The sequence below is a fragment of the Cynocephalus volans genome, chromosome 9, assembly GCF_027409185.1.
Source record: "Cynocephalus volans isolate mCynVol1 chromosome 9, mCynVol1.pri, whole genome shotgun sequence".
NCBI classification, from domain to species: Eukaryota; Metazoa; Chordata; class Mammalia; order Dermoptera; family Cynocephalidae; genus Cynocephalus; species Cynocephalus volans.
Window position 1 is genome coordinate 75,543,127 of NC_084468.1, and position 72,089 is coordinate 75,615,215.

At 38.6% G+C, this 72,089-nt stretch overlaps 2 protein-coding genes across 3 annotated transcripts; both read left to right on the top strand.

Moving 5' to 3' along the window:
* Nucleotides 1-8,230: 8,230 nt before the first annotated feature.
* Nucleotides 8,231-13,312, top strand: DSPP (dentin sialophosphoprotein). The gene is made up of 4 exons (XM_063108829.1): nt 8,231-8,281; nt 9,422-9,508; nt 9,655-10,638; nt 11,093-13,312. The coding sequence occupies exons 1-4, from the start codon at nt 8,231-8,233 to the stop codon at nt 13,310-13,312; spliced, it is 3,342 nt and encodes a 1,113-aa protein (XP_062964899.1).
* A 30,314-nt stretch (nt 13,313-43,626) lies between these two features.
* DMP1 (dentin matrix acidic phosphoprotein 1) lies at nt 43,627-50,103 on the top strand. Of its 2 annotated transcripts, XM_063108801.1 has the most exons (5): nt 43,627-43,684; nt 44,349-44,392; nt 46,548-46,580; nt 46,762-46,809; nt 48,766-50,103. In XM_063108801.1, exons 1-5 carry the CDS (start codon nt 43,627-43,629, stop codon nt 50,101-50,103), a joined length of 1,521 nt encoding a protein of 506 aa, XP_062964871.1. The 2 variants fall into 2 exon arrangements, with proteins under 2 accessions (XP_062964871.1, XP_062964872.1); XM_063108802.1 differs by lacking the exon at nt 46,762-46,809.
* Nucleotides 50,104-72,089: the final 21,986 nt, after the last annotated feature.

The following is a 72,089-nucleotide window of genomic DNA, read 5'->3' on the forward strand; positions in this document are numbered from 1 at the left end:
GAAGTAACTCTTTTTCATAAGAAAGATATTACACAAGCAAAGGGAACACATTTTCCACATCATAATTACTTACATCCTTAGGTATGTTGTAAAAAGGTAAGGCACTAGATTTTCGATAAGTTCAGTAAAAGTAAATGAAACTATTACTTTATTATTGCAGTATATTTCACCCTTATACTTGATAATTTGCTTTTAATTTTGGAATCAGAAAATATTTCTGGTAACAGCACATTCAAACTGTCATATGAGCTGAAAGACTGTCAATATTCAGTGTGCAGGGCTGCTATATTCTGAATGTTTGCATCATGTCAAAAATTCATATGTGAGGGCCGAGCCCGTGGCGCACTCGGGAGAGTACGGCGCTGGGAGCGCGGCGACGCTCCCGCCGCGGGTTCGGATCCTATATAGGAATGGCCGGTGCACTCACTGGCTGAGTGGCCGTCACGAAAAAGACAAAAAAAAAAAAAAAAAAAAATTCATATGTGAAAACCTAATCCTTAATGCAATAGTACTAAGAGATGACGCCTTTAGGAGGTAAATAGGTCATGAGGGCTCTGCCCTCAGTGGGATTCGGGTCAAAGGAGCCCCTTCCACCATGTGAGGACTCAGCAAGAAGGTGCTATCTTTGAGGCAGTGGACCCTCACCAGACAGCACATCTATGGATGCCTTCGTCTTGGACTTCCCAGCCTCTAGAACGTAAGAAATAAATTTCTGTTGTTCATAAGCCACTCAGTTTATGGTATTTTGTTATCACAGCCTGAATGGACTAAGACAAAGGCCTTCCCAACTTCAGCTCTAATTATTTCATCTGAATTTCTCTTAAAAATTTATTACTTTATCACATTTTTGACACTAGTTGAGGAAATCATGTATCTCTTATGTTTAGTTATCATATGCTGGTTTATATCTGACTTTCCACCATTTTTTAATATTAAATGAACAATTAGGAATTAAACAATGAGTTTCCAAAGGTCTTTTTCCTCATTTAATAAACATCCACCATTCAGAAAATTCATCACAAAATATACACTTATGTTTTGGTATTTTGGGATTCACATATACACAAATTAAAATAAAGAGCAACCACCGCTAGAATCAAAAAGATTGAACTTGATAACCTCCTATTCACAAAAGAGTGTCATTCACAAGTTGGAATGCATAACAAATCACTAACAGGGACTGAACTGTTAACAGACTTGCAAACTTGAACTATCAGTAAATTGAACTTGATATCTGATGTAAAAAAGGTGAATTTCCCCTTTGCCTACAAGGTAGATCTGTACTTGTAAGGCACAGTCTCTCCAAATTAATCTCTTGGGAAGCCTGGCATTCAGGGATTGCTAGACTTTCAGAAGTCGAAGTGTTGAGGGATTGATGGACATTCAGATGCACTAGCATGGTCACTGGAGTGAGGCACTTACTGACCCGCTGTTGTCCAGAAGCATGGAGTTGTCATGATCAGCTTTCAGAAGCTTGAATCATTGACTTGCTAACTTTCAGAAACATAGTTAACTGGGGCAAGGCTGTTGCTGGTTGGTTGATTGTGTACTGATCCGTTATTGCAAATTAATGGTGGTTACTTGTTTATGAGTTCAGACTTTAGCTAAAGAACAGTTTCCTTTCTTGGATATGAAAAATAAGTGTTTTAATTCTCAGACCTCCCACACCCTTTTGGTCGTCCCTCAGCCAAACCTGCAAGAGGATCCATAAGGATAGTCCTGGTCTCTATTTGTAGAGGTGTGATTTTCAGCTAGTGTTGCCATTTAAGAGATTTAAGCACCAATTACTGTGGCAGCAAACTAACACTAACTGCCAGCTTATTGTAATTATTGGATAAAACTGAACACAGAACATTTAGGAGGACAGAGACTGGAGGCAGATGTGTTTGTTAGGAAGTTCAACACTCATGAAGAAAGAATGGAAGTTCTTAAACTTAAACTTCTATGTTTATCAAAGATTAATACTTTACTTATAATGTTGAATAAAATAATTTATCAAAGTTTTTGTGTCTAATTTAAAAAGATATTTTGTCAACAGTTTATCAACGATCCCAAGAAAATTTGTGACAAGCAAAGAACTTGGACTTGGTGAAGCCAGGCTTTACCAATAGGGTATGTGTATATATAGAGAGAGGTTTATTTAAGGAATTGCCTCACTTGATTATTGATGCTAGCAAGTCCAAAATCAGCAGGGTGCACGGCAGGCTGGAGACTCAGGGAAAAGCCAGTGTTGTGGTTCAAGGCTGTCTGTCGGAGAATTCTTTCTTGCTTGGGAGAGATCAGGGTTTTGTTCTATTTAGGCCTTCAGCTGATTAAATGAGGCCCACCCACATTATGGAAGACAGTCTGCTTCACTCAAAGTCTACCCATTTAAATGTTAATCTTATCCACCAAATTCACATTGTATTTGGTTTCTAAATTAAACTGGCATTAATCTGATATTGGGAAATTGAATAGGATTTTAAACTTCTGCCAATCAAAGATACCCAGCAGGGATGTTGTAATCTGCCTACCTATGTAAAAAACGCCCACACAAATGCCTTCTGGTGGCTTGTGAACAAGTATTGTGTCAATCTAAAATAATTTGAATTGGCTTATTCTCTCTGTGGCTATGTTGCTATTGCCATTCTTGCCTTAGTTTTGACTTTTGGCTCAGTTTTTGTTTATCAAAATTTGAGGAAACAGGGAGGCAGATGGTTCAAAGTCTTGGTAATAAAATAGCCACCAGGTTAAGAATTCAATTCCAAACTCTTAGGAATAGAGTAACAATCTTAATTAAAGGTTTTAAGATAACAAATAGTTACTAAATTTATGATTCCAGATTTTTAAATTTTAGTTAATTGTTTGGTTTCCACAATAAATTGGATTTTATGTTTCTCTTTGGGAATCCCTTATTAAAGCCTCAGTTTTAATTTCTCAATTTACAGGATTTGAAATGGGTCTGGCAGAAATGGGTTAATTACTTTTTTTCTCAAACAGCTTCATTGAGGTGTAATTGACATACAACAAAACCGCACATAGTTAAAGTGTACAGTTTGATGTTTTGACATAGTAGACACCCATGAAACCATCACCACAATCAAGACAATGAAAGTATCCATCCAAGTTTCCTTGTGGTCCTTTATAATCCCTTCCTCCCATACCCTCCCCCTTGACTCTAGGCAACCATTCATCTATTTCCTATCACGATAGATTAAAATGTGTGGTTGGTAGAATTTTAAGATGACCCTAATGACACTTACCCTTGTATAATCCCCTCCACTTTGAGAGTGAATGGAACCTGTATGTATGATGAGGTATCATTGCTATAATTATGTCCCATTATGTGGCAAAAAGGATTTAGCAGATGTAATTAAGTTTACCAATCAGTTGACCTTAAGACAAAGGAATTAACTGGATGAGTCTAGCCTAACCAAACTAGCTCTCTTTCTCTTCTGAGAAATTGCTTTAGCTATCTATCCTAATTCCTTTGCACTTCCATATGAATTTTGGAATCACTTTCTAAATTTCTTCATAAATTTTAATTGGCATTATGCTGAATCTATAGATAAATTTTGGGAGAACTGACATCCTAACAATATTGAGTATTAATATCCCAGGCCAAGAGTTTATAGTAATTCTATTATTATGTAATTTATTATTACATTACAAGTTTAAATGTTCCATGTGAATTTGAAAAGAAAGTTTATTCTGTTATTGCTGCTAAGTTATCTAATTTTTTATTAAAACTAATCAAAGCGACCAGATAATTTCCAAATTTCCACTTCAGTTTGCCCATTTTTCCGTTAATATGTCTTTCTCCTATTCTGCAGTTGTTGGATGAAGTGCTCTGTAAATGTCAATTAGATCAAGTTGGTTGTTACTTCTGCTTAAATCTTGTATGTCCACATTGATTTTCTGTCTATCAATTATTAAGAGAGGGCTATTGAAATCTCTGATTATGACTCATGTTAATTCAAATTAAGGAAAAGGAAGGCAGGTTCAGTTCACAAACCTCTGCTGGTGTACATGTGGGGGAGAGGGTGGTGCTATCAGGAGTTACTTGAGCTTTCTTAAAATTTTGCTAGGCCCTTTAGGCTGCCCCAGCAAATGTGCTGTATAAATAAAGACAAAGTGCTTGCTATAAAAATGCAGCTTCAAAGCTAATCTCCTTTTCATTCCTTTCACTCCCTTTCAACCTTACTGCTTTCTCTACATATAAAGCCTTATATATAAATAATATTCATATTATTTTATGTATCTATATACCTGTACATAGTTCTTTATTTATATTTATATTTATATCCCTGTATATAGTTCTGGTATAGTATTAGTGGTCTTATGTTTCACGACACATAGTATTCAATATTGTAACATAAAAAAAATTGGCATATTCTTGAAAATTCTGAGCAAGTAAGTACATGGAGAGACAGATATTGTCAAGTTTTGAACTCATAAATTATAGAAATGATTTAGGGATTACCCGAGTTATAGTACACCTGGGATTTAAGAGAATGTTGAGTTCAGGTACCAAATCTTTTTGTTAGAAGTGTGGTCTGGTTTTCTATGTTGCATTCACAGCTGACACAGATAACCGAGAAATAACTGGGAGCAAAATCTATTGTCTTTATGCACCTTTGAACATCTAGCTAACTTACAATATCTTGATATTTTGAATAATTATTTTCAAAGTTTAATTTGATTACAAAACTGTCAGATTTTTAAGCTTCATGTCACTATTTATTTAGGTTGGATAAGAGAGGTTTCATGGGCGAGTTACTGTTTATAGACTGTTAAAGATCCCTCAGTCAATGTCAAGGCTGTTGCATGTGGACAGTTCCTTGAATTATAGCACAGAAACTTTAATACCTACTTCAGGAATGATAGGAGTCTTAAATAGGCAGTCATATTTACTAAAGAAACCTAGAGTTTTCTTAGATTGCCAACCTTAGCAAGACAAGAAATGTCAGGGTGACAGAGTTTAAGTGGCTCTTTTCAGATATGCTACACTGATTCTCTATATTTAAGATGCAAAACAGCTACCAGGAGCTATTTAATTAAGTGAAAGTCAGTCTAGTCCCTTTGGAACTGAATGGTTCAGTGAGCAAATACACATCAGCAAGTGAAGGAAGTGGGGAAGTTATTATGTGCTTCATGGACACGGTGACACTTTATAACCCCATATCAGGGATCCTAAACAGTGATTGGTTGAGAAAATTATCGAACTGAGTTTAAATTTCAGCAGGTACAAAATTGTCATGCAAAAGTCCAGGACAGTGTGCCACTCTCAGTCTTCAAAGAGAAAGATAAGAAATTCTGGATTTTCAAAGCCCCATTGAAGGCTTTTAAGGTAAGATGGGACATACTTTTTACTCAGACCCAACTGATTCCTCTAGAAAGAACTTTGAATTTCAGAGAAGATGCCAACTTGATTTTAAGAAGTGAATAACCCTTTATGATTAGATGTTCTTCCCTTTTGACTTATCCAGAGTATGTATTAAAACACAATGGAAAATTATGTGGTAAGGGATGCTAATTCCAACTGGTGAAATGTCACATCACTAAAGAATAAGACTTTTTTTTCACAGCCAGTATGTTCTTAAAGTATCAGTTGCTCATAGTCATAAAAAGTATACATAAGATGAAGCAAATATTTTAAACCTAAAATATTAACAAAAGGAGTGATTTTATTTTATGTATAATTCCCTACAGCTCTGTTACTGTTACTTTTATCCAGAAAAATAATATTCTTAAGGACCTTAACTCTGGCCAAAGCCATTTGTCAGCTTCAGCAGTGCAATGTAAGATGTGATAGGATTTAATGAAAAAGGAAAGAAATAATTTCTTCCTCTTTAATATAGTAACAATAGTAACATTAAAACACTGGCTCATTAAGAAATAAAAATGGATATGGGAATTTGATTTCACATGTTACGCTACATTTGTTTCAAACTCTGGCTGATCCATACAACTATAAGCACCATGAGGGCAGGGCTCATGTCTGTTCCCAGGTCTAGGTATCTGGACCATAATAGGCCCCCAGATGTTTGTTGAATAAATGAATGTATCAATCCAAGTTTACATTTAATTCGTTGGATCTTGTAAAATCAACTTTTCGCTAGGCAAATTAATTTTTCTTGACATTTGACTTTAGGTTTTTAAAAGCTAGTTTAAAACACTTCTACTTGGGATCTACAGATCTGACTTCTGTCACACTCCTTTTCCTTTTGAAAACATCATGATAGTTTTGGAAGAAGAAAGACATGTGACTGACTAACTGGCAAGCTGAGGTGGAAATTTGATAATTATCTGGTCACTGTGATTAGTTTTGATAAAAAATTATGTTGCAGATTTAAAAAATCCACCTTGGGCTTTCCAACAAAGCTTTCATTAGGTCTCACTATTTTCATTAGGCTTTTCACTACTTTTTTATTTGCTTGTCCAAATTAACTTGGTAATTGCTCAATCTTATTTCATGGGTGAAAATAAACAAAGGTTCACTCAATTCTGAAGCCTCTGCTTTAGGCAGTCAACTTACAGGCGTTTCTGTAGTAGTTTTTCAGGCCATTTAACTGCGTTGGTAAACAGGGACAAGCATCATTGTGTAGTTGTTGTGGAGTGGAGCTGAAAAAGTGCTAAAGTGGTCAGCTTGCTGGACTGCACTTTAGAAATGGGGTGCTCATCACTCTGGCCCTCACTACAGGTACTTTCCAGGACGTGGTGGCTTCTCTATATCACAGTGTAGACTGTTCTCTGCAGATCTATGTAATAATTAGGTTTGGGATTGTTAAGTAAAGTCTAACTCCTGCTTTCTAAACAGCTGGACTTCAACACCTATGCCCCAGAGCTCTGCATTGTACTTATCCCAAGGTCACCTCAGCCTCATTTTAATCTAAACATTTTTGAAGGAGGTCTAGCTATTCTTGGCTTTCTGCTGAATAGCTACAAGAGTAAGCACTTATTTTTTCTCAGTAGGTCTGGAACTGTATCCTCTCTCCTGTGAGGAAATGCCAACAAATTCTTATGACAGTTCACTGAAGCTTTATTATATTTCTACTATTACCATTAAATTCAATCAAGGCCATTTTATGACATGCAGCGCTGTAATCTACAAATCCAGTGGGAGTTCATGAAACAGGAGTAAAGGTTTTCTTTCCTTTCTACAATAATAGTATCATTGCATCAAGAAATCCAACTTGCAGTAAATAGGAACTTAAATTTTTGATTCACAGAGATTATACAATGTCTGTTCCAACATATCAAAAATGTGTATTAGACCATTTCTGAATTTGAATTCTAATAGGATGAAGGATAATGTTTTTAGAAGTCCTACATAAAAGTTGCTATCATTTATTTGATTTCAAAGTGCTGGAATAGGGCTAGGTATTGCTGTAATCACCAAGATCCTTGCCTAGGTCTCAAGAGCTTATAGCAGGGCAGGGGAACTTGTAAGTAACCAAGCAATTTTAAAGCAGTGCAATGTGTTACTAGGGAGGTGTGCAGAAACTACTGTGCATGGAGAGGAGAGAGACACTAAACTCCTTTTGGAAAGGAATCAGAGAAGTCTTCTCAGAGATAATCCTGCTAAACCTTGAGATAATTGTGAGGTGCAGGTATTATTATTATTATTGTTATTCCAGATGGAGGAAACAAAGCTTAATATAGCTACTTAAATTTCTCAAGCTCACATAGCAAGTGGAAGAGGCAGAATTAGAACCCAGGTCTCTGAATCCAAACCCCATGTTCTTTCCACTAGCCTAGGTTCCCTATGCTAGTAATTTCTTTCTCTTAATGTCTAGTAGAGCTCAATTCTATAGATTTGGGGTGGGGGTTACAAGTGCTTCATCTTTTAAGCACTATCTTAGTAGAATTAGTCAACACTTGATTAAGGCTATTCAGAAGAGAGAGACGTTACTACCATCAAGAACTACCGACAGACACAGCTATGGCTATGCCCTTTGTACCTACACAGCTGTTCCCCTTCACTGGCACAGGTGGAAAAGGTCTAGGAAGCTACATCAGAGCTGAGCCTGATAACACCCCCATGTGTCTCCATAACCACACCAGGTGTGTTCTGGAACATTGTTAGTCTTCTCATGTTGGAAATATACTCCTTGCCCAGGAAAAGGACAAAAACTTACAAACCAAAATAATATGTTACTGTGGTTATCATCTTTTACTATATAAGTAATTTTGGGCTATCCTCTTTTCTTCAAAAAAATACAGCTGGGGAATATTATTCCAAAAGAAAATGAAGATAATTATATATTTTTGCATTTGGGCAGCAGCATGGGCCATTCCAGTAAGTATACCTTCCTCAGAAAACCTTCTCACTCTGCTATCTCTTTTCATCTAGGATTTAAATTCATATATAAATTGTTTCCTTAAGAAACAGATAAGCTGACTCTGTACATTTAGATTTGCATTAAAGACTTTACAAGATATCTTTGCAGTCTCAAAAACCAAATATACACTTCAATTCATGTCCCCATTCCTCCAAGTGAAACTCATGTCTTATCAGAAAAACTATTATTTAACAAATTTATTCAGATTAATTTACATTCAGTATAAAAAAGTCATGGAGACTTTGTCCACCTTTGCTTCATGCCCTGTGAATTTTACTCTAATGCCAAAAAAGCCTGTGCTGTTTAGGAAGTTTTCAAAAAAGAATAATAGGAAAAAATAGGATTTTTCAACATATGAGAAAACTATATATCACTCAGAGAGTTATTTATATGCTCGCTGTGGAAAACTTGGAATATACAGATAAACACCAATAAAAATGAGGGAAATTAAACCATTTGTAATTTTATTAACCAGGCTTTGTATTTAACATTTTTATATGCTTTCACAATACCAAGCATTTTGGTATTTGTGTAGTTGAGAATATACTGAAATATTTTAAATGTGCTCTAGTGGAGCACAGCAGTAGTGTCATATTACTTGATTTTGCTTCTACACTAAGTTTGATCCACCAACTATTCTCTTAGGAGTTTTGGCCAGGATTATACTCAGGATAGGTCTTGTACAATGTACAGAAACACCAAAGGTCTATCTTCTTGTCTTTATAAAAGACTATTCTCCTTGTACAGTTTAGATGAGTGGTCTGGTTAACATTTCAATAAAACTGATAATACCATTATGAAAAATAAACAGTTTGTGGAAAAATAGGATTAAAAGACAATACAAATCTTTCCATGAACTATTTGAAGTACCCTCATATTCATATGTGCCGTTTAAATGCTACATAAGCCCTGCAACAAACCTCTTCTTTTTTCTACCTGATTAGATAATGCTTTGGCCTTTGTGTTATATCTTTTCTTCTTCATTGAGGGAAAGATGTGTGTGTGTGTGTGTGTGTGTGTGTGTGTGTGCACGGACATGCACACGCACATACACAAAATAAGAATCTTTTCAATATCCAGTATTTTTACTTTGGCAGGTTCCTCAAATCAAACCATTGGAGAGATGTGCTGTTGAAAAGTCTGTGAATTTACATCTTATAGCAAAATCAAAAGTGCCAGTACAGGTAGGGGATATAAAATGTGTTTCCTTTTATTTTATATTTCCAAGCTGTTTGCATTTAACTTCCCCCAAATCGCCACCCATCTTTTCAGCTTACTTTACTCCCAAGATAACACCCATAGTTTATTTTGAATTGTATCTCTTTTTCAGGAAGAGTTAAATGCCAGTGACACCGCCAAAGAAAGTGGTGCCCCCAGGCACGGAAGTGAAAGAGGAAGGCAACAGCATGCCGGAGACAGTGACAAAGGAGCAGGGAATGGCTCTGAGTGGGCAGAAGAAGGAGGGCAGCGTTCTCCGCATTCCACATTAGCAAACAAAGAGGGGGATATTGAGGATTGGAATGGGGGTGCAGGAAAACCAGAAACATATGGTCATGATGGGATACGTGGAAAAGAAAGTAACGCCACAGCGAATGGCATCAGGGGACAAGCAAGCGTCATCAGTGATGCTGAAGCATCAGATGGGGGCAATATTGATGGAAATACTGATGAGAATACAGAAAATGGGGATGTCGGAGATGCAAGTCAGAATGGAGGTGCCACTGTTGTCCCGGAAGATGGACCTCCAGTAGATGGAAGCACTAATGGCACAGACCCCAGGGATGAGATAAGTGGGAATTCCTGGAGAAAGGAGAGTGATACAAGTGAAATGACATGTCAGACAGAAGGGGAGAGAAATGGGAATGAGGCGGGTGAGGCAACACCAGGCAACGGAGAAGGTCCTGGCCTGGGTAATTCTGATGGGAGTCCTAGCGGGAATGGAGCAGACGAGCATGAAGACCAGGGCTCTGGTGATGATGAAGGTGAAGAAGCAGGGAATGGAAAAGAGGGCAGTGAGAACAGCAATGGCCGGGAAGGTCAAGGTCATGGAAAAGAAGATGACAATGACAATAGCATCGGTCGAAATTCTATTAGTGGTGAAGAGGATGACCCTGAAGGCGAAGAAGATCCCCGTAATGACAGTGACAGAACCAACACACCCAAAAGTGAGGAGGATTCTGACGGTGTTCCAGAGGACAGTGGTAGCCAGAGAACAGAGGACGCCCGGAATTCCAATCACAGAGAAAGCGAAGGTGTGGGAAACGGGATCACCAAAGAATCAGAGCCAAGTGCTATTGGAAAGAGCCAAGATAAGGTTAGTCTGAGAAGCTGATTTCTTTCAATGGCAGTTAAAATTTTGCCCTCTGCCCAATGATGGTAGCACAAAAACAGATCACGAAAAACATCCATGTATTTTTGTATCCATATTACTTGAATATTTAGTGGCAAAGCTAGAGTCCTTACTAGACTTTGATATAGAACAATTTTAAAAATCAAACGTTTCTAAAAATTTGCTAAGTAATGAATCCCCGATGTAATGGTTTACAAAAGTTCCTACTGGCATGGGGAGAAATGTTAATGGGTTGTTAAAGAATCTAAAAATCAGATGACTTTCATGTCCTGAATAAAGCAGGTTTCCACAAGTAACTGTGGAGTGCTGCAAGCTAAACTCCTATCCCTATGATCACCTTTCCCAGCCATTCTTCAGACCAACACAATTTTACAGCAATATTCACTAATTAGTCATTCTTTTCTTTATCATTCCATAGGGAATAGAAATCAAAGGTCCCAGCAGTGGCAACAGAAATAATGTTACCAAAGAAGCTGGGAAAGTCAATGAAGATAGAGAGAGTAAAGGACATGGAATGATCACGGGCAAAGGAAATGTAAAGACACGAGGAGGGGTTGTCAACACACAAAGACCTGGCCAGAAATCAGAACCTGGAAGCAAAGTTGGACACAGCAGAACAGGTAGTAACAGCAATAGTGACGGATATGACAGTTATGATTTGGATGATGAATCCATGCAAGGAGATGATCCCAATAGCAGTGATGAGTCTAATGGCAATGATGATGCTAATTCAGGTAGTGACAATGACAGCAGTAGTCGAGGAGATACTTCTTATAACTCTGATGAATCAAAAGATAACGGCAATGACAGTGACTCAAAAGGGGTAGGAGATGACAATGACAGTGATAGCACAATGGATGCTAAGGATAGTGATAGTAATGGCAATGGTAATAATGGGAATGATGACAATGACAAATCAGACAGCAGCACAAGTAAATCAGATGGCAGTGACAGTAGTAACAGTAGTGAGAGCAGGGACAGTAGCAAGAGTAGTGACAGCAGTAATAGTAGTGATGGTAGTGACAGTGACAGCAGTGACGGCAGCAACAGCAGCAAGAGTAGTGATAGCAGTGACAGCAGCAACAGCAGTGATAATAGTGACAGCAGTGACAGTGACAGCAGTGATGGCAGCAAAAGTAGTGATAGCAGTGATAGCAGCAACAGCAGTGATAGTAGTGATAGCAGTGACAGCAGTGATAGTAGTGACAGCAGTGACAGTGACAGCAGTGACAGCAGAAAGAATAATGATAGCAGTGACAGTAGTGACAGTAGCAACAGCAGTGATAGTGACAGCAAATCAGACAGCAGTGACAGCAACAGTAGCAGTGACAGTAGTGACAGCAACAGTAGCAGTGACAGTAGTGACAGCAGTGACAGTAGCAACAGCAGTGACAGCAGTGACAGTAGTGACAGCAGTGACAGTGATAGCAGTGACAGCAGAAAGAGTAATGATAAGAGTGACAGCAGTGATAGTAGTGACAGCAGTGATAGTGACAGTAAGTCAGATAGCAGTGACAGTAACAGTAGCAGCGACAGTAGTGACAGCAGCGACAGTAGTGACAGCAGCAACAGCAGTGATAGTGACAGCAAATCAGACAGCAGTGACAGCAACAGTAGCAGTGAAAGTAGTGACAGCAGCAACGGTAGCAACAGCAGCAACAGCAGCAACAGTAATGCCAGCAACAGCAGTGACAGTAATGACAGCAAGGACAGTAGTGACAGCAATGACAGCAGTGACAGCAGTGACAGTAGCGACAGCAGTGATAGTAGCAATAGCAGTGATAGTAGTGACAGCAGTGATAGTAGCAACAGCAGTGACAATAGTGACAGCAGTGACAGCAGCAGCAGTGACAGTGACAGCAAACCAGGTAGTGACAGCAGTGATAGTGACAGTAAGTCAGGTAGCAGTGACAGCAACAGTAGCAGTGACAGCAGCAACAGCAGTGACAGCAGCAATAGCAGCAACAGCAGCAATAGTAGTGACAGCAACAGTAGCAGCAACAGTAGTGACAGCAGTGACAGTAGTGACAGCAGTGATAGCAGTGACAGCAGTGATAGCAGTGACAGCAGTGACAGTAGTGACAGCAATGATAGTAGTGACAGCAGTGACAGTAGTGACAGCAGTGATAGTAGTGACAGCAGTGACAGCAGCAGCAGTGACAATGACAGCAAACCAGGTAGTGACAGCAGTGATAGTGACAGTAAGTCAGATAACAGTGACAGCAGCAGTAGCAGTGACAGCAGCAACAGCAGTGACAGCAGCAATAGCAGCAACAGCAGCAATAGTAGTGACAGCAACAGTAGCAGCAACAGTAGTGACAGCAGTGACAGTAGCGACAGCAGTGATAGCAGTGACAGCAGTGACAGTAGTGACAGCAACAGCAGTGACAGTAGTGACAGCAACAGTAGTGACAGCAGTGACAGCAAAAGTAGTGACAGCAGAGACAGTAGTGACAGCAGCAACAGTACTGAAAGCAGTGATAGTGACAGTAGTGACAGTGACAGCAGCAACAGCAGTGACAGCACATCTGGTAGTGACAGCCAGAGTAAGTCTAGTAATGGCAACAATGGACGTGATAGTGACAGTGACAATGACAGTGAAGGTAGTGATAGTAATCACTCAACCAGTGATGATTAGAACAAAAGAAAAACCCACAAGATTCTTTTTGTGAAAAGTTTGGTGAGTAATTGATAAGAAACAAAGATTTCCAAGAAAGCAAAGAAAGCACAGAGATAAACAGAAGACATATGTAAACATCCACAATAACAACGAAGGGTATCGCGTCAAAGTGTCAGATTCAGAACCAGGTCTCAAATCCTTCAGAGAGAGCGTCTGAATGCGTGATCTTTGATCCATGTGCATTAAAAGATATTCATGTTCGGAAAATATTTTGTTAAAAGTGTAAATCTAAACATAAAAGAACAGTTATAATTTTCTTCAATACTTTACACAGGAATCTCAAGTAATCACTTACTACATGACTTCAATTTCAATGCCACCTGCTTTAGAGAATGAAGCAAATAGGTCCTATAAACAACCTGTGGCATTGCCTTAAGCCTCCAGCAGTTATAAATTCTGGTCTGCTTGTTGCTGACTAAAAGATGGTATTCTGTGACCAGCTTGGCTATGAGTAATTTGCTTGTTTTATGGAACAAATATGTTTGTAGTATGAAAAAAAATTGCAGCAACTATTTAACCTACCTGGTCCATGAGAATAATTTTTCTAATTATCAAATAGAGTAGTTATAAATTATGAAAATTCTGAAGAGTGCTAGTCAGAAAAGAATTTAGAGGCTGATATTAGGAAATAAAACTTGTTTTGAGTTATTAATAAGCCATCTGCTAATATCACCCATGGCAGCAGTGCTTTTTAAACTGCAGATTGTCTCTCAGTTAGTAGGTCATGATATCAATTTAGTGAGTAGTGACAATAATTATACAATGAAGTCTGATGTATAATATTACATTTCTGCAAACCATTGGAAATTTAGTATGAAGTCCCTAAAACTATTGACAAACCTGATGCAGTGCTTAGAACAGTGTCTTGCTTCCAGTAGCCACTCTCTGAATATTAATAAGTAAATGAATCCATGAATTAATGACTCTGGGAAGGAGGTCACTTTTTAAAATATATGTTCAGAACTGTATTAAGTGGGATCAATTATTTGATCCACATTAGTCTCACCAAGTCAAAACTTGGTTCACATTTTTCTTTTAAACCTCAACTTGCCAACACTGCCAAACCCGACTCTGAGACTCCTTTTCCGTTATTAATCTCTTTAATAAAGCCAAAGTTGCTGATGGGTACTCTTTTGGAAAACTTTTTTTTTTTTCTTATTTGAGAGTCATATGTGCAGTTAAAATCTGAGCACAGATCTTTCAGCTTTTGCATGAATGAAGGTAACTCTTAGTTTTGAGATGAAGACCAAACCCTAGAAAATAAGGACCTTAAGGTGTATGAGAATAGAAAGTGATATATAATAGGGTGGAGATATAATTTATCATCCAAACTAGGGAATTTTGAGAGTGAATTACACACTTTTGAGTGTTATTATGAGTAATCACACAGGGACAGGAGACGTTAAGTTGTGATTGTCCCAGGGAAACTGGGAGATACTATGACTCTAACCCATAATCCTTGAGGGCATTTTCCAAGATTTAGTAGTGATGCTTTCTTTATAATCTCCATCTTTTTTCTCTTAGTCAATTGTCAATTACATTTGTTCTAATTCAAAGCTAAAAACTAGTATAGTGAAGTTATAAATGCAACTTCTTTAACAATTTTTAACCAGTCGTTAGTTAACAATTTATATTCTAATATTAGGCATGCATATTTTACACACAGTTTCAGGATCTTTTTTTTTCTGTCTCCTTCTTTATGCAAGAGTTTCTTAGAGATCAACATTGTAAACAAATATTGCTGAAGGCTTTAAAAATACTGCTATTCAGTAAAAATACTGCTATTCGGTAGCAAACTACTTGGTAACTCCTAATACTGCAAAATGTCAGGTTTCTACTACATCACAGTCATGTAATGATTCCAAACTTGTTCCCTTAAAATATGCTATAAGTTTGAAATTCTTTTAGACTTCAGGGGTTTTTGTTTGTTTTGCTCTGTTTTAATTTGTAAAGTTCTGCTTCTAGTGCCTGTCACACCTATTTCAGAAGGTTTTATGAGTACTAAGTCAGGCAATGGATGTGGAACTCTTTGTAAACTGTACAAGATATGTAAATAAAAGAGATAAATTTCAGTGTTATAATAAACATCTATTTATATGAATGCTCGCAAGGAAAAATCCTTTAATCCTAACGAGTTTGCAAATACTTACCCCCCCATCACAAAATCTGGTGTATAATTTTACATTTCTTTTAGAAATAAATTTTAATTGAAAAAGTAATATATTTATATATACAAAATAATTTAAAACACTATAAAAAGGTATACAAAAATATTAAATCTTGATCATTCTGGACACTCAGCCTTCTATTTTTCTTCCCTAGAAGCAATTCCTATTACTAACAGCTTGTAGAACTTCCCAGAAATATTTTATGCTTATATAAAAACATATGTTCCCCTTTTGAAAACATGTGGAAGTCTACTACAATGTGCTTGTTTTACTCTTTCCAACTTAACATTGTACCTTGAATATTGGTTCATAGCACACAGATCTACCTCATTCTTTTTCATAGCTGTGTTTAATTTTATGAAGTTCTATGAGGTATTTATCTGCCCTTATTGTTCTAAGCTATTTCTAGTCTAATGAGAGTCTCTGCAGAAATCACCTGAGATAATAACCTAAGCTAGATAAATTTCTAGCCAGTTCTTATAAAGACTTCACCTTAAGAAATATTTGGGGATGGATGTTCAGAATCTAGGGCTGATGTCAGAAATAATAAAAGAAAATGATGATCCTATTTTATTGCATAATCACATAATTGATTTCTAGACCCCTGAGGCAGGAATGGAGCAGACACACTCCAAAAGAACGTCTCAAGTGTAGATTCTTTCAACGCGAGAAATCTGATACTAGGAAATAATACTTGCCTTGAGTTATTAATAAGCCATCTGCTAATATCACCCATGACAGAAGTACTTTTTTAACTGCAGATTGCCTCTCAGTTAGTAGGTCATGATATGAATTTAGTGAGTAACGACATCCATTTTGTAGAGTGAAAGAATAAAAAAGAAAAAAAGAAAAATCATAGTGCATCATATGTATTACTTTGTGAAACTTGATCATATCTATATATATGTACATACTCGTATATACACAAATTTGTCTAAGTATACATATACTGAGACATGATGTAAAATGTCTTTCTTACTGTTGATTGCCATTTAAAAAGTTTGAAAGCCATTGGTTTAGAAAAGTATTACTGCTGGTAATTATTTTATATTTACTCTTCACATTCACTTGTCTTGTAAATCTCTAAGTTTCCCATTTTTGAAGCAGAGATTAAAAAAAAGAAAAAAGAAAGAAAGAAACGGTGTATGCGTGGAGGGAGCAGGAAAGAGAGGGGGTGGGATGGGATTCTGGGTTTATTCTTGCTACAGTAGAAGTTCCAAGGTAATGTTCTCACCCTTGAACAGGAGGCTATCATGATGGTGCTGGTGGATTTGTTGGGAATTCAAGATTTCTTTCTGATTGCATGGGTTACTCCACATATGACACAAGATCATAAAACTGGCTCTCTGAGATGGTCTTGTCCTTCCCCCAACTGGAGAATTTCTTCCACAACAGCTCATACCACAAATCAGGAAATGTAGTAAGACATCTTATTGTTGTCGTTGCTGTTATTGTAAAATCTATTTCTTACATAAAAAGATAACCTTTAGAAAGTCATACCTCACCATATAAATACATTTTAAATCATTAACTGGAGTGGAATTTCTCAGAAGTCAAACTTGCTTTATGGTTTGTAATGGAAGTTTTGAAAAACTCTAGACTAAAATAGCCAGAACAATTTTCCTCTCCCTAAAAGGAGCAGGGACAGAATAGAATAGTTCAGTCAGAGATGAAAATATCACTGTGTTCTCACAGTGATCCATTCACTGCTGCTTGGAAGCAGATCCTCTAGAGAATGAAACAAGTCAGCAACATGATGTTCCCAACCTCTACCCTCTGAACAGGGATCTGGGGTTCAGATGTGGAAAAAAAAAAAAAAGGAAATTATAAAATAAAAAAGAGTCAATTCCTATGGGGCACTCATGCAGCTCAGAAAAATGGTGTAAAGTCGAAAGATCACCAATATGTCAGACTTAATATGTTTTCCATTAGTCTGCACAGTCCCAACTCTAGCATGAAACACTGAATTTACAGAGAGCTTTATCATAAAGTTCTTCCTTTATTTCTAAGTCCATTATTTTGGACTTTGCTACTGGCTCTACCCCTTCTTCCTTTACTCTCTTTCCTTCTTTTCCTCCCTAGTCATTTTCCCTTCAAAGACATGAGGAAATCTCTGTAGGGAGGAAAGTCTGTCCTCGGCAGAATTTAATTCTCAGGCATCTTCTTGTGTGAGAACCCAGACCACGCCCTAGACAGGGACCTGTACTTAGGCTTCCATCACGAGCCCTTTTGCATGCTCCTGGATTTCAGTCTCAACCAGCTGGTTCCCAGTTCCTCCTTCTTCGGTAGGTTTCTCAGTTGAAATCACAGATCTTTCTTTGCTATCCTGACTCTATCTCCATATCTTGAGACCAACTGGTAGTGAAGGCAGAGATACTCAAGCTGTAATAGACCAAAACCCCTGTGTAGCACCAAACACACTTACTTCTGGTTTTATCCTAATATTCTGATTCTGATACATTGACTTTTACCTTGTCACCAAGCGACAACCCCCTTTGAGTGACCTGATCTTCTAATTGGGCATCTGCCCAGCTTCCTCATCCTATTCTAGTAAACTGATTAGAATTTTTCTAGCCCAGTGAGCCTGAGAACACCAGGAGCAAACCTGTCTGACACAATAATGTTTATTGACTCAATGCAATGAAGGAGATTGTATACCAGAGCAACCACCGGCATGGCAGCAAAGGAAAGGATGCTTACTATAGGATTTGGGGAAAGGGTAGAATTTAGATGATATTTAAATGAAGAAGTGTTTGAAAGGTGTTTGAAAGCCAAGTAGGGCTGTGGATAAAGAGGTCAACATCAGACTTGGACTGTGAAGTGGACCCAGGCTCTTCGGAAAGTGAAAAGTTAAGATGAATGTGGACTGTTGTGTCCAGAAACCTCTGATCTAAATCTCTGCACCTGGGTTATAAATCGAGACTGCTTTTCTGTGTCAAAGTGGCTTAGTCCTTCCAGGCAAGAATGAAGTGTTTCATTCTTACTGGTAAAAGCTCTGGCAGCAAAGTCTCTGATAACCTTTGATTTTAGAGAATAAAGTTTCTCAGTGATTAATAAAGCAGGAGTGATTCCAAGAAGGGAGCTGTTATGTCACTTTACAGCTTCAGTGCTCTTGAGAGAAATATTGTTTCCTATTAAGTTTGTAGCTGGTTTTATCTGTGTTTGTTATTCCAGTCTCAATTATTTGATTGAAGAGGCAAAGTTTTGCTCTCTTGGTCCCAGCTAATGTTTATGTTCTCAGGAGGGAGGTATGTTTCTGCTAAAACCAAGACTCTGCTTATCCTGCTAGTCATTTTCCCAGATTCAGGCAGAACTCTCAGATGCCTGCCTGTTCTTTAAATATTGCCCCTTCCAGATCACCACGTGGAGGACTTTCCATTCCCCGCATTATTTCTATTTCTCTTTTTCTGATTACTATCTATACCCTGAGCACACATTACCACTTTGTCTGAGTCCCTGTGTTTTGCACACAGATTTCCCTGTTTAAACCCTGTAGTGTGGCATAACTTCTCCACTCTCATTACTCATGTGCCTTTTGTAGACAGGGAAGTCTATGTTCCGTCTCCTTTCTGTCTAGCCCATTCTGCTTCTAGAAGCCCATCATAAGTGGTCAGGTTCTAGGATTTAACAATTCCTCTCTCTACACTGAACACAAAGGTCCTCTTCTGGAATTCATGTTGTTGTGCACTAACTTTGTAGATATTTTCTTTCTCAGGAGTCTCTCTGACTCTGCATTTCTGAATTTCGATTATTAATTTTGACACTTTCTGGCTTATCTGAAGGTTTAAAAGAGCCTGATGTTTATAACTGGTTTTGAGTTTTATCTTCTGATAAAGCTCAAATTTTCACCTGTCATGATCTGCCAGCTCTTGGAACTGAATTTCATTTTCAGGAATGTAAAAAAAAAATGTAGCTATTTTCTTCAAACTAGGAATCTTATCAGAGTTCTCTTTTCCATTCTGACTAGACCCAAGCCAAACAAAATAAGCAAAAAATCCACAAAAACAACCAGAAAACCAACCCACAATATTCTGCAGGGCTCTACACTTCAGAAAGAGAAAGGCTTGAAACAAAATGGCAGCTGATAAGTAAACTTACCCTAGACTTACCAGATAGTAAACTGCAGCTCAATAATATCAGGGTTTGTGTATCAATTGAGTCACATGTTTTCTTCCTTGCTTCACATAACTATCTTCAGCAGAGTGTTTGATGGAGAAATGTTCCAGTCCTGAATGTCTATGGGCACAGCTTTGGCAATACCATTGCCAGTTATAACTTTTTAGGGGTCTTGAAATAATCTTATCAACCTACAGTATCTATATCAGTACCAGTCAAAGTGAGAGCAGTGCAATAGTGTTGGCCTGTAAACTGTTAGAGTTCAAAAGTCCAGAAGGACAGAAATTGAGAGTAAGCATTTAGAACTTTTATATCAACTTGACATTGCCATGAAATCCAACCATAATTATTTTTCCAGTAATTCATTTTCATTGTATTATATAAAATTAGTGATCCATGATGTATTTGAAATAAAAAGAAATGCAATTGGTTCTTCACCACAGGTAGTTTGAGAATCATCTGGATACCAGATGACTGTCAACTGGGGATATCAGGCTTTATCCTCAATTACCTTACAGGACCCTTCTCGGTGGTCCCCATTTGGCAGTGGAGGGGGACTGAAAAAGTCTACATAGAGATAATTTAATCAGGATAGGCAAGTTTAAGCATAAGTATGCATATCCAGGCCGTGTTGAACATTTTAAAATAATTTAGATATATTCAAATACATCAGTGGGAAGGATGTAAACCTCAATACGTATCAGAGCCCCCTCAATGAGGAGCTGAAGGAGTTATAAGAGAAACAAATTCATGTTCCATGTGCCGGAAAGCTCAGAGACTGTCCCCCATTGAGACTAACAGAACTAACCCATCTGCCATCTGTTAAAATGAGAAAACAAGAGGAATGAAAGCCTTAAAAATTAGGGAACTGTTTTTCTGAAATCCAGATCTCATAATGAATATTTCTAATCTTCTTTTGAGAAAGAACAACTCACAGTGTCTTTCTACGACCTCATGAGGCCGATTCTTGGCAGGAAAAAGGATAGCTCAGAGAAGATGCAGCCGTTTGCCTTTTTAAATTTATTGTGATATTGACCCAAAGCTACTTTTTCCTTATCACCAGGTGTGACTAGGCTGACTCCACCACTGAAAATATAGAAAAGCCAAAAAATACCTGCGTATTCTCAGACCTATTTACTTTGTCAAGGGAGAGGGCTCAGTGGGGAGTTGCCCGTCAGGAAGACTTGTTAAATTCTACTGATAACCTCTACGGAGATCATTGCTACTGAGATTACCAGTGAGACTTTAAAATGCCTCCAAATGCCAAAGCAATTCTGCACGATAACCTCAAAAGCTAACGTGGGCATTTGCACTCAGCTCAGGAATCCCATTAGATGCACTTATGTTGTGTTCTTAAATCCCTCTCATTCATCAACTCCTGTAGTTTCCCGTTCTCTTTTTCGCTGCTACATTCTTCTAGCTCTTGTATTATATGACTCTGTGTTGGACCGTCTACCCTGCTTTCATCTTGGCTGCACTTTGGGACACAACTACTAGCATTTGGCTCCATCACCTACTATCTCAGATAAGAGGTCCTTTGTGGCTACTTCTCCCATCAACCTCAGTTACCTTATAGGACCCTTCTCAATGGTCCCATTTGACAGTGGAGGGGGACTGAACAATTATAAAAACAGAAGATGGGTAAGTTTATGTATAAATTTGTATATCCAGGACATGCTGAACCTTAGTAATCACCAGCTGGCTCTCTGAACCTCAATAGAGATTGGGAGAAGAGCCACACATGGAAAAGATGGAAAGAGTTGTCACCTAATTTAGCGGGTTTCAAACTTCAGTGTGTATCAGAAATCCCTCAGAAGCCTTGTTTAAATTCAGATCCATCCCCTGATTCAGTAAGGGTGAGGGCCAAGATTTGCATTTCTAACAAGGTCTCAGGTGATGCTGATATTATTGCCTATGGAATCACACTTTGAGAACCACTGAGGTAAAACAATGTCATCCAAGCTGAGTGTGTGTATTAGCATCTGCAGTGAAGTGAGCTTTGTGAAGGAAGGCTAGATTTAATTATTCTGAATTATGTTAAATGAGGAAAATCAATGTCAAGATTCAAGTTCTTCATACTGATTAATTTGCTTACCTTGGACACAGCCTTATCCATAATGACATCTTCTTTTCCCTTCTGGAGTGCACAATCAATAGACAATCTAGACTTGGAAGATTCCTTTGTGACAAGCTGAGAGAGTTTCTGATAAGTAAATGAAACGGTGTTTTACATTTTATAGGTATCTAGGATTCAGGGCAAACTTTTATGACCAATGAGAGTTCTCTTTTTTCATATGTAGAAGTAGCAACTCATGCCCTAAAAATTATTTTAGAGATTGGGATGGTTAATTTTATGTGTCAACTTGGCTAGGCCATAGTACCCAGATATTTTGTCAAACATTATTCTAGATGTTTCTGTAAAAGTATTTTAAAGATGAAATTAACATTTAAATCAGTAGACTTTGAGTAAAGCAGAATGCCTTCTATACTGTGGGTGGCCCTCATCCAATCAGTGGAAGACCTTAACAGAAAAAAGACTGACCTCCCCAGAGGAGGGAATTCTGCCAGTGGATTGCCTTCAGACTTAAACTGCAGATTTTGGACTTCCAAGTCTCCACAGCCGGGAAAGCCAATTCCTTAAAATGAATCTCTTTCTCTTCCTCCCTCTCTCTCTATATACATCTTACTGGTTCTGTTTCTCTGGAGAACTCTGACTAATGCAGACATGACAACTCTAGTCAACTTCTTGCTACTTCATGGAAGATGCACATATATAGCATTTCCTAAAGTGTGATTCAGGAAACCCCATCCTAAAAGATGTTCATTAAAAAAAAAGGTGGGCTCTGGAGATTGCCAGTATGGATATTAGCAAATAATAGGCTGAAAATTCCTGCGGTAAAGAAACCTGTTGAATTTTTTTTAACTGAGGCGTTTCCAAATAAATTTGATCACAGAATCTTTTTTGCCATACATTATGTATTAGCCACCAAGGGAATCCATGTTTCACAGAACGATCTTGGGAATTGATATTTTAATAATTTCACCCTCCTTTACTGTGAAACTTATCTTCATTGGTACCCATTCTTTCCTTTTCCTGAGGTGCAGATGGTTTCTGCAACTCTCCGAGGCTGATCCATCTGTGTCTATGGTCTGCGTTACCTGTCTCTTGGAAACACTCACTACTGGAGCAATCACATGTCAAGTAGGAAGTTCTAACTGACAGCTACAATGCTGTTAGCAAGACGCCGTGGACATCCAGCCCCAAGCTATTTTTGACATCTGGGTAGGAACCAGAAATGTGATGTAAGAAGCCTTCAGATAACTACAGTTCTAGCCAACATCTGAGAGCAAATGCATGACAGATCCCAGATGAGAACCTTCCAGCTGAGTCTAGAGCCAACCTACAGAAGTGTAAAAGACAATAAATCGATGTTTTAAGCCACTAGGTTTTGGGATGGTGTTATGGGATAAATGTTTGTGTCACCTGGAAATTCACATTATAAATAACCCTCAATGTGATGGTATTAGGAAGGCTTTTAAGAGGTAATCAGTTCATGAGTGGAGCCCTCCTGAATGGGATCAGTGCCCTTATAAGAAGAGGCCAGAGAGCTAGCTTGCTCTCTTCCTGCCATGTGAGGCTACAACTACAAGTTGGCAGTACGTAACCTGGATGAGAGCTTTCAGCCAGAACCCAACCATTCCAGCATCCTGGTATCGAACTTCCAGCCTCCAGAACTGTGAGAAATAAATTTCTATGTATAAGCCCCAGATTTTGTTATTGCAGCCCAAACTGAGACAGATGGTTTGCCAAAAAGCAATAAATACATGGAAGAGTTGGATAAGCTGTCTGACCTCAGCACCTAAAATACCCTGTGCCTTTTTGTATTTCTATCATTATTGCATTGTATTATGGTGATCAGTTTATGTGTCTATGTCTATCATCAGATTTTAAATTTCTGAAGAGCAGACAGTGTGTCTTATTCGTCTTTGTATCCCCAGCACAGTGCCTGGAAATGAATTTGATCAATAAATGTATGTTAAACACTGAATGAAGAGAAGAGAGCAGGCAGAAGTGCTTATGAGTCATCAGAAAGAAGACTATGACTATTGCATTTGAAGAGAAGGGTTTAAAAGATGTGTAGGTTAGTAGGTGGCACGGAGAACATGCTGAGAAAGGTAAGCCAGTGACTAGAAGCAGGATGTTATCAAGGGGTAGAATGACTAGATCGGTACACTTGGAGTATAAGATTCATAGAAAAACTGTTAAAAAGAAGTCAAGAAGGGAGTAATACAGGGCAGCGGTGGTTGCTACATTTCAAAAATTTTTTTTAACCTAAAAAACAGCAATTTCAAATAGTTTGACCTAAAGTAATAATACACATAATTTATTTATTTAATAAAGCAATAATAAATATTATAATCATCATAATAAATAATATGATTTATTATTATAAGGCAATAGTAAATATGACAAACCTATTCATTCCTTCAAATGATGCAAAGAAAGAAATATTATTTTTTTACAAAGTGCCTATAAGAAATCTCTCCGAGCCTGTTAATACTAACAGATTCTTAGAGAAAGAGGAGAGAAGGAGGTCAAAGAGCAAAATAACAAAATACAAAATTTTAAAAAGTTAAAAGTATTAGGGGAGAAGTGGTATTAGATTATGTTATCGGAAATAGGATTAGCAAATACATTAAAATGAGCACATAGATGACAGTTGATATTTAGGTATGTAATTTTGTGTACTCAGAAAAGGAAACTAGTAGACATATGGGTATTCTATTGGTAAGAAAGAAGGAACTCTTTTTTGGCCTACAATGAAAGGGAATATAAGAAAACATTGGGAAAAAAAAAAAAAGAAAACTTTGAGAAAGTTAGCAATTTTCACATCTGTATTTAAGGAGAGCAACTCTAATTTTGTTCATGTGGATTCTTAAACATAGATTAAACCAAGGCCTGAGGAGAGGGTAATATGACATGAAGCTTAATGCAAATCTGAGTGAAATGTTTATCTGTCTACATAATAATCATTGTCATCAAAGGTGTCAATGATTACGCTTCTGTTCATCAAATTCAAATACCCCAGAATGGCAAAACACACAGTTGAAGTAACTGCTAGACAAGTCAGATACACATTTCATTGTCACCTTGCTTATTATCCTCTGACATGTTGATGGTAAGCTTGATGAATATTTTGGTACATACATAAATTAGTTTAAAAAACATATGTGTGATCTGGTTTTCCAAAATTACATACTTTATTAGCAAACTGAAATATCCTAATTGGTTAAAAAAAAGGAAGCTACAAGTAAAAGTAAGAATAAAGCATGTGGGAGAAAATCTGTCCCACCAGGTTGATCTGTATCTTAGTCCATTTTGTGTTGCTGTGACAGAATACCACAGGCTGGGTAATTTATAAAGAGCAGACATTTATTGGCTCATGGTTCTGGAGGCTGGGAAGTCTAAGCTTGAGGTGCCATCTATTGAGGGCCTTCTTGCCGTGTCATAACACGGCAGAAGGCATCACACGGCAACAGGGAATGAGGCCAAACTCATTCTTCTATCAGGAACCCACTCTTGTGATAACTAATCCACTCCTAAGATAATGACATTAATCTACTCATGAGGGCGGATCTCTCATGACCTCTTAAAGATTCCACCTCTTAACACTGTTGCAACATATGAACTTTGGGAGACACATTAAGTTTCTAACACATGAACTTTGGGGAAACATTCAAACCATAGCAGTCTGTAACCAGAACCAACAATTATTTGCCTGGCGTTTCATGGAATCTGAGATGCTTTGATGTCATCTCTTTAGGTGCCACTGGCAACACTGGAAGGTTTTCACACATCTCTGTCATGGTTGAACTGGTCTCTCACTGACAGAAGACTTCTACTTTCAGATTGAATTGCTCTTTTCTAGGCCAATCTTTTTCCTTTGGCAAATTAAGAGTTGACTCTATTGGAAACCTTTCATTGGCCCATGGAGGGTTGTAGGAAGGAAGTCCCAAGTATGAAAAGTTGGAGAACTGATACTATAATCTGTTCTAAGCATTATTTAAGGATGGCAAAGAAAAATGTGGAACATAGTGTACTCAACATTATCCATTTTTTTTCCACTAGCAATTTTCTGCAAGATTAGAACATCCTGAGGTCTCCAGATTGGAAAGGAATCAGTTTTCGTAGCAGACTAAAATCAACCTTATCCAAATAACCAAAGTTGTGGTCATTCAGATTCAAAAATAGTCTTCAAATAGTCAGCTGCAATTTTCAAATGTTCTTACAACTAAGAAAATTTTAAAAATATATTTTTAATCTACTCCCATGCCTTAAAATGAAGAATTGATCTTACTACCATTATGAAGAAGGGATAAACATTTTTGAACACTGAAAAAAAATTTGATATAAAAATGTTACGAACACTTAAGATTAGAAAAATCTAAGAACGGTGAAATTTATCATGAACTCATAGAAGAGATGTTCTTAATGATCTTATTCAATATTAATTTTTAAAAAACAGAGTACTTATCTTAAAGACTTTTTACTATGAAATAGTATGGATACACATACCCAAAGGCATAAAACAAATGTACAATTTTAACAAAATTTATAAAGCAAATGCTTGTTTGGCCACCATCCAGGTTATGAAAAAGAATACCGCTAACTCCCCAGAAGCCGCTTTACAACCCTCCCCCAGCGGCAACTCTGACTGTGGTAACCGCCTCCTTGCTGTTTTTGTTTTTGTTTTTAAATACTTTTACCACCTAAATATGCATTCTCAAATACTGTTGTTTGAGTTTTGCCAGTTTTTGAACCTCATATAAATGACATTATACAAAATGAATTCCTCTGGCTTTGGATTCTTTAATTGAACGTTTAGTTTTGAGATACATGCACATCACTACATATTTTCATAGGGGTTTTTTTCCCCCAATTTTTGTTGATGTACACTTTGAATTACATAAAAAATGACGATTGTTTTATCCATTCTATTGTTGATGGACATTTTCATCATTTCCATTTTTTGGCTATTCCAAACAATGCCCCTATGAACATTTTGTACATGTCTTCTGGTGCACAGAAGCATAAATTTCCCCAGGGTGTATACCAGGAATGAAATTGCTGGGTTATGCTTTTGCATACAGTTATCATTCTGTTTGACCATATATATATATATTTATAATATTTTGTATATTATAATATATATATTATATTTCTATATAATATATATAAATATGTAATATAATATATATTAATATAATGTAATAAATATATATATATATATATTTTTTTTTGGGACAGTTTCCTTGATCCTAATTTTTTCTGTACCCAGCTGGGCTAAATGCCTTTCCTCTATGCCTCCATGACATCCTGTGCATACCTGCATCATTGCTCATATCACAGACAATTGAAGAATTGCCAACTCTCACTCCTGCATGCTAGTCACTAGCCATGTGTGGCCATTTAAATTTAAATTACTTAAAATTAAATCAAATTAAACACTTAATTGTATAGTTACACTGGCCACATGTGAAGACAGTGTCAAGACATCACAAGTTAATACATCCTACCAATGTCTACTAGGTACTATATTAAACTGTCCAGATATAGAACATTTTCATTCCAGAAAATTCTATTGGAAAGGCTGCTCTAAAATGCGAGGTCCTCAAGGGCCCAGGCTGACTTATTCTATGCCCATCACAGTGCCTGACGCAGCAGGCTCTTGACAAACATCTGTTGCACTACACTGCCCCCAAGGAGGTTTACAGTCCAGTGGTGAAAATAGAAAATAAACAGGATATTACATGAGGTTCCAAAGGCTGTGAACACTACGCTTGGGGACAATGCAATAGGTACCTAATATCCTAAAGATGTGAGAGGGGAAGCCCATCTATGCAAGGCAGACCTAGAGACTGTGAAACAAGCATTAGCAACCACCCATCTCCAGCTTATAATGGAGGGAGGGTGGCAGTAGGGGAGAGAGGGTAGAAGAGGAAAAGAGATTCCTTTGGAGAGAGTTGCAATATGCTTGCATGACCCCTACTCCCGATTCACAATGTAATGGCAGATAGGGATAGGGTTGTTTTCCCATCATCGTAAGTGAGAAAGGTATGGAGACCACTCAAGGAGCTTGCATGTATCCCCTGGAGCTTAGGGAACCTAGACACTTCAAAAGTATTATTTCTGGAATCCCTGCTCTGTCACTTGCTGGCTGTGTGACATCGGGCAAATTATATAACATTTTAGTGTTTCATTTTTTTAATTTTTAATTTTGGATAATGATAATACCTATTTCCTAGAGTTAACATAAAATGAAATGAGAAAATCCATGCAAGTTACCAATAATAGCAAATTATTTAACTTTTTTTGAGCTGGAGCTGCTGGTTGGCAAATTCCTCTTACTATAAATCTTTGAACATGTTCTTAAGCTCAGCAGCTTTAAGCAGCCAAGGTGAAAATCTGGCTTTCTGCCAAACCTGAGCTCTCTTTATTCTACGATATGGAGAGTTGCCTCTGGGAGGCAGCCTGCCCAGCTCAGGATCACCCTCTCCTTGTACTCAGATATGCCCATGTTGCAATGATCATCAGTGGAATGTGAATGGAAATGATATGTCATACTTCTAGGCAGGGTTTCCTTTTTTCCTCTACACATTCCTCCTTATCCACCACCATTTTGCCTCAGGTAGCAGATAATTGATTTATGAGCTATCTTCAGTTTATAACATGCTATTATTTCTTTTTTTTCTTTTTTTTTTTGGCTTCAATCACCATACCCTTTCTGTTCTTCCCATAGACAGCTACACTCTCGTGTTTTATTACACCTCTTTATATACACATGCACCTTAGAAAACTCAATTGTTTTGGTGTGTGTTTTAAATTCATATAAGTAATCTGGTGCTACAGGTCTTATTAAATGCATATGTATGGACTAAGAAATTACATTGTCTCTCATATTCTATTAATTTTTAAGATATGAAGTTATATTGCACTAACATTTGGATGCGTGTTTTTACTGGTAGAATGTGAATCTAAAGTAGAGAGAATGTCACCAATGCCTGGAATAGATCCTAATCCAAAGAAGGCACAAAAATCAATTGTTGAGCACATGTTTGAATAAATACATAATCACGAGATCAGAAAAACTTAATTGTTTTGGTTTTTTTTCATAAAATAACATTGATTTATCTAAATTACATGTGTTTTAAAATGAAGCTGAGACAGGAGTGAAAGATATTACCTGGTTTGGTGTGTATTAGTTCACCAACTTAAATTCAAAGCTATAATACTACACGAACAAGGAAGGAATTATCATTGTAATTAACCCTTAATTACATGTATGTACCTTCTTACCAAATGCATCTTATCAAGTGCTCATTATTGTGTGTTGGTGTTACATTTTAATGAATATGATTAATATACAATCAAAATGAATTATTCCATCTGAATTTCATATAATTAAATTGTATATACTCTACTTTTAGTTCTTACATAATGCTTCTAATGATCACAATCTTACAATTTGTATAAAATTACCTTTAATTATAAAGAATCCAGATTTCATATTGATGTTATGAACTAAACAAATAGATTCTTCAGACAGTATAACATTTGATAACCCCCTGGATACTGAAGGCCTGGTTAAGTATCTAACAATTTTTTATCCTTAACTTTTTCTTATGGAGAGTTTAAAAATATACTAAATTAGAGAGATAGTAGAATAAACCCTTATTTTCCATACAGATTCAATAGTGATCCACTTTGAAGCAAATTCCAGATATCATAGAATTTCAGTCATTTCAGTCTCTTAAAGTTATGAACTCTTAAGTAAATGCCACAATACTATTATCATTCTAAAAATAACAGTAATGCTTTAAAATCATCAAACTCACATTTCCAATTATTTCATAACTGCTATATTTTTCAGCTTTTAAAAAAATTAGGATACAAATAAAATCCATGGTTTATTATGGTTGTTATGTCTCTTAGGTCTATTTTAATCTATAGGCTTTACTCTCTGTCTTTCTATCTTACCTGCAATTTATTTGCTAAGGAAATTGGGTTGTTTGTCCCATGGATTTTTCTGAGTTTGCAGTTTGATTTGGGTTTGCAAAATGATGATACTGTAATTGTACCAGTCCTTCTTCATTTATGTCTATAGAAAGAAATTTTCGTCTATTACCCAGTGGTATAGTTCATACAAGAAAGACAGGATAAATGTTTAATTATTTTCCTTTATGTAAAGTTTTAATATACTGAGTCTGTTTATTAGTATTTTCCTATGTTGGAAAAACAGGGGTTTTGTGTGTGTGTGTGTGTGTGTGTGTGTTTTGGTTTTGGTGTCAATATACATGCATAAACTCATGGATTTAAATATATGTGATGTGTAATAATTTAAAAAAATATTCAAAGACCTTTATTGTAAAATAACTGCAGATACAGAAAACTCCACAAAATGAATCTATAGCTTATTATGAGTACATTTGTAATAACCATTCAGGTCAAGAAACAGAATGTCAGTCACTCAAGAAGTCCCTCATGTGCTCCATTCCAACTAAACACCCTTTAACTCCCCAAAAGTAACAACCATCCTAAAATTCACAGAAATAACTTTCTTGACTTTCTTTATAGTTTTATAACCTTGATGTTACAATTTAGTCTTGCCCACTTAAAAAAGATTGATATGTATTTTAGGTTTTAAAATATTTTAAACTACAGTTCTATTTCTTCTTTTTCTTTTCCTATTAATTTATCTGTTGAAGAATCTGGGTATTTGAATTGTGGAGTTTCCCATAGTCTAAATTTTACTGATTAAATACATGGTGCAGTTCAAGATACTCCTCTGTTATTTGTATTTCCTGCAACTTGGCATGGGATCCAGAAGTCTGATCATGTTGGTTTTGATCCCTTTGTCAGACTGTAGTTGATATTGTGGTCTCTCATCAGGAGGCACATAATCTGGTTGTCTCTCTTTTTGTGAGCCAGTAGCCATTGATGTACAATGCCTGGATTAATTCATTGGGAATTGCAAAAAGGTGAATTCTATCATTTTCTTTCAATTTATCAACTGGAATACTTTTATAAAGATATGCTTCCTTTTATCTCTAATTTGGTTCAGTTCATATAGGGCCAGATAAATGTTTTATTCTTTCTATTTATTTCCAAGTTTTCAATATATTGAATTGGTTCCCTGGCACTGTCCCAAGGTGAGCAATGAGTGTTTTACTTCATTTTTGTAATATTATCATAAAGTCATAGATTTAAAATTATTTGCTAGGTTTTAGTATATTATCTGTGTTAAAGATTACATTGTTTCATCTTTGGCAAGAGAGGCTATTCAAATTGGCTTTTGAGTCCCTTTGACAGAATCCTGGTAGTCTTTGATAACTTTCCTGCAATCTAAGATGACGAGATGTTCCAGACTCATACACTTCCTGCCATAGGCCTGGAATCAGCCAATTCCCCAAGGGGTCCTAGGTGCTAGACCACAATCTGGTGCTAGGGATACCAGCTACTACTGCGTTTATCGTTGTATTTAGGTCTCTACAGAGACAGAGCTATACTATACATGTCGTGGGTGTGTGTGTTATAATAATTCCTAAGTAAATTCTATTTTTTTTCCATTTAAATTCAGAATTATTGAATTATGGTGTTTCTTACTTAACCTCGTCTGTATCAAATCTGTATCTCTTTTCTTACACACCGAGAATCCTGATTCTCATGGACACATTGGTTGAAAGAAATAGAATAATTCAAAATTACTAATTTACTTTATCCCACATTACACACACTACATTCTCAGAATAACAATAAAATTACCATCACTAGTATAACTGTTGAGAACAGTTGAAATTATTTGTGCACATGTTGGCAACAGGTTGGATGAGCCCTTTATAAGTGGAAGTCAGTTTTGCTGACTTTCTTTGGTTCACTTTTTCATTGGTTCACATCATCTTATCTTGAATGTCTTAAATATATTATTCCATTCTTTCTGGCATGAAGTGTTGCTGTCAAAAAGGTCTTATGGGAATCTAATTTTCTTTCCTTGTAAATCACTTCCTGCTTTTGCGTAGAAGACCAAAGGTCTTTGTTCTTTATCTTCAAAGTCCAGTAATTTTATTAGAGTATGTCTTGGGGTTGGTCATTCTGGGCCAATATTCTCAGGTACATTGTATGTTCTTTAAATATGAGTTAACTTTTTTTTGTAAATCAGGGAAAATTTCTTCACTTATAGGTTTGTTATCATTATCATTATTTTTAGTATTTCGGCTGTTCCCTCACGTTTGTTATTTTCTTCAGGACTCCTATTTTCTCTAATTTGGATCTTCTTTGCCCATCTTTTGTATGTCTCCCAAATACTTTTTTCCTTTTTCTTCATTTCTTTTACATCTAAAATATTTTCCTCTTTTTTGCCTTCTATTTCTCTTAAGGAATTACCTGTTGTATTTATTTCCTCTTGTGTTCCTTCTAGATTAGTCTTTATTTCTAAGATTTTTTCTTTTATTACAAGTTTTTCCCTGATATTAGATCATTTGTTTCTGAGTTATTTTAATTTCCATTTATGTTGTTTTTTAAAATCTATTGTATCATTTTCTTAATGTCTTTTTGTTTTTTTTAAAAAAATAGAAGGTTGAGGTTTTAATTTATTCTTCAATTATGTCTTTTCAGGATGCTTTTATTGTCTATCAGATTGCTATTCTGCTCTTACGGAATTATTTTTTTTTTCTTATGTAATAATTTATTTTACCCTCCCAAGATATGTTTTTTTCTTTTTTTTAATTTTTATTTTGTTGATATACAATGTGGTTGATTATTGTGGCCCATCACCGAAACCTCCCTCCCTCCTCCCTCTCGCCCCTCCCACCCAACAATGTCCTTTCTGTTTGCTTGTCATATCAACTTCAAGGAATTGTAGTTGTTATGTCTTCTTCCTCCCCCCCCCCCCAGTTTTTTTGTTTTGTGTGTGTGTGTGAATTTATTTATTTATATTTAGCTCCCACCAATAAGTGAGAATATGTGGTATTTCTCTTTCTGTGCCTGACTCGTTTCATTTAATAAAATTCTCTCAAGGTCCATCCATGTTGTTGCAAATGGCAGTATTTCATTCGTTTTTATAGCTGAGTAGTATTCCATTGTGTAGATATACCATATTTTCCGTATCCACTCATCTGATGATGGACATTTGGGCTGGTTCCAACTCTTGGCTATTGTAAAGAGTGCTGCGATGAACATTGGGGAACAGGTATACCTATGACTTGATGATTTCCATTCCGCTGGGCATATTCCCAGCAGTGGGATAGCTGGGTCGTATGGTAGATCTATCTGCAATTGTTTGAGGAACCTCCATACCATTTTCCATAGAGGCTGCACCATTTTGCAGTCCCACCAACAATGTATGAGACTTCCTTTTTCTCCGCAACCTCGTCAGCATTTATCGTTCAGAGTCTTTTGGATTTTAGCCATCCTAACTGGGGTTAGATGGTATCTCAGTGTAGTTTTGATTTGCATTTCCCAGATGCTGAGTGATGTTGAGCATTTTTTCATATGTCTGTTGGCCACTTGTATATCTTCCTTAGAGAAATGCCTACTTAGCTCTTTTGCCCATTTTTTAATTGGATTGCTTGTTTTTTTCTTGTAAAGTTGTTTGAGTTCCTTGTATATTCTGGATATTAATCCTTTGTCAGATGTATATTTTGCAAATATTTTCTCCCACTCTGTTGGTTGTCTTTTAACTCTTTTAATTGTTTCTTTTGCTGTGCAGAAGCTTTTTAGTTTGATATAATCCCATTTGTTTATTTTTCCTTTGGTTGCTCATGCTTTTGGGGTCGTATTCATGAAGTCTGTGTCCAGGCCTATTTCCTGAAGTGTTTCTCCTATGTTTTCTTTAAGAAGTTTTATTGTCTCAGGGTGTATATTTAAATCCTTAATCCATTTTGAGTTGATTTTAGTATACGGTGAGAGGTATGGATCTAGTTTCATTCTCCTGCATATCGATATCCAGTTATCCCAGCACCATTTGCTGAAGAGACAGTCCCTTCCCCAGTGAATAGGCTTGGTGCCTTTGTCAAAGATCAGATGGCAGTAAGTGTGTGGGTTGATTTCTGGATTCACATTCCATTGGTCAATGTGTCTGTTTTTATGCCAGTACCATACTGTTTTGGTTATTATAGCTTTGTAGTATAGCTTAAAGTCAGGTAGTGTTATGCCTCCAGCTTTATTTTTTTTGCTCAGCATTGCTTTGGCTATGCGTGGTCTTTTATTGTTCCATATAAATGTCTGGATAGTTTTTTCCATTTCTGAGAAAAATGTCTTTGGAATTTGGATGGGGATTGCATTGAATTTGTAGATCACTTTGGGTAGTATGGACATTTTCACTATGTTGATTCTTCCAATCCAAGAGCAGGGGATATCTTTCCATCTTCTTGTATCCTCTCTAATTTCTCTCAGCAGTGGTTTGTAGTTCTCATTATAGAGATTTTTCACCTCCTTGGTTAACTCAATTCCTAAGTATTTTATTTTTTTGGTGGCTATTGTAAATGGGCAGGCTTTCTTGATTTCTCCTTCTGCATGTTCAGTATTGGAGAAAAGAAATGCTACTGATTTTTATGTGTTGATTTTGTATCCTGCTACTGTGCTGAAATCATTTATCAACTCCAAGAGTTTTTTTGTAGAGGCTTTAGGCTGTTCGATATATAGGATCATGTCATCTGCAAACAGGGACAGTTTGACTTCATCTTTTCCAATCTGGATGCCCTTTATTTCCTTCTCTTCCCTGATTGCTCTGGCTAGTACTTCCAACACTATGTTGAATAGGAGTGGTGAGAGTGGGCATCCTTGTCTAGTTCCCATTCAGGATGATATTGGCAGTGGGTTTGTCATATATGGCTTTAATTATGTTGAGATACTTTCCATCTATACCTAACTTATAGAGGGTCTTTGTCATGAATGAATGCTGAATTTTATCAAATGCTTTTTCAGGATCTATAGAGATGATCGTATGGTCCTTGTGTTTGACTTTATTAATATGGTTTACCACATTTATTGATTTGCATATGTTGAACCAACCTTGCATCCCTGGGATGAATCCAACTTGATCGTGGTGAATAATTTTACGTATGTGTTGCTGTATTCTGTTTGCTAGTATTTTAGTGAGGATTTTTGCATCTATATTCATCAAGGATATCGGCCTGTAGTTTTCTTTTTTGGTTATATCCTTACCTGCTTTTGGTATCAGGACGATGTTTGCTTCCTAGAATGAGTTTGGGAGATTTGCGTCCGTTTCAATCTTTTGGAATAGTTTGTAAAGAATCGGTGTCAATTCCTCTTTGAATGTTTGGTAAAATTCTGCTGTGAATCCATGTGGTCCTGGGCTTTTCTTTGTTGGGAGCCTTCTGATAACTGCTTCAATCTCCTTTATTGTTATTGGTCTGTTCTAATTTTCTACGTCTTCATGGTTCAGTTTTGGGAGCTTGTGTGTGTCCAGAAATTTATCCATTTCCTCCAGATTTTCAAATTTGTTGGCATATGTTGTTTATAGTAGTCTCAAGTGATTCCTTGTATTTCAGATGGATCAGTTGTAATATCGCCTTTGTCATTTCTAATTTTTGTTATTTGGATCTTCTCTCTTCTTTTTTTTTGTTAGCCATGCTAATGGTTTGTCAATTTTATTTATCTTTTCAAAAAACCAACTTTTTGATTCATTGATCTATTGTACTGTTTTTTGGTTTTCAATTTCATTCAGTTCTGCTCTGATCTTAATGATTTCTTTCTGTCTGCTAACTTTAGGTTTGGATTGTTCTTGTTTTTCTAGTTCTTTAAGGTAAAGTGTTAGGTTGTTCACTTGCCATCTTTCCATTCTTCTGAGGTGAGCATTTAATGCAATAAATTTCCCCCTTAATAATGCTTTTGCAGTATCCCACAGGTTTTGGTATGATGTATCATTATTTTCATTAGTTTCAATAAATTTTTTGATTTCCTGCTTGATTTCTCCTTGAACCCATATGTCATTAAGTAGAATGCTGTTTAATTTCCATGTGTTTGTATAGTTTCCAGAGTTTCATTTGTTATTGATTTCTAGTTTTAATCCATTGTGGTATGAGAAGATACATGGGATAATTCCAATTTTTTTGAATTTGTTGAGACTTGATTTGTGACCTAATATGTGATCTATCCTGGAGAATGATCCATGTGCTTATGAGAAGAATGAATATTCTGAGGTTGTTGGATGGACTGTTCTGTAGATATCTGCCAAGTCCAATTGGTCTAGAGTATTGTTTAGATCTTGTGTTTCTCTGCTGATTCTTTGCCTAGATGATTTGTCCAATATTGACAGTGGGGTGTTCAGGTCCCCTGCTATTATCTATTAGTGTCTATTTCCTTCTTTACGTCTAATAGAGTTTGTTTTATAAATCTGGCTGCTCCGACATTGGGTGCATATATATTTATGCTTGTTATGTCTCCTTGATGTACTCTACGTAGTGAGGACTCTACGGAGTCCTCAGGGTGTGTGGACTCTACGGAGCTTCTATCTCCCTTGCTGGACGTCTCTGTGCTCTGTACACATTGGGTTGGGCTGCTGATTTGCACGGCAGCAGTGTGGTCCCCGTGAAGTTCTCGCCTCCCCTGCCGGACGTCTCCCTTCTCCAAGTGTACTAGGCAGGGCTGGGGATGGCGCCGGTTGCCTGCGGTGAAGCCTACCTGCTGGATCACGCAGTGGCGGCCCCACAGGGTGTGTGTTTTCTGCCGAGTCTCTGCCTCCCTACCCGGACGTCTCCCCGCTCTGTACGCACTGGGCTGGACTGGGAATGGAGCCGGGTCTGCTCTTATGGAATTTAACCTTCATAATTTTTTGCAGTTTGTTTGATATAAAATTGGTTTTCCTGTACTTTTAGAAGGAAGTGTGGTTCAGGGTAGCTTTCTTACTTCACATAATTCCATTTTCTGTTCTTTTCATGTTGTGTTAAAAATATATAGCAACTTTGTCTCTAAGATTTCTGGAATTGATTCCCCTCTCCCACACTTATTTTTGCCTTCTCTACTGTCTATATCCTGTGCAATTTTTATTTCACTCCCAGAAGTTTCTCTTTTGTAGGCAGCTGTAGTAGCTCAGTTTTGAGAATTCTTAGAGTCTACACTGCTCCAGATCTTTCAGACATTGTTAAGTGCCATTGGTACCCAGCAGCAATAATTATTGACTGTTTTGGGCTTCCCCTGTTCTCATGTCCATTGGATATCCTGTTGCTTCTCTCCGTATGCTCCTGCATAGACACTGTAGGTCTTCTGGCAGTTGGTCATTTGTCCTCAGCCATTTTGTTTGGAATTTGTGGGTATAACTTGTCATGCAGTTTGGTAACTAATCTCCCAAAATGGCCTCACCATTTCCTCTACTCTCTATACATGCATTGTGATCCTCACAATAAGAGGAAGAAGCCACTTTTCCTTCTGAATCTGGGATGTTCCTATGAGTGATTTGACCAATAGAATATGTTGAAAGTAACGTTCTAGGCAGCTCTTGGGCCCCAGCCACCATGTTTTGAGAAGGTCAAGTCACAAAGAGAGGCCATGTAAAGAACTGAAGTGCTCAGAATAACAGCTCCAGCTGAGCTCCCAGACAGCAACCATATGAGAGAGCCATTTTGAATGTTCTAACCCAATTGAGTCCACAGGCAACTGCAGTCCTAGCTGTGAGAGATAATAAAATGACAGTTTTATGATAAAGTACTGGAATGTTTTTTAATACAGCAACAGATAACTAAAACACCTAGTTTTACTGTAAATGTTGTCCATGGTTTTTAATTTTGTTACCTAGTTGCTCCTCTGTTTTTATTTGGGGACTTGGAGAGAGTCTAAAACAATGTCCCATAATGTCCTCTGCCCAAATAGTCTCAGAATCTGCTCTGACATAACATTATAAGGTTCTTTTAGGATAGACCTCAACCAAGACCTATGAAACCACCAGGAATTGTAATTCAGAACCAGAACAGAACATGGGGAATTTATAGCTTTCCCATATGAACTTTGGTCTTTTAATCAACCCTGTATGAAAATAGACTCCTCTCTCCATGTTGCAGTTCACACTGAATAAGTTGCCAATCCATATATTTGACGTTAGTTTCCTGGATAAAGCTGGGCACTCCAGTTCTCTAGATCCAGGTTGTTAGGAGCATCAGCTAAAATTCTGAGTGATCATAACACTTCCAAAAAGAGTCAGAGTGAGTCATGAGGGCACTGCAAACAAGCTAATAATTTGGCTCATTTTCAAACCGATTAATTCAGTTATTCAAAAAGTATTTATTAAGTGCTTATTATAACCCAAGAACTGTTCTAGATATTAGGACACTATTTATACACCAGTAAACAAAGCAAACATTCCTACTTTTAAGGAAAGTAAAGTCCAATGGCTTATATCCTTTAAATACTTGTTCAGTCGTCATCCTGTGTTACTTGAGCATGCTCCTTAGGAGGAGCCAAGCCCACTTCTAGCTCCCAACAACAACCTTCAGTACACACCTGAAAAGAGTTCTGGTAAATATCATTTTATCCATTGCATTACATTTTTGGCGATGGCATAGAGTCCCTTGAAAACTGGTTTCTCTGGATGCTGACCAACTAATATTTCCCTTCATCCAATTCTGATTTCAAAGAGTCACCAAAATTTGCAAGCGGTTGGGGGGAATAATAAAATGTTAGATTTAAATTATTTTTGGTTAAAAACAAAAGTTACTTAAGGGAGGTGCTTTAGCATTTCCAGTCCCCAAAGAATTGTGTAAGTGGGTACTTCATTAGATTAGTAAGAATTTGGGGCCTTTGTGTGTATATGGGGTAGGAATATGGGACAAAAGGGAGGGGAGTAGTAGAGGTTGTAAAAAGAGGAAAAGGGATGGAATAAAAGCCCATATTCTCAACACTAGCAATTTAGGAAAAGCTAGTATTTTAGTACTTCCTTCATGTATGACCTGGAAATGTACATTAACAGGAAACTTTCTACCCACCGCTGATTCTCCTTTTCCCATCCTTAGGTCTGCTGGGATCTACCAGTGGGTGGAAGACACTGTCATTGTTTATAATCTTCATAAGCCTGCATGGATGTGAATGACATATATTTAGAAATCAAAATAAAGCTTTAGGAAGATCTTCAATTTAATGGAAACTAGTCTAGTCATTTGGGAACCACAAGAGCTTTTTAGGGAAAATCTGCCTGTGCCAGCTGGAGGAAGTGTGGGTGTACTGGGGTCCCGGTGACACCTTGTGATGTCAGTCACCCCCAGCTGGAGGCTGATTGGCTGTGAAGAGCTGCAGCAGAGTTTAAATTCTTGCACCATCAAACAAAGGTTCAAATATCAGCACCAGAGTGGCTTCACTGGGCATAGATTTCCTCTGTGAAAACTTCAACCTGCTTTTTGAGACTTTTGGGACTTTTGTGAACTAACGAGGGTAAGACATTTTCATCCCTTAATTTTTTTTAATGACTTTTGCTGTGTTGTTTGGAAAATATTAAATATGGATACATGTCAAGAGGCATTATGCCATGTGAGAAAGAGGCATCATGCTGCAATTTGGGTAAAAATAAAAATGATTCCCATTTTTTTGTCTGTTGTTTATGCCACAGAAAATAATGATATTAAAATGACACATTAAGTCAATAGAGCCAGGTGTTGTTAGTAATGCTTTAATTAGATCTCTGCATGGTACTTCTGGAAGGGAAAGTTGATGGAACAGGAGGCAGATGGAAGGTCATCTTGAAGTTTAGCTTTAATTAGCAAAACAAACAAAAGTTTGCATTTAGCTTTGGTGGATGTGGAGAGTTCATTTCCTACAAGAAACTGTGAAAGGATCTAACCTAGACTGGCAGGACTTTCAAAATACTGTCTTTCAAATTAAAATCATTTAATGTTATTGATCTGGAGAGCATCCAGTAACATTCATTATGAACTGAAGCAGTAACTGCAAAAAGATGCTAAGACCAAGGATGGGATAATTATAATGTTTTTGTATTGTTTAGCAAGATATATTATGTTAGCATGATGACTTGCATACAGTTAGAATTCAATACGTGTTGAACATAATTGTCTAAGACATTTTCTAGTGTAGAAGACTTAGGTGTGTGTATGCATACTCCTGTCCATGTGGACTTTTATCTGCTGCATTTATTTCACTTCTTCATCTATATCAGAGGTGTCTGTCTCCCACAGCAGAGTGGGAGCTGCGGTCAAGCTGTGCATTCTGCACGATATCTGGAAGATCCTATATGTAATAGCAATACTTCAGGCAACCTGTCTTCCTCAGGAGCAATGGCTTCTGGTTAACCAAACTTCCTATTTAATGGAGACTCAAGCAGACTATCCCACTTTAACCTTGTTGGTTAAAAACATGTGAACAAACAATTTTCTAAAGGGCACTAGTTCACATACCGACCCCAAAATGGTAATGTTGGCCAAGGTGTCTTAGATGCTGAGAGACCTTCCCAATCTATATTTAGTTTGGGGGCATCTCAGAGTTATTTTACTGTGGTTGAAGGCTATAATGTTGGATGATTGTAATTGACCTCAAGACAATTACAATAGGAAGGAGTAGAAATTCTTAATGGTTTATTTGTTTGGTTCTCTGAATTTCTGATAGAGTCCACATCCTGGCCAAATTCCACTTTATTTTCGAAGAGTATTAATAAAAGAAATTCTAACAGATTCTGGTCAGTGGATTCTGGGTAATTTTACTTTTGTAAGACCGGCTTATTACTATTAATATTACACACCTCTGTATACTCAGCACCTAGAACAGTGCCTGGCATATCAGATATTCTCAATAAGTCTAAAAATAATTGTTAATGAATGAATATATTCTTCATTAATATTCTTGAGGATAACAATACTAACACAAAAATAAGCAGATTAAGATTATAAATTGCTTTCCAAGGGAAATGAAGAGCCTATGATTTTTCAAACTTCTATTTCCTTCTTTTAGCCTATTTCTTTCATTTCAGTTTACATTAAAGAAGATATATACTTTACAAGTGAATCTTAACTTTGAGGAAATTTCAGAGAAGCTTTCGTTATTTGAGAGTCCCCCCAAATTTTGGCTATACTTGAAATCTGGACTGCAATTCTCTTCTCCAGATACTGAACATTTGGATTTTTTCAACTCTGGGAAAACAATTCTGAAAGGCTGAAAGTCTCTAATATGCCTTCCAAACAGGTGGAACTCAGATCAAGACTGTTGATTTCCTTATGTAGAATGTAGTAATGACATTACTGTAGACTGTAGTAATGACATTAACAAATCAAAGGGGAACGTGGGGTTCTGGACTCATAATATCCAGGATTATAGTTATTTTGCTAACTTATTACTCAGAATATCTGCTTCTACTCTTTTTAGGATAGTAGCCAACAAATTATAAAAGTTTGGAGTTCTTGTTTGGAAATATGCTTCACAAAAGTAAAATTATTCTTATCAAAGATACTAATTAAAACCTAATAGAGGGTTTAAGATGTGACATTCTTTAATACTTAAGGTTGGACGATATTCTCTGGGAGGCAGCCTCAGCTCTCTCAGGACTCTAGAGTGTCTTTTATTTTAGTTTAGCAGACTTCCATTTGGGAAATTATTGCTTTAGGTCAGGGTGCTAAATGATATTTCTAGAAGCCTGAACAAGTTAGTGCATCCTCCCTGCATTTCATAATATTGCATCCTTAAGAAACTTTAACACTGAAAGCACACATTTCCCTGGTAGAAAACACAATATTTATTGCTTTAGAATAAATGCACAGAGGCATCCCCTCATTTTTTAATTGTTTAAATAAAAAAGAAGCTGAAGAAAATACAAGAGAACTCAACAGTCATTTGAGTTCAAGCCTTTGTCAAGGCTGTAATATTTGCTGGTTTTCAGAGCATGGAGATCCACACCCTGCTCAAATTTCACTTTGAAAATTAAAAGAAATTTCCAAATTTTCATTAGTCCTGTGAAGCTGAAACCATTGGCATACAGTTATTTTGAGAATATCATATTTGGGAAAAGTTTGCTTTCCTTAAGAAATGAACCTAAGGGAGAAAAAAAAAAGTTTTGATTGTGGAAACTAAAAGAAAGTAACTAACATCTGTTGAACTGGACTTGTTTTAGGTGCTGTTGAACATTTTCAAGTTTTTCTCTGTTTATATTAGGCAAAGGATTTGAAAAAGAAGTTAAAATAATAACAAAACATAAAAACTGACATGCACTATGCTAAATTAGAATAAAGAAAATAACACAAATTAAGAATAACTATGCCAAAGAGGGCTAATGCTCAAAATACGGAATGAGAGATACGAAAGCAGAAATGAGAAACCTTTTCAGTCTCCTTAACTTAGGATTTCTATTATTTTCTTGAATAAATTAAAGAAAGAAGATTAGATGACTTCTGGAGCCAAATGTTTTAGACATTATTCAGCATTTTTCAGACATTATTGAACAAGATGTCCTTATTTTTTGGATCAAGTGTTAAAATCTCTTGGGACATGTTAAAAACCAACCTATTCCTGCACCCACCCTCAGTGAACTGGTTTATTCCTCTGGGATGGGATTTATGCATTGGGATTTTTAAAAATCTTCCCAGGTGATACTAATAATATACAGCCTGAGCTGAGACTCTTTGGCTTATATCTCTTATCACTAGTTTAGCATGTATTTAACATTTAAAGAAACAAATCAACAAAAGTAAGTCAAACTTGTGAGATTTTCTGGAAAATGTATGGAAGTCCCTCAGACAAGTATGTTAGGGCTGCTATATGGACTTATTAGTGCAGGGCAAATTGTTTTCCTTTAAGTCATTTCAATAACTTTTTACGTTAGCATCTAGTACATCTATTTTTAGATATAGAACAAATCGTTTTCCAAATCAGTAGTCTTAAAGTATGAAAAGAAGTAAGCTATCTCCAGAAAAATAGTTTGATTTGGCATGCTTCTCTCAGCATGATTCACAAGTGAATACCAAACCTCTAATCTTCCCTGGGTCCTTCAGTATTATGAATGACACCTAAGAATTTAGCATAATCATGTACAATGTATGACTAAATTAAATATCACAGTAGGTTATTAAGAGCTCTTTGGAGCTAAGATGTGAAGACTGCCATACTGTATCTATTGCTGATCAAGGAGAAAATGCAAAGACAGTCTATTTTGTCTTGACGTTATTATGTGGTTATAAATGTATGTGTGTGTATATGTGTGAAGACAAATGCCCACCACATATCAATGGTGTCAATACATGCAGTCTTTTAGGGAGAATAAATTCGCCAGGTTGCCCTGCCATATGAAGCTGCATAATTGTTACACAAGTGAATGGCCAAAAATTTCTCCATTTCCCTTTCTTTATTTTTTCCTCTATTTATCAATTTTATGTGTCAGCAAAAAAGTGTTTATAGATCTCCTGTTGAAAAGTTTTTAATTTATCTTTTAGGAATGGGGATTTTTTTTTTAACAGCTTTAGTGAAATTTAATCTACATACTATATACGTCACCCATTTGAAGTATCCGGTTCAATGGTTTTCAGTATATCCACAGGATTGTGCTACCTTCACCACAATCAATTTTAGAACATGTTCATCACCTCCAAAAGAAATCCTGCACCTCTTAGCCACCATCCTTTACCCACCCCATCTTCCAAAACTCTGGGCAACCACTAGCTCCTTTCCGTCTTTATAGATTTGCCTATTCTAGACATTTCATATAAATGGAATCATACAAAAGTGGTCTGGCTTCTTTCACTTAGCACAATGTTTTCAAAGTTCCTCTACTTTGTCGCATGTGTCAGTACCTCATTCCTTTTTATGGCTGAATAATATCCCATTGTATAGATAAAGTGTGTATTATTTATCCATTCACCAGTTGATGAATATTGTATGAGTCGTTTTTTAATAGGAATAAACTGTTAACAAGTTAAAGCTGCTTTACTTTTTAGCATGGAGAAGAACATCTATGTCCTTCATTACAGGTAGAGACATCACACCTGAGTATGAGGACCAGCATGCTGCTTGTGTTCTTTTGGGGGTTATCCTGCGCTCTCCCAGTAAGTCTCAGGGTGGGAATATAAGGGGGCAAAAAAACCTTTTATACCTAAAACTCCACAATTTTCATTGGCTATGAAAGTGGCTATGTGTATTCCAGTCAGATGAAGATAATAATTTCTTTTTTTTTTTTCCTGACTGGTAAGGGGATTGCAACCCATGGCACAGTGTGGTCTGCACCACACTCAGTCAGTGAGTGTACCGGCCACCTCTATATAGGATCTGAACCCACGGCCTTGGCGCTACCAGCACCGCACTCTCCCAAGTGAGCCATGAGGCTGGCCTGAAGATAATAATTTCTTAGGAAGGTGTTTTCTCTAAAATATCATCCAAGTTATGTCTTGTTCTGTTCAGCTGCCATCCCTATAGCTATATTTCTTATTTTTCTTCCCCATAAGCAGTGGTTCTCAAAGTGTCATTCCCAGACTAGTACTGTGAGCATCAACCAGGACTTTGTTAGAAATGCAAATTCTTGTGTCCTACCTTGGACCTACTAAACCATACTCTCTAGAGATGAACCACAGCAATCTGTGTTTTAACAAGGCCTTCAGGTGATTCAGGTGCAGGCTAAAACTTGACTGCCTCTGCTCCTAAGTATGTAAAGTGTTTGTAACTGCTGCCTCAGACATTTCTCTGTGGGTTGACCATGTGTACTAAATTTTCTAGGTAGCCAGGTATCAAAATACTGCATCTGAAAGCTCTGAAGAATGGAAGGTGAGTAGAAACATGACTTTTTGAAATATTTTACTTTTAACATACTATTACTATAACCAAATTGACTCCATTGCAAATGTTAAAACTGCTAATGACTTAACAAGCCTGTTAATATCCTAAGCTATAGGAAGTAAGAGCTACAGTTTCTAGTTCATATAAGAAAGTAATGCTTTAAATCCAACCTAATAGTATAATTTGTAAGGAAGCATTTTTTCAGCTTTATTCTTGTAACGGATGTGTATAATACTGCAAAAGGATGAATGACAATGAACCAAGACTGTTCATGAGTGATTAGGACTCAAAATCTCTTTTAATAGGAGATGTCTGGTAGGCAGTGGTCAAGTCCTGGGAGGAAAGAAAAGAAAGAAGAATGAGAGGATACTAGTCTTTGGAATGATAGCTAATATTTATTGAGTGTTGACTCTCAATAACCCAATAGTTACTAACTCTCAATAACTCAAGAATCATTGCCAGGCACAGTTCTGAGAGCTTTACATGTATTAGCTTTCTTAATCTTCACAACCACCCAATGAATTAGGCATTATATTTTATTCCCACTTTACAGATGAGAAAACTGAGGCACAGATTGTAACCTAGTCTGTCTAGGTTATATGGTTAACAAGTGTTAGAGCCAGGCTTTAAATTTATGTCACTCTGGCTCCAGAATCCATATCCTTAACAAGTGTGTTATATCCCTCTCAGGAAGGGGCCAGATCTAAAAGGTCAGTAAATTTTCAAGACTGGCACTAGAAGTAGGGTTTAAAATTTTATGCTACGTCAAGAGCTTTTGGTTCACTACCTTGCTTCCTGCTGGCCTATGCATACGATACAGCTTGGGACCGATGATTTGGTGGTGACTAGATAATGTCAGAGGCCTGAGGAGGGGTCCTGCCCCTGCCTAAGGCTGGAATAGACATTGTAAGTTTTATTATGAACTTTCATCAGAGATATCCATAGGCTGGTTAAGGTAAAAGCAGCCTCTGTAGGTCTTCTCTCTCATTTAATCGGAGACTCGCAATCATGCCATGTTCTCAAGTCTAGTGTTGGCATGAGAAAAACATCAGTGTCTTGCTCCCTTCCACATGTTTATTCCAGATGATAACTGACTGGAGTAGAGTCTGCCATTCGGCCTGCCATTGTGCCATAGGGCAAAGACCTAAAGTGATCAAAGCTCCTTCCTCTGAGGAGATGTCCAGCCTAGCACTCTGAGAGGTGTGTTGAAGACACCCCGATAGCAGCTCCTCCCTGCTCTTCTTTGTGCCTTGAGTGTTCCACACAGGACCTTGTCCTGCTCAAGGAGAAGGGGACAGTAGAAGAGTGGGGGTGGGGGGTGCTGGAGGGGGCACCAGAAGTTGCTCAGGTGTTCTTATAATTCTGATGAGACGAGGACAAGCAAAATAAGAACTGTGACTAGTTAACTTTCAGATTTATCATTTGTTTTTAATGCCAGTACTCTTACATGATTCAGGAAATATTTAATGGCCTTCTCGATTCAGTTGTGTCTACTATTAAATTTTATAAGGTGGATGTTCTCAAAATGGATCATTTCCTTAGTTTATATCACATTGAATAGTTCTCAAGATGCTTCCCCAGGCATTAGCCGATTTCATCCTCATAGAAACCTTGTGAAGTAAGCACAGTAGATGAATTTATGAATGAGAAACCAACAGACAGGTGAAATGAATTGTGCACATTCACAAAGAATAACCACCATCCCGGTTTACCCAGGATTTAGGATTTTCCTGGAACATATGACTTTCGCTGCTAACACCTAGATGGTTGGTTTTCAAGACTAAAACCAAAACCAATGAGTTAATTGGGACTTAGATCCGGATTCTGAGTTCCAGTGCTTTTTTCCTATGTTACATTTCCTCTAGGTTGTTTGAACATCCATCTTCAAATAAAGTCTATTTTTCTGTAAGTGTAGTTTGAGAAATGTAAAAATCTTCTACGTCGTTTATATTCCAAGATCTTTTCAGGCCATTAGTCATTTTACCTTCCTTTTTTAGCCATTTCACCATAAAATTTCATTATGACTCATGTAAATGTGAGGTATATACCAATATACTAAAAACATCACCTAAAATTATTCTAAATATTTGCAGTGACATAATCCATCTGTGAAGAAGTAACTTGTTTTTCTTCCTTTTTGCAGGGTCCTTTGGCTCAAGCACCAACACCACCGAAGGTAACTATCTCATTTATTTTTGCCACAAACACCTCATGAAATAACTTTAACACTCTTCTCATCACCTTGTATCATATTGAAAGCAGTAAATCCAAACCCACGAGCCATTGATGTATATCATATATTTTTCTTTCCTGAGTAATCATTAAAAAGAAAAATAAACTTTTTTTTTTCTTTTCAGAAGAGCAGTGAGTCATCAGAAGAAACTGAAGTTAGCTCAGAGGAACAGGTAATTAAACAGACCTTTCTTAACTTTTCAGGCCACTTAGGAATTGAAGGAAATGATGTTAGATTAAATTACCTGCCAACAGTTCTAAATATAATATTTTCTAACCATTGGTTATGCTGGCTAAATAGTCTCACAAAATAAAAAGGGAAAAATGAGTGGGGAGAATTCAGATGTGGACACGCTATTCACTCCATTTTTATCCCTGAGGCCAAATTGTAGTCATTGTGGCCCTGATTGTCCCTCCTAGTTAAAATGCACTTACACACACATGCACATGCACAATTGGCCATTGACCATGTTAGAGAAATAATAGCTCACTCATCAATCTAAAATGTTTCTTTTACAATTGGAGTAGTTCAGATCAGGTGAGGAAAACTATTCTGGCTAACATGAAGACCTTTCCATGTCGAGAATCCCGTTGGAGGAGAGGATAGAACAACCTTTAATAACCTTTAACCTTTATAATAGTGATTTTTTAAAAATATAATAATGACTTTCTTTTTATAATAATCCCGTCTGTGACCCTGGAGACCTTTCCATGTCAAGAATCCTGTTGGAAGAGAGGATAGAAGAGCAACCTTTAGTGAAAACAGCTGCTTTAGGAATGACTTTCTCTTTATAATAATCCCATCTGTGACCCTGAGAGTAAGAAAGGCAGACTTAGCTTATATCTTTATTTAAAAACTAGCTTTTTTTTTTCACTTTTTAAGACTAAAAGTCATTATTTGCTTAGCTGTTCAATCATTTTGACCAAACTCAATCTTGTGGGGGCTCCAGTGATTCCAGGAACCAGGTTTTTCCCTGAAGCTTTGACCCATGTTGCATTCTACACTCAGCCAGAGTTGGAAGATGAATTATTAGGCTGTTTATCCCTATTTAATAAAGGTGCATCAGAGGAACATTCTAGAAATTTAAAAGCATAGAATTGGGGAAATGCTCCCTTCTGGGGACTTTGTGATTTGCAGCCTCAATGTTCTCTAAGTTCTAAGTGAGGGTATCAGTCCCTACTTGAGAAAGATGAAGTGTGTGCTTGATGAGCTTTGGTAAGCTAAACCCACACTCAGTCTTACCACCCCAGTGTAAAACTCCAGTCCTGGGAAGAGGCATCAACATTGTGTACTCCCAGATGGAAACTCAGACATTGATGAATAGGGACATCTGGAAAAAGAAGAAAAAAGTTGGTAGGTATGTTCTGTTGTAGGGCATGGTAAAGAAAGCAGATTTTTCCAGAGCATAATGTATGAAGACTCACTACCCTTCTCTTTTTGTGCAGAGCATCCTATTGTTTTACTTATGGGGATAATCTCTCTGACCTCAGGCTTAGGACTAAACTGCCTTGGTGGTCACACTAGTTGCCACCTTCCAGCTGAGCTTTCTACAGGCAACTCTCTGCTTGTGCTAATGAGGTATAAACATGGTTAGGGTGAGGTATATACCTTACTATGATATTTTATTTTCATTTTACCTAAAGGTTCATCTTCCTGCTCTAATACATTTTTCTCCCTAAGGTCGATTAGGAAAAAAAAAAAAAAAAAATTGGGTCATTTTAAGAGTACTCAATACTTTAAAATATTTTTTAAACTAAACAATTTGGTGTGTGAGCATTATAAACTAACTCTTTAATTCACAGAATATTTTCTCTGAGATTTCTTTAAGGAATCATGCTTTCAATATGATTTCAGTTTCATAAGTTTGATCTCTTTAAAGGTTTTTGAGAAAATTTTTGCAGCATTGAATGAAGCATTGATTGTCTGTGTAAATGGAATGACTTGAGTTCCAGCTCCTCTTCCTTCCTGTCTAAGCTCTGGTAGAGATGTTATTGAGCAGTAAAATTGGCCGTGGGTTGGAGGAGGGACATAGGAAGAAAGAAGCAGAAAGAGCCCAGACAGGTACTAGATAACACCCCCTCTGTCAGCTCCTGGAGTACTGACCATGTCTGTTAACCCCAAACTCCAGGCAAACGAAGGCCCCCGGGACAGCATCAAGTCAGAGGAAGGCCTGGACTCTGATGATCGCCAGCATGTTTATAGACCAGCTAGTGGCCTCTCTAGGAGTCCAGGAAAAGAAGGAGATTACAGAGATGATGATGAAGATGACAGTGGAGATGACACTTTTGGAGATGATGACAATGGCCCTGGGCCCCAAGAGAGACAAGATGGAGGGCACTCCAGATTCAGCAGGGATGAGGATTCTGCTGACACCACACAATCCAGGGAAGATAGTGCCCCACGAGGAGAAGAGCGTGTCCAAGATGACACTAATGAGAGCAGGGACCTTGACAATGAGGATGAAAGGGACAGCAGGCTCGAGGGAGGTGACTCCGCTCAAGAGAGCGAGAGCGAGGAGCAGTGGGTGGGTGGTGGCAGTGAGGGGGAGAACAGCCACGGGGACGGCTCTGAGTTCCACGATGACGAGATGCGCAGTGATGATCCAGACAGCGTCAGGAGCGAGAGGCGCAACTCCAGGAGCAACAGCAACGCCATCCAATCCAACGAGTCAAAAGGGCACCGTGAGCCAGCAAGCACCGGGGGTTCAGATGACAGCCAATCAGCGGGGAATCCCGGGAGAAAATCTGGGGGGAAGTCCCGCCTCTCTGAGGAGGATGATAGAGATGAGCTTCCGGATAGCAACACCGTGGAGGAAGTCCAGAGCGAGTCCACGGAAAACACCGGCTCCAAAGAAGCCGGCCCTCACCTATCCAGGGAGGACAGGACTGAGTCGAAGGAAGACAGCGAGGAGAGCCGGTCCCAGGAGGACCGCCGGGATGGGGAGGACCCCAGCAGCGAGTCTAGTGAATTGCACAGCAGTGAGTCTCAGGAGGAGGCGGTGAGTGAGTCCAGGGGCGACAACCCCGATCACACCACCAGCCACCCGGAAGGCCCGAAAGACAGGGACTCCAGCGAGGAGGACAGCCTGAATTCACACTCCAGTTCCGAAAGCGAATCCAGGGAGGAGCAAGCGGACAGTGAATCCAGCGAGAGCCTCGGTGACTCAGACGAAAGCGCTGAGTCCACAGAGGGTGAGAGCAGTTCCAGCCAGGAGGGCGTCCAGTCTCGCAGCGTCTCAGCAGAGAGCCGGAGCGACGACAGCCCGTCTGATGAAGAGGAGGACAGCGACTCTCAGGACAGCAGCAAATCGAAAGAAGAGAGCAACTCTACTGAGAGCAAATCCAGTAGTGAGGAAGATGGCCAGGCACACAACCTTGAGACAGAAAGCAGAAAATTAACCGTTGATGCTTATCACAACAAACCCATTGGAGATCAAGATGACAATGACTGCCAAGATGGCTATTAGCATCAGTTTTCCTAAGAAGTGGCTCTCACACAAAGGAGTCTTGGGGGCTGGAGAGTAGGGAAATCATTATAACTGTAATTTATGGATGTCTTGATCAGCAGGATAACCAGAGGCCATTTCTTTTGGAAAAGAATTGCTGGACATTACACTTGTTTCTAGCATGTTGCCATTCTCCAGATAGTTAAGTAATGTGGAATGACACTATACTGAGCACACTTAATGAGACTGGAAGGAAGGACAGACGGGCAGTGCAGCTTCACAGCTGAAATAGTCTCTAACTCATTAGCCTCACAAACAGTTATTGAGGCTCTATTATGTGCCAGGCACTGTGCTGGGTGCTCAGATGTAAAGAAGCTTAAGACTTGCGTCTTGCTCCTGAGGAGCTTATAGAGAGATGCATAAAGCTGAAGAGTTAAAGAGGGATACATATGAGGGAAACAAGAATTGTTAAAATCCGATGTGTTGAATGCCATAATGGAGGTATGAACAAAATACATGGGAGCACAGAAGAGGGTGACCAACTTAGCCTTGGAAAATTAGGAAGGGTCTCACAGTGGAAAAGAGACTGGAGTTGGAGGATTGCATAGGATTTCTCCATTGAAGACAAGAGAATTGTTTATTCTCGGGATAACAATGGGAAATCCTATGTGATTAAATATTTAGTTTGTGAAAGCGCTTTCAAATTATGGCACAGTGAGGTGCTTGGATAAACCTTCCCCCCCACCCCCCGTTAATTTATCCTATCCATTGTTTTCTGTAGAACTTCCATGAACAGGCCACACTGACCACTGGTGATGGTATAAGGATTGAGTGGGGGCAGTAGGGGGAAGAAATCTCTCTTTACATAGAAAACTTTTAGCTTTATTTTTTCTAAAATTAGTTATGTGCAATGCTAGAAAAACTTCTCTGAGACCTTTACATATGTTGTACATAGCAAAATTCTGTACATAAAATTCAATTGATTTTTGCCAAGTGCCATTTGAAATGTTACCTCAACAAAAAATATTTGTTTTGTAATAAAGATAATAATACCCAGAAGAAATATGTGCTTATTTATTATAGTGATATTGATTATTAGGATATATTTATGTTGAACAACTCTTTTTTTAAAACATTACCAACTAGTTTATTAGCTTTATTCCACTAAGATGAAATTATTTCATGAAAATCTTATTTGTAATTGAGGTAGCATTTTGATAGAATTACTTTATGTGTTGCTTATGATATATTTTTAAATATGCCTGTTATAGATGAGGGGAAAACATAAAGCAAACTCTCAACTTTTGTTTGAGGCCACACCAAAAGTTCATGATGTTCAGGTTTAATGCTAGCTCTTGCTGGCTTCTCAGACTGTCATTTGTGCAAACTCTAGAAGCTACAGCGAAGCATATTCCTTACATTTTTATTTCTTTGGAGAAAACCACTTCTCCTCAGCACTTAAAACATGTGTTTTCACCCACACTTCCACTAGAATACATCAGAATTCCCCTACAAATTCATTAAGAGAATCAAGGAGACTTCTTAACCTTCACTCTGACCCTTGTCATCCTTACATTGTTCCTTCACCAGGTCAAATCTGTGTTCATTGTTCATATATACTCTAATCCTCCTTGAGATTTTTATTTAGTAGGTCTGGAGTGAGATCCAGAGTTCTGTATTCTTAAAAGGATCCCAGGAGATTCTGGTTTGTTTTGGAGGCTGGCCGGTAGGGGGGATCCGAATCCATGACCTAGGTGTTACAAGGCTGTGCTCTAACCAACTGAGCTAACTGGCCAGCCCCAGCAGATTCTGAAGGAGCCCTCGCATATACCTACATTTGGGTTCTATGGCTCTTTGGATTGATTATCTGGCTCTATTAACCCACAGGTTTCTACCAACCAACAGCTCCTTCTGAGAAGAATTACCCCATGCTTGGACCTTCCAGGCACCTGAGGCATAGGTGACCAGGCCCTAACCACTCAAATGCCCCACCTCACTATAGATGACTGGAGGGGATGAGCACCTGAGCCAACGGGAGTGTGGCCAGCGGCCTCCAAGGAGCATGTTGCAAAGGCTCTGCCTACGCACAAATGATCGTGGCTTCAGGTCTAATGTGATTGTCCCTCTCTGGAACCTTGAATATTTAGGGAGAGAGATGCCGAAAGTGGTCAGAACAAAATCATAAGGAAATACACAGAGAAACAGAAATAGAGAAAGGGCTAAACCCCATTAATGTGGAGCACAAAACAGAGAGTTTTTGAGCTCCTGATGCTGGTCATCTTGCTTGCTTGCCCATCAGGACTTCCTGGACTCCTGTGATGTTCCTTCTTCTTGAACACCACTTGTATCCTCAAAATACACTCACCTTTTTTTTTTTTTTAGGCAACCTGAGTGAGTCATTGTTCCTTGCAACCAAAAAAATCTAATGAACCCAGACTTATAAACTTGTATATTGTTTGCCAGTGTTCCGAGGTCCTATAGCCCCTTAGCAAAGTTAACTCACAGGACTTTTAGAAGAAAGAATGATAACACAAATTTCAGCTATGTTCATGATAGAAATCCTTTAAGGTAGATGTAGGAGGAGGATTTTCTTTTAAGTTTCCTTCAACTCATTTTATGTAGTATGTATATGCCTTGGTGCATCTTGTGATTGGAAGTGGTGTAGAAATATTATTCAAGGGTTAGAGTGTGATGCTGATAACACTAAGATCCAGGTTTTTGATCCCTGTACTGGCCAGCTGCCAAAAAAAAAAAAGAAAAAGAAAAAAGAAAAAAAAAAGAAAGAAAGAAATTCAAAAGAAAGTTGGACATGATCTTTAGCTCAGAAGTTTCCTCATGGAGTTCCTCATAAGTCTATAGTGGTCCACTTGGGAATCCAAATCATAACTAGCAACCAATTTTTAACTTATAACGGGAAAGAATAAGAGTGAAAAGGCCATATGGTGATCATAAATGAGAACAGAGGGAGCCGTGCAACATGAATGCTTAATAGCATTGGGTGAAAATAAGATGATGCCTCTAGGGTGCTCCATGGGAAACATTACAGTTGCAACTGAAAAACTAGAAACCTGACTCCCTGTGCCCTGAAAAGTGCTCAAAAGGGTCATGATCAACTCTTGCCCAGTGGTCCTTAATAAGTAAAGTAGTACAGTCAAGTTGGTTTCTGTGGAGTCCTGCTGGCCTGGGACCCATGATGTCTTCTTCAATGATCTTGCATATGTATTTAGATCTTAAAATTTAGTTCTTAAATGACAATCTTACTTTATACCTCCTAGTTCTCCAATGAGGCGGGCACTTCCTTGTGGCTCCCAAATAGATATAAATTGGTGGTTTTCAACCCTTACCGTTTACTCATTGATATGTTCAAACATTTATGGAGCACACCTTATGACCCAGGCATTAGATGTATACAAGGATGGATAAGATATGATTTCTTCCCTTAAGAAACTCATCATCTGTAGCAGAGGCAAGTGTACTCACAGTGATAAATGGTTAGAGCGGTGATAGGCTCTAATTGAAGTTCTATGGGTGTACATGGAAGGGAGTAATTTAGGCTATTTAGGGAATGGGGGAAGAGTTGGGACAAGTGGGGTGGATGTAAGGGAGTGAATAAGAAAAGAGGGGAGAAGCATGTTCCAAGCAGAGGAAACACAGAAGCAGATGTACAGAATTGTTTATGGCATGTTAAGGTATAAAACAAACAAACAAACAACAAAACTGGTGTCATGGAAGCATTAGGCAGAGAGGAACAGGGAGGGGAAATGATGAGGGGTGGGGTTGGAAAGGTGATTTGTGAAGCCCTCTGAATGCCACATTAAGGAGAATAGCCTTCATTTTTACTGAGTGCTTTCCTGGTGCCAGGTTTTCATACATGATATATTATACATGTCACAAACATCTTTAAGATAGATATCATAAACTTTCTACCCTTTTAAAAAATAAATAGCAAATAAGGCCCAGAAAAGCTAAGTTAATTATCTCAGTTCAAAATTCAAGAGATAGCAGAGCCTGGATTCCATTTTTGTCCAATGATGAGCCACTGGACATTTTAAGCAGTGGAACAACATTTATGAATATGGCCATATTTACTTGAAATATAGGCAGGGGAAATAAATGCTAAATTCTCAGCTTGCTCTCAGCACCTAAAGAACCCAAGAGCTTCTCAGCTCTTGTTTTCCTAGTCCCAATAATTCTGAGAGGGCCATCTTCAGTAGAGAAAATCGTTCTTACTCCACCCTGTTTCCCCATGAAGATATATATCAGAGCGATGAAGATGACAATTGAAGATTTTGCAAAAAGAAATGCCATGGCAACGCTGGAGAAACTCTAGCAACACTGATTTCCAAAAAAGGAAGCTTATGATGAAGTCTTTAGCAAACATAGCTTAGTGTGCAGCAGAACTCATTCAGCCTGGAAGCTACTGATACGGCCACAAAGCACTAGACACTGTGGTTTGTACTGATGACCCCAGTGGTAACGACTGTAGATGCTGCCAATAACTCTGGTACTACTGATGTCCCTGGAAACCTTATCTACAGCTGTCACTGCTGCCAGAGGCCATTCTCATGGGCCCTGCTTTGTCACATCACTAATTCTCAATTCCCAATTCAAAGCAGAGCCTATACTATGTGCCCATGCACTGGTTACAAGGAAACCTAGAAAAAAGGAACTTGCATTTTCAGCTTCTGTCACGAGGTATGTTTGGCTTGCACCTATTCATATAAGGGGTGGATGTATGCATCATATGTAAGAAGAATGTTCAGCTGCGTGGTGAGCAAAAGATTGAAAAATGTTCCACTGATGAGGAGAAGAACGATGTCCATGCCGAAAGGAAGAGCAGCATCAAGACTATGGGAATGGCCAAGTCAGCTTCCATGGCCAGGGGTGTGATCCATGTGGAAGAAGATGAGAGGTGTAACATTAATAACAAGGGTAGTGCACCGAGCACCAAGGGATTTTCCTAAGGAATAGAGGAGCTTTGAAGTGCAAGAGAACTAACAGTCACTATGCTCCAGGTACTGTATAAAGAGAAATAGTGTATCATATAATATCTTTTTGATCAAATAAATATAAATTTTAAAATTCTGAAGAGTTAAAAAACACATAATGAAAATAAATATTCTGAAGATACAACTTTAAACAATATAGTTTCTTTATATTCCAAGTATATTTAGATTTGGGATTGTATGTAGAGGTTGCAGAGACTGACAATTGTTCCCAATATTCGTTCTCATCTTCTTTGTGTTAGTAATAAAAAACCTTAGGTTTTCAGTTGAATGCACAACTTCCTAGATGGAGACTCCATTTCCCAGCCTTCCTTGCAGCTAGGCATGCACACATGGCTACGTCCTGGCCAGTGGAATGTGAGCAGAAGTGATGTGCTCTGACACTTTTCTTTCCCCTCTTGCCGTTGGCTGGGAATTGGCAACTATTGAAATAACCTCCTTGTAACGAAAGGTATCCTCCTCTTGGTTGTTTCATGAGAGAGAAAAAAACTTCAATCTTATTTAATGCACTGTATTTTGGGATCTCCTTATTACAGCATCTTAATCCATGTCCTCACTAATGCATGTATATATGTATATTCAGAGAGTATGTGAATATAATTTTAATTGCATAATATTTTAGGTCTCTCAACTGAAATACTGAGCAATCTTTATTTAATAATTGAAGAAAATTCATATTCAATTGTGCTCTCATAATATTTTTATGCATACTCAGTAGGCTTTAAAATTATTTAGATAAAATTAATTTTTAGACTGTGAATTACCAATGTAGCATAGAAAAAATATACAAAAGATTCAATTAAAATGAATAAAATATTTAGCTTTTGCAAATATGGGTAATAAAGAAAATGTCCCAGCATATAACCTATCCATGGTAATAAATGGAAGTTACACTGTTTCATGAACCTGCTAGATACCGTTTGGTAAATTACTACATCACGGATTAAAATTATTGATCAGAATTTGAATAATCAATTGAAACATTGATTATTCAAGTTTGCAAATCTGGCTGTTATGAATGAATGTAATGAAAACGAGATAAGTCTGTAAACTTGCTTCTATTCCGTTGTAAACTATCTACTGGTACCTGTCCTCAGCTCAGGTTGCACATCATCTGAGGAGCTTTTTAAAAAATGTCATTGTCCAGGATCCATCCCAAAGATTCTGATTTAATTGGTCTGGGATCGGGCTTCAGCACTGGTAGTTTTTTAAAGTCCCAGGTAATTCTAAAATGCAGCCAGCATTGAGAACTCCTGCTGTAATAAAATAGTTACTTCTGGAAACTTTTGGCCATTCTTGGGTCCCAGGCATAGGTCTAATTTTGAAAATAAAATGCAAAACAATCTTTGACACCATTTCATGTGATGGGTTGAATTTTTACCTCAATTACACAAGCTTGTCTGCTTCCTCTGTCAACACATTAACAGGCCCAATATTTCAGTAACTGGCACCTGTAGCTCTCACTAGCTCCCAGATGGTGACTGGTTCAGGCATAACCAGTTATCAGAAAAAATGGAAGAATATTTTGCTTTTCAGTAAACTGCCTATCCCATGATCAGTCAGAATGTAAACGTCTTTGAGTTTAACTCTCACTGGCTTGCTACTAGCATCTGTCTCATCATCAAAATAAATCTTACTTAAGCTTATGAATGGCTTCCCTCTGTCCTTGTACCACAATACAACAGATGGAAGATATTAAAGCAGGAGAAATATCGACACACAGGAGGTCTTATGGTCAGACACACAAAGAGAAAGCCTGGCTATCCCTTTCTGACACAGATCATAACTATTATTTTAAGCAATTGAATATAAATGTAGAGCTTGCTCAGAGGCCTTATTGTGTAACCGACATGAAAAGGACTGTTACTACCCTTTTGTGTAACACAAGCCATACTTTGTAAATTGTAGGTCTAGCAGCTTGGCTGGAAGTCCCCCGTGGGGAAGAAGAGAGTGAGCTGGAAGCTAGCCTGACGAGCAGAGGGGAGGGTGAAGGAGTCTGATGGGGATGTTGCTGGGCCCACGTTCACCCCCAGCCCAAACAGAACTTCAAACCTCCCTCATCTTCTTCCTGGAGTGGGTACTTCCCTAACCCCATCCTGTCCTTCCCCCCTCCCAGGCAATACCAAAACAGAGTATTTTACACAGGTGACGAAAGGACAAACTATGCTATGCTTTAAAATGGGGACACTGTCAGAAAGAGAAAATTTTGTTTGTTCTTTAAATATTTCACTCTGAGATCAGAACTCAAAGGACCATTGTCCTTTAATCCTTCCACACGCAGGACTGGAGGGATGTGAATTACCACTTCCTCACTCTTCTCTGCTCCAGCTTCACCAGTGGGAAAATGATGGAACCAAAGAATCCCGAGAGATAAAAAAAGGAGTGAAATAATGGAGGGGATGAAAGGAGAGAAGAGGAGAAAGAGGAAGACAGAGAAGGGAGACCAGAGAGAAGAGACTCCCTTATGCCCATGGGAATTGGATTCCATGTGGGTTGATAATAGTCTTGATGGGCAAAGTAAGGAACTGTTTTCACTGTCCACTTGAAATTGTGTGTGTGCTTGATGCGGCCATGCTACGATTTTCTTTCTGGGAGTGGACTGTACCTTCCTGACTTTTCAAATATTAAGGAGAGTAGAAAAGGTGGATCACAGCAAGTCTGAGGGATTCTGGCAAATTGAAATATGATTTACATAGGGTCTGTGGCCAAGGGAAGTTTCTGTAGAAAAGAGTGGGACATGATGCTCTGGACCTTGGCCAAAGCTAGATTCATGTAGTTTGGATTCTGATACAGTGCAAGGGTACCACAGAGAAAATGGAAATGTTCACCACACCCCAGAAGTTCACCCTAACATGATTTAACACGGAGAGTTCCATCAGTAGATACGCAGCTGGACATCCTGACCCTGCTCTGTAAGCATGCATAGTTTTCCATAGCTGCAATTACAGTGATTTTAATTTTCTCATTTAACTTACACATTTTAGGGTTTAATGGTTTTTAAGTTATCATAAATTACCCAAATTACTTGTACATCTTTCTTACTTCTTTTTTTCCTTTTATTATTAGTAATGAAACAATGAACAACTTTACAAAAACGTCATTTTGCTGCTTAGATTTTCCATTCTAAATTAACTAAAGAAAAGAGCATCCATTACCAAGAGTAGCAATAAAATTTTTATTTTATTTTTCTCTCTGGCAAGATGCTTTTTAAGTTAACTATGTGTATATTCTTCCGCCCAGTTTGAATAAAGAATCACAGCATCACATGTGCCTTTTTAGCCCCCCTCTATTGCAGAACACATTTAACTAGGCTATACTTGCTTGATTTAATGATGGTAATTTAATGGCACCAACTGAGAAAAGCATGTAAATTACTCAAAGAGAACAACAATTTCTAAATTGCAGTTTTTCTAGAGTGCAAGTCTAAGAGTTACAATTCAACAATAGCATTATAAACTAAAATATAAAAATTGTCATTAATCACAACTGGAATTTCTTTACATCTCTTTTTTAAAAATAGGATTCCTTAATACAGCTTCAGACCCTGACATTCAAGAATGTTTGTAATAATCCAATTCTGTAATTTCTCTATCTCCCAGCAGGTGGCAATGTTGCTTGCTGTTGTGGGCCCAGAGAGGCTGGACAATTATGGGCTCCAGAGCAGGGTGGACCCTTCAACCTCAGACAACGCAAGGGGTTCGGTGCCTTGTTCACCACTAATAATAACTTTTCAAACTATTAGTACACTGAGTTAGCTTTACTTTCGAAAAATTTAACTTTTCCCCATGTCAACACTCCCCTACAAACTGTATATTGTTTCCCTTCGATTATTGAAAAGGTCTTAATCCCTTAATCTGAAAATTAAGAGCTTCCATCTACAGATCTCAATTTATCTGTCTGTCAGTGGTGATGGATTAACAATACACCACCCCAAAATATGCTGCTCTGGCATACTGACTATTTTGGGTTAAAGGTGCTTGAAAGACAGCAGGTGCAAGATCTCTCTGACCTTCCTTCTGTTTCTTAAGAGCAGGGGACAAAATTCCCATGTGAGAGATGCCTCTCCTATACTAGAAGGAAAGTTATGATTCTTATCATCAAGGATGGGAAGCTGAGGCTGAGGGAAATCTTTAAAAACAAACCTTATTAAACTAACCTTTATCTTCCTAGTCACTTCTGCATCCAATTAACTACCCTAGCCAAGCCCCTCTGCCTTGTCTCATTGTCACAACTTACTATTCTATTTTCCCCCCACATTGGTTATTATTTATTTATTTATTTATCATTAATATTATTTTTTTACATTCTATGATGTTGTTGCAGAGCAGTTGGGAGGGAAGGGGAAAGGGGAAAAGGGAAGGAAATTGGATGGAAGAAGGAGGAAGGAGGAGGGGTCGGATTGATGCCTGTGGCACCCCCCTCATTCCTACAGGGGAGACCAGGGACCTTCCAGCGGTGGTTTGGTCATTGCTGGGCTGGGTGCAGATGTCAGGGGGGTGTCATCGAGGCCCTGAGCCCCCACCACCATCCCAGCTCAGGAGAGCCCAGGGCGTTTCCTATGGTGGCTCAGTGGTCATCACTGGGCTGGTTGTGGGTGTTGGGCGCATGACCAAGACCCTTGGTCCCCCACTGCCCTAGCTCTGTTGAGCCCAGGGCGCTTCCTGCAGTGGCTTAGTGGCTGTTGCTGGGGTGGTTGGGCATGTTGGGGGTGTGCGGCTGAGGCCCCCAGCCCCCGCCCTCGGGACTGGTTTTGGGTGTCAGGGGTAATGGCTGAGGCCCCCAGCCCTACCCACTTTCTCGCTTGGTAGCCCAGGGGACTTCTCGTCCACCTAGGTGTTATAGCTGTTCTTTGCTGAAATGAGACCTTTACTAGTTAAGATCAAACTTTGTCTCTGGTTGTGGGTACTATGTTTTTTGTTTCATTTCTGTGTTGGATTATTTGCTGTTCCCAGCACTGAAACTCTGTGCTGGAACTAATTTGCTGTCCTTTGCTTACTTCTAAAATGGGAGAACTTCCTGTGAGGACCAGCACTTGAGCTCTGTGGTTGAACTAAATTGCAGCTTTGCTGCTGATTCCCTTAGGGAAGAATTTTTGTGCAGCTCAGGTTTTAGTGGCTGACTTTATAGGTACTTCCAGGTCTAGTGAGATCTAGTGCACCCAGGTTGTGTAGAGACTCTAGTCTGGGCCTGAGTCATTTTATCAAACTGCACCCCATGAAATTCTGCATTCCCGACCAGTCTTCTCTGAGTGGTCCTGTGCTGACTGGGGACCAGGTCAGCTGTCTTTGCTGTGCCCCAGTGTTTCCCTGGTGGGCTTGTCTCCCCCACCACCCATACTCTAAATACTTCCCACGGGACAGGCTGTACTCCAGTCCCTTGCAATGACTCACCAGCCTCTGAGTGTCTCCTTTTTTTCAGTTGTGTTTGCTCACTCCTATGTGTGTCCATGGGAACCCTATTAGTGGTCTTGCCGGCCTGGGGGCCACCAAGGCCTTCTTGTCCCTTGCCCCCTCCAAGCAACTTCATCTGAAGAGCACAGCTGCAGCTTTTGCCATCTCCTACTCCATGCGCTCACCAGAGCCAGCGTTAAAGAGGCTGGGGCTTGAAACGGTTGGAGTAGTTCTAGCTTTCTCTCATCGTGGCTTCTCCTGCCTTCATGCACTCTGTAGGTCTCTTCTCTTCTTCCCCTGAGCTCTAGTGGCCCCAGCTTGGCTGTGGTTGCTTTTTTATAGTTGTAAATTGGTTGATTTGTGGGAGAGGGTGACGCTGGGGACCATCTATTCTGCCATCTTGACTGGAAGTCCCACAACTGACTACTCTTTGTCTGATTCAGTGTATAAGTGTTCAACTCTAACTGCTTGTGTCTTCATTTTCTTATAAAGGTTCCTGTGCTATGTAAAACTTGTACTAAATAAATTTGTATGCTTTTCTCCTGATGATCTATCATATGTGACTTTAATTTTCAGGCCCATCTGAAAAACCCTAATAGGGTAGAGGTGAAGTTTTGCCTCCCTTACAGTGGCTTGTAGGACGGATAAGAATAGGAAGGAAAGAAAGAAAGAAAGAAAGAAAAGACCACAGCAATATGTTGAAATTTCAGAAGGAGAAAACAAATGATGGAGATGGTGGGGAGGAAGGGAGAGGGTTTGGAAAGTGATAGGTTGGGTAAAGGGCATAAAGAAATACCATGATTTGTAAGAATGAATATAATAATAATAAATTAAAAATTAATAAAATACGGAAGGACAGGAAGTGGGGAGAACAATTAGGAGGTGCCATGATGTTTTAGTTACAACTATTTAAATTATTGGAGAAACTTAAGAAGGAATTCACTATAAAGACACCAAAGGATTGGGGGCTGGCCAGTTAGCTCAGCTGGTTAAAGCATGGTGCTGATAACATCAAGGTCCAGGGTTCCATCCCTGTATCAGCCACCAAAACAACAACAACATTAACAACAAAGTATTGGGAGACAGCAGGTCTAAGGAACAGTATAAACCAGAGAAATGCTCACTTAGATCTATGCCTCTAACTTTTGTTTCTGCTCCTATCCATGAGTTTCCCTCTCTTTCTCTCTCTGCAGGTAGATGCTCTGTCCATTTTTGGTACACATCAGGAGAAGCATGACTACCAACAACCCTCATCCTACATTTCCCACCACCACAGAAACTGATGCTTTCCATCAATCCTAGGGAAAGCTGTTGATTAGCCTAGTTCGGGTGCATCAAGTGTGACCAGTGGAATAGGATCAAGTTGTGCAAAATGGAAGTGCCCTAACCATGTAGACAGGAGCAGGCAGTTTCCAGAAGATGGGGCCAGGGCTGCACAGACCTAATGACATGTCTAGTACATACTGCGGCCCAGACACAAAGTAATGGTATCCCACAACATAGTAATATTAAGGGAATCATAAAAAGGGGACATACATAGGAGACATTTGAAGAAAATAATTTGCAGGACATGGAGAATGATTATACAACAGGCAAAAGAAAGCATTAAAAACTCCAAGTATCATAAATCAAAACGAGAAAAGGGAAAAGTTGGAAATATGGGGGAAGGTGATGAGTGCAACGGGGTGACTCAGTGATGCAGGTCATTTGAACTGGCTTGGGAAGTTCACTAGGATTTCTGTGGCAGGTCATAATATAGGTCAAGAAGGACTTACATTTAGTTTCTATGTTCTCAGATTAACAACTCAGCTCTGTTTTGGAAACAATTTCATTAGAGCCAGATCTGAACTTGGTTTCTTTCTGGTGCAGATGCACCGTCATGAATCTCAGAACCTTTAAAAAGACAACTAAGAGTAGCAATTTTCTTGCCATGAGCATTCGTTCTATTTCCAACATGCAATTTTCTTTATACCCAATGTCGCAAACCATAGCTTGGATCATAAAAATATTTAACACTTGGAGAAGAGACAAGTATGCTCCTTTCAAATATTGAAAATATAATCATTTCAGGAGTCCAGTCCAAATATTCTGCATTTTTCTTTTTATAAATACAGACAGCATGTTGGACCAACTCCAGGAATTCTTGATTCAAGTGTAATTCTGGCTCCATTGAACTAGGCACTTAGCTTCTCAGGACTTCTGAATTTATTTTTAATTGATTAAAGAAATGCTACCCATATTGCTCAGACTAGATAACCAATAAGAGATAGAAAAGGATCATAACTAGACACAACAAATAGATATAGATGTAGGATGCTCTACATTTTCCTAAAGTTCAAAGAACTGATGATATCGTCACTTGCATTAAAAGATCTGTGATTTTGCAGAGCAAAGGCACTAAACCTAAAGAACGTTAATTCTGAAAGAATCGTGTAGTTGCTTTGTCTTGAGTTTTTCAACTTCCATTCACTCTTCAACCCACTGTAATCTGATTTGTATCCATCACCCATCTGTTTTTAAATTTATTTTTTAATTGAAACATAATTGATTGTACATATTTATGGGGTACAGAGTTGGCTATCAGTATTTGCGCACAATATGTGATGATCAGATGGGTATTGTTAGCACGTTCATCCTTACAAATTGCCATCTTCCATCTTTAACACAATTCCTTCTCCTGCCTCCACTCCTCTGCCAGCTAATCTCCATCTCTTTCCAACAAAACTCCTCACTGTTTCAAATTTCTCTTCTAAACTCACCTTATTCAGTGTGTCCCCTCCACCCTTTCAGTGACATGCTGTTGTCAAAGTCACCAATGATGTTATTAAATTCAGCTGCCAACTCTCCTTCCTCAGCTGCTTGATTTAATGGCAGCATTTGATGTGGTCGATTAGCAGCTTCCCCTTGCTACGTTTTCTTCACTCGATTTTAAGGACACCGCACTCACTTGATTTTTCCTCTCCCTCACTGGCCACTCTCTCAGTGATTTTTCTTTTTCCTCCTCTGCCCCCTGATGTCTTAATATTGGGGGTCCCCAGAGCTCAGTCCTGAGGGCTCTTCTCTTCCACATCTTCTCTCTCTCCCTTGATGAGCTCGGCCTGTCTATGGCTTTAGATGCCGTGCATGTGGCACCACTTAGACGATTATTTCTATAGCCCAGACTTCTCCAAACTCTATATTGGTGTACCTAACTGCCTATTAGCCATCTCCACCAGCATATTTAACAGCATATTAACTTCAATATGGCCTAAACTCAACTCCTGACATTTGCCCCTCCCAAACTTGTTCTACCCGCATCTCCCTACCTCAGCTGACAGCATCTCCATTTCTCCAGTTTCTTAGGCCAAAAATCTTGGTACCTCTCTTTCTCTCACCCCCTCTTCTGACCCATCAGAATGTTCTTCTGGCATTATCTTGAGAAAATATCTAGAAGCCGCTCTCTCCTCACCACCTTTGCCACCTGGTCTGATCCCCAGCACCTCTTGCCTGGAGGATTGTCATAGCCTCCTAACTGACGTCCTTCCTTCCACCCTTGCCCCCATCTCCCATCTGTCCCCACCCCACAGTCTGTTCTCCTCACAGCAGCCGGAGTGAAACTTTACAACAGGAGGCAGATCATGTCTGTCTCTTCTCAAAATCCTCCATGGGCTAATGTGAAAACCAAAGTCCGTACAACAGCCCACTAGGTGTTAGAGGATCTGAACTCTCTGAACTCATCTCCTAGTATTTTCCCTTCACTCATGCTACTCCAGCCATACTGGCATTCTCCATATTTCTCAAACGTGCCAGGCATGTCTGGAGCCTATTCATGGGCCACTTCCTCCACCTGCAATCTCTTCCCTAGATCCCCTTATGGCTCACCCCTCATCTCTTCCAAGTGTTTGCTCAAATGTCACCTTGTCCATTAGGCCCACCCAGACCATCCTCCTGCATGTCTGCCTCTCTCTGCCTTCTTTCTTACCCTATTTTATTTTTTATATAACACTTCTATCTTCTCAGTTACATCGAATTTACTTTTTACTTATGTGATATGTTTGTTGCTTAGAGTGTAAGCTTTTGATGAAAGGGATTTTTGTCTGTTTTCTTTACTGCTATATTTCTACCTCCTGTAAGAGTGCCTCAGAGGTAGGAGCAGGACGGCTAGCTAAAAGGAGACACTGCTTGTCTCTCCTACAAAAACAGCAAATGCATCAAACGCACAGCTACACTTGGATGAAAAAAATGAAAGGAGGGAGCTGGAACACACTGATGGAGTAGTGGAGAAATTGGTGAGTGCAGAAACTCAGGATAGCCACAAAGAGATTGAAAAAATTCTCAGCCATCACCACCCCATCGCCCAACCTGGAGTGAGAGGACCAGTAGCCCAACCCACAGGGGAATCTGTGCTGTCTGAGAGGCCATGCATTTAGTGTCAGGAACTGCTGTGGGCACATATAGCTGTATTGGCCTAGGGAGGGACTCATGGGGAGCTGCCCCCACCCTACAGGTCCCAGACTGCAGTGGTGAGCTTGGGACTGGGATCAACCCTTGGCTTCAGCCCTGTGTCCTGGGAACAGATGGCCCAGTGCAGTAAGAGTACCACCCTCAGGATGAAGGGGGTCAGTGTGCACACCCTCCAGACCTAGAAAACAGCATATTCAGGTCCGGTGCCTATGGTCCAGCCTATGGTGGAGGATACCCGTAAAACACTTACAGCTGTGAGGATGGGGAGGAGACTCTACATACCTCTCAGGGGCAGCCTCTGTGGCCACATGCCTGGTGCTGGGAATTCCTGGCGGTGCACATGACTGAACTGACATGGAGAGGGGCATTTTCTAAACCATCCCCACCCACCAGGTCCCAGGATTCTGCAATGGTCAGAGATTTGAAATCAATTCCAATACCCGAGACTATTTCTCTCTGGCCCCTGTAGTGGCTTCATTCTCCTGTGGCCATATCACTATGCTGGTTTGCCCATACTTGTGTCCACACAGTGTTTTGCACGCTGGGTACAGGTAGTCCTGTGCAGCGTGGGTGCCAGCCTCAGAGCAGAGGTGGTCAGTGCACCTTCTTTGGTGAGATATCCTTGCAATTCATGCAGGCACAAAGAGTAGTGGAGGACTTGTACACCTTTATCAGGCACAGACACATGCCTGCAGCACCTGCCTGCAACGAGCCTGCCTAAGGCTGTCCACCCCAGCAAGGGGGCTTCAGAGGGACCCAGAATCTCATTTGAGGACACAGCAGCCCACCCACAGTCCCAGTGAACTCATGTGGGACAGCCTACACTGGCTGAGGAGATCCAGAGTGTTCCAGTAATGCTCTTAGGGTCACAGAGGCCTGTCCACAACTGCAGCAGCCTTGGTCATAGAGGCCACTCCGGCTAAACAGCTATAGAGGGCCCCAGCATTTCTCTTGGGGTAAAGGTTCCCACCAAAAATTGATAACACCTTGCTCAAAGCACCCCACGTCAACAGTGGTGCTACAGACCATCCCAGTGTTCCTCCTGAGAGTACGCCTCCCCCCACAAATCCAGTGACCCTACTCAGTGTTGCCCAGTTCAACAGCAAAACTACAGAGTACCTCAACACCAGAGCCCCAGGGACATCATTGAGTCACCCACTCTAGCTGAGGGGCTGCTGAGCAACCCAGTATCCCCCTCAAAGCCTAAGGTCCTAATCCTGACCCCCCAGTACCCCACCCAGGGTTGTTCATTTAAGATAAGGATGTTCAGATAACCACAGAGCACCTATCAGGGTCACAGGACACTAGCTGGGGTGCCAGTGAGGCTCCTCGTCTCACTCACTCACTTCAGCCCAAGAGTGACAGGGCACCCAGGCGTTTCTCTCATGAACTTAAGATCTCACCCATGACTTTAACAAACCAACCCAGCATCCCCACTTCAACAAGGAACTATTGAGTGCCCCAGTGCCTAGGCCATGGAGGCACTCACAGACAACTCCAACATTGAATATGGTTAAAGTAACCTCACAGAGACTATACTACTGCACCTACCCAGAACCAAAACTAAAACACCCCACCCAATGGTCAATATAAAACACATGTACAGGAGGGAGTCTCTCTCCTCAAAAGCCACTCCTGAGTATTAGAAGAAGCAACTGCTCAACCAGATGCTCAGATATCAATGTAGGGATACCAGAAAACAAAAAACAAGAAAACATAAAACTCCAAAAGGAATACAATAATTCTCCAGTACCAGACCCCCCAAAACAAGAAACCTATGAAATGACTGAAAAGGAATTTCAAGCAACAATCTTATGGAAGCTCAATGAGATTAAAAAAAAAAACACCCAAAACCTCAGATAGATGAGAAATGAAAAAATTAATCCAGGATATGAAGGGGAAACTTTATACAGAAATTTATTCAACGAAATAAAAAATAAACTAAGAGTTTAAGAAACAGGTTAGATTAAGGAGAAGAAAGAATTTCTGACCTCAAAGACAAGCTTTTTGAAATAAACCAGGAAGACAAAAGGAAAAAAAAAAAAGAAAAGAAAAAGAAGAAAATAAAGAAAGAAAAAAGAATTAAAATAGAATTAAAATATAGGAAGAAAACCTACAAGAGCAGTCAGACAACTTTAAGTGTGCCGATGTCCAAAATATGGCTGTTCCAGAAGAGAAGGAGAAAGGAAAAGTCTTTGAAAAACGTATCAAGGAAACACTTCAGGATGTAGGACTGGGCAAAGACTTTACGAATAAGTCCCCAAAAGCACAGACACAATAAATAAATAAATAAACAAATGAGATTATATCCAACTAAAAAGCATCTGTACAGCAAAGGAAACAATGAACAGAGTGAAAAGACAACCTATAGAATGGGAGAAAATATTTATTTGCAAACTATACAGCCAACAAGGGTTAATATCCAGAATGTACAAGAAACTCAAACAACTTAACATTAAAAAAAAAAATCCAATTAAAAAATGGGCAAAGGAGGGGCTGGCCATTTAGCTCAGTTGGTTAGAGTGCAGCCTTACAACACCAAAGTCATGGGTTCAAACCCCATACCAGTCAGCCACCAAAAAAAAAAAAAAAAAAAAAAAAAAAGGGCAAAGGAACTGAATGGACATTTCTCATATGAAGACATATAAGTGGCCAATAGGTACATGAAAAAATGCTCAACATCACTAATTTTCAGGGAAATGCAAATCAAAACTGAGATATCATCTCACCCTGGTTCAATTGGCTCTTATCAAAAAGACAGAGAATAACGAATGCTGGCAAGGCTGTGGAGAAAGAGGAACCCTTAAACACTGTTGGTGGGACCATAAATTAGTACAGCCATTATGGAAAACAGTATGGAGGTTTCTCAAAGGACTGCCAAAGGATCAGCAATCCTACCATAGGATTCAGCAATCCTACTGCTGGGTACATACCCAGTGGAATGGAAATCATCATGTTGAAGGGACACCTGCACTCACATGTTTATCAAAGCTCTGTTTACCAAAGCCAAGTACTAGAACCAACTTAAGTGTCCACTGACAGGCGACTGGATAAGGAAAATGTGGTATATATAAACACTGGGATACTGCTCAGTCATAAAAAGTAGTGAAATTCTGCCTTTCACAACAACATGGATAAACTTGGAGAAAATTACGTTAAGTGTCATAAGCTGGGCACAGAAAGAGAAATAGCACACATGTCCTCAATCGTAAGTGGGAACTAAGAAAGAGAGGGAGGAAGGAAGGAAGAAGTAAGAAAGCGAGAAAGAGAGAAAGAGAAAGAGAAAAGAAACAATCATCACCACCACAATAATGTGTCGAACTTTCAGAAGGAGAGAACAGAACTGTGGTTAGTAGAGGTGGGAAAAGGAGAGGGGCTAGGGGGCTAGGGAGAAATTGGTTAATGGACAGAAGGGATGATTACATTTTGTAATGATAAATATGCTAATTATCCTGATTCGATCATCACATATTGTACACAAGTATTGAAAGTCAACTCTGTACCCCACAAACGTGTATAATCAATTGTTTCAATTTAAAAAAAAAAGAGTGCTTCAGAGTACATAAGTTGTTTATTAAATGTATTTGAATGTGCTTTATTGAACATGGTCAGCAAAAATCTAATTTCCAAGCCAATTGGCCCATTCATTTTTAACTTACTGCTTTGTACTTAAAATTACAGATTTCTCCTTCTTTTATAATATTTTCCCCTCTCCTGCTTCCCTGATAACCAGTTCTCTCCCTGCCTGACCAGTCTTTACTGGTTTCTTCCACAGGTTCTTACTCCTCTTACAGTGTTTTGTAATTCTGTCCTTGATTTTATACACCCCCACCCACCATCCTACCCACACATCTATGCTTCAACTACTGTTTTATCTTCTCAGCCTTGCTATCTCTCCAATGTCCTGCAAGATGCCTTTTCTCAGATCTTCCACAAGCATTTCATCCTTAATAAACCCAATCTGAACTCATTCATTCAGATTTTCTCTTCCTCATTTTCTCTTACCTTTGTGAATATCATCATCACACACAGAGATACCCACACTGGAAACCTGGAGGCTATTCTCAATTAGATTTTTTTCTTTACCACTCCTTAATAAATCTAATTGACCGCATAGTCACATCAGTTTTACGTTTTAAATATTATGTATTATATCAGACCACAACTGCAGTGATGTTCAAACTATGCTGTGGTAAAACTCTTTCTTGTACACTATCTTCTAAGCTGCTGCCAGAGAGATCTTTCTAAAAGTCAAGTCCAGTGGTGATGTTTCCTACTTACCATCTTTGAATGGCTCAATTTATCTTCCAAGCCCCTGCCTTTTGGTCCCTCTTCCCTCCTTCCTTCCTTGTCCTTGCACATCCTCTTTGTTGAGTTACCAGATGTTGCCCAAATTTACCATGCATTTCTCAACTTTGTGCCTCTCCACAGGTTATGTTCTGTGCTTAATGCACTGTTTCCCACTTTATGCTTCTCCACAGGTTATTTCCTGTACTGGAAAAACACTTCCTCCTCTTCTCCACTCAGCAAACTCCCACCCATCTTTTAAAATTCATTTTCGTCATCTCTTCTTGTATGAAGTTTCCCCTGAATTTCTTTTTCAAGAAAAACTAGGTTGACTGTATAATGTCGTAGGTTATATTGGAACTCCTGTTTACATATACCTACCCGCCCACACCTTTAGGATACTAATGATGTCTTCTTCATCATTGTATTCCCAGTATCCAGCACGGTGCTTGACCTGGAAGAGGTGATCAGCTACGGTCGGAGTAAAGAAAGAAGAAAGGATGCACCACATATTTTGGAAACCTATTATGTCAGTTCAGCCTCCACTCAAAAAGCTTAAAGAATGTGAATTGGAAATAAATGGAAAAGAGTAACAGGATATTTGTAGCAATGATCTCGTTACAAGAATTCTTTCTTTCTTTTTTTTGTTAAACTAATTTTGTTACTTATTCTTTTGTATTTTTTTCTTGAAGCATAAGTAATTATGCATATTTTGGGGGTATAGTGTTGTCTACCATCACCTGTGTACATGTGATGATCCAGTCAATATTATTAGCATATTCATTATTACTGTATTAGTTCATTTCTGTTGCTTATAACAAAATACCTGAAACTATGTGATTAATACATAAAAATGATATTTATTGCTGACGGTTTCTGAGGGTGGGAAATCCAAAGTCCATCTGGTAGTGGGGACAGTGACACAGGGGTCTCACGTTGCAAGATGGTGGAAGCAGAGAGAGTAGAGAGAAACAGACTCTCTTCTCTCTCCTTTTAAAGACCTTGGAACCATACCCATGACCACCATGTTTAATCCATTCATTACTGCATGGTCCCACAATGCAATCACTTCTTCCAGGCTTTACCTTTCAATTATCATACTAGGATTTCCTGCCCTCTTAACAGTCACAGTAGAGGCTAAGTTTCTAACACAAAAACTTGGGGGACACAATTCAAGCTTCAGTGAGTTTTGAGGGAACATAATTCAATTCACTACAATTACAAATTGTAATTATTCTTATGCAATATCTTCCCAGTCCCCCTTCCGCTCCCCTCCTTGGAGGGACTGTAAAATAGCACAGCCTTTATGGAAAAGACTATGGGGGTTTCTCAGGCAACTACAGATAGAACTACCACATGATCCAGCAATCCCACTGCTGGGTGTATACCCAAAGGAATAGAAATCATCATTTCAAAAGGATACCTGCACTTCCATGTTCATCACAGCTCTATTTATAATAGCCAAAATATGGAATAGTTATAAGAATTCTTATGTTAAATCATGGCTCTTCCTTGTAAATCCTCAGTCTATCTCTTATCATAATAGGATGGTCAATTGTTCAGCCATGTGTCTTGGTTGGGCTCCTTAATTTTCATAGATGCTGTTAAAACCATCCTCCACCATTTCATTGACGATCAGAGCATATGGATCTGTCTTTAGTCAGCAACATCAAATTCCTACCCTCCAAGTTATTAGATTAGATTATGATATGTAAACTTGAATGCTCTGCTGATTCCTAACAGTGGATGTGTGTTTCACTTTTTTTTTTCTAGGTGTTCTAATTGTATTATCCTACCAAACAAGACCACTCATATCCTGTAAACTTTGACTATATCATTTGACATATTTGTACTGAAAACATTTAGGGAAGTGACACGAAATAGTTATATGAGATAATATTCACTATTATATTTATTGTAGGGAAAGTTGTGAGGGACATAATCTCCAATAGTCCCTCTGAGGTTGATCCATAGAGAAATTTCTCTCAGTTTTTATTACCGGGAAACGCTGTATCTCCTGGACAACTCATTTATTTTAAACTCATGTACATAGTGAATCCTCTAGCCAATAATGTTTCTCTCCTTTTTCAGCTACCAGAACATTTAGACACATACTTGTGGTCTAACTTTAATAAGTACATAGTAATATTTGACTTGGATTTTTATGTGCTAACCTTTCACTTGGCTTTATTTTATTTTCCTACCCTTGTTTCCCCTTTGCTCAGATTTACTCATCTATTTAGTTTTTTTTCCCATTTGTGTATTTTTGTAAGCTGCCTCAAATCCTTTTATAGTAACAAATTAAATCAAAACTGAATTAAATAAAAATACAATTTTCTCATTGGTTGTTCATGATTCTTTTAGAGGAAAAGTAATCCCCTACGTAATTCAAGGTGAGTGTAGATTTTATCAGCAGCCAGCAATTGTAAAGTATACGAGGTAGAAAATTGTTTATTTGGGGAGGCTTCCAATCAAGATGGCAGAATAGATGGTCCCCAGCATCACTCTCTCCCACAAATCAACAAATTTACAACTATTAAAAAGCAATGACAGCCACACTGGGGCCACTAGAGCTCAAGGGAGGAGAAGGAGAGATGTACAGAGTGCATGAAGGCAGGAGAAGCCATGACGAGAGAAAGAAAGGATTGTTCCCACCATTTGGAGCCCTGGCCGCTTCAAGACTGGAACTGCTGAGCGCATGGAGCAAGATCTGGCAAAAGCTGCAGCTGTGCCCTTTGGATAAAGTTGCTTGGAGGTGGCAGGGGACAAGAGAGTCTTGATGGTCTCCAGGCCAGCAAGACCACTAACAGGGTTCCCGTGGACCCACATAAGAGCGAGGGACCACAACAACTGAAAAAAGGAGCCTCTCAGAGGCTGGTGA

What these genes read in the sequence shown, in the direction of transcription:
- DMP1 (XM_063108801.1), top strand. Translation starts at nt 43,627, where the DNA reads ATGAGGACCAGCATGCTGCTTGTGTTCTTTTGGGGGTTATCCTGCGCT. An exon ending in ATCCTGCGCTCTCCCAGTAA is followed by an intron (nt 43,685 to 44,348) that starts GTCTCAGGGTGG and finishes TTTTCTAGGTAG; the next exon opens with CCAGGTATCAAAATACTGCA. An exon ending in AAGCACCAACACCACCGAAG is followed by an intron (nt 46,581 to 46,761) that starts GTAACTATCTCA and finishes TTTTCTTTTCAG; the next exon opens with AAGAGCAGTGAGTCATCAGA.
- DSPP (XM_063108829.1), top strand. Translation starts at nt 8,231, where the DNA reads ATGAAGATAATTATATATTTTTGCATTTGGGCAGCAGCATGGGCCATT. An exon ending in AATCAAAAGTGCCAGTACAG is followed by an intron (nt 9,509 to 9,654) that starts GTAGGGGATATA and finishes TCTCTTTTTCAG; the next exon opens with GAAGAGTTAAATGCCAGTGA. An exon ending in TTGGAAAGAGCCAAGATAAG is followed by an intron (nt 10,639 to 11,092) that starts GTTAGTCTGAGA and finishes ATCATTCCATAG; the next exon opens with GGAATAGAAATCAAAGGTCC.